This window comes from Caretta caretta, chromosome 13 (assembly GCF_965140235.1).
Source record: "Caretta caretta isolate rCarCar2 chromosome 13, rCarCar1.hap1, whole genome shotgun sequence".
Taxonomy (NCBI): Eukaryota; Metazoa; Chordata; order Testudines; family Cheloniidae; genus Caretta; species Caretta caretta.
In genome coordinates this window covers 5,148,531-5,218,924 of record NC_134218.1, presented here as the reverse complement: position 1 = coordinate 5,218,924, position 70,394 = coordinate 5,148,531, and the positions used below count along the sequence as shown (strand labels likewise).

The window sequence follows — 70,394 nt, the reverse complement described above, 5'->3', positions numbered from 1 at the left end:
TAAACCTATAGATCTGCACCACCTCTAGCTATATTATGTCTTGTGGATTCAGTTTCCTGAATTTCTATTTGGTGGGTGCCAGTGACATGGAGGTGAAAGTCTCTGTCAGCGGCCATATAAACCATCCAGGCCCACCACCGTAACATTTTAATCAACAGTTTATGCTTGGTGGTTGGATTTTCAGGGTATTTCTGTGATCAAAATGAGTGTGACTTTATTTAAAGGAATTGACAGAAATTAAGTTTTTATACATTTGAATAATTATAGTCAAGAACATTCATATTGTAAACTAAAACTGCTTAAGTTAAATAACTATATACATTAACTAAATATAATTAGAGAGAAATTAGCTAGATAGTAGAACAACTTGGACAATAAAATCTATATTGAGACCTACATTTTTTAATTAAAAAATACATAAGTATGTTTTCTGAAGTCCTTGCACAGGTATATATGTAAATATGCATATGTAAATGCATATGCAAAATATGTGTCTGTATTTGAATTTATCAGTTGTGTGCCCAGTTACTGTGAGCGTACATACAACTATAGTCACTGACCACACAAACAACCATTTATATCTGCATGTGCAGTTACTGCAGTTACACACACAACCATGGTAATTGTGCATGCACTTATGTGCATTGTCTTCTTATAATCTATCTCAAAATATTCTAAAAATTCAGTGCTTTCAAATCAGAGGTTTAGCCATGCTACTTCCACTAAGGTAAATACATGACATACAGCAACCATTGAACCTACCCATCGTACTGATAATGCATGGGAAAGAAACAAGCCAACTATCTCTGTAAAAATGGATAATCTTGTTACATGTTATTGCTTAATAATGGCCAGGGAGATGTTTGGATTCTGAAGAACTTGTGAACTTTGCCCTTTTTTCACAAGAGTTCCTGCCTTCTCTTTATTTTCTGTGTTTCACACATGGAGTATAGTGAGCCAAAGAGAATTCAAAGTGGGTAGGTTCTTCACCAGATTTCTCAGCTAGACTTCAAAAGTTTCAGTTCCTGAACACGGTTTTGTAAGAGCAAAACTCTGAAGTAATATATTACAAGACAGCTTGTCTGGTTTTGGTCATAAGCCATAAAGTCTTCAAACAACAAACAGTTCATCATAATATGTATAGCTCTTCTGGCATCAGAAGATCAAGAAAGCATTGGAAGTAATGATATATTAACAAAGAAAAAGACTTGTATGTGTTTAAAATCCCATTTGCAGAACCATCCTTAAAACCAGTTCCTCTTTCTTGTCAGTAACATCCTGTGTGATTTCCTGCCATGGTTTTGTAAGAGTAATACAAATGAAAGGAATCTTCCTTTTGAGAAGTCAATTTTCTTTTTTCTTTTCTTTTCTTTTCTTTTCTTTTCTTTTCTTTTCTTTTCTCTGACTTCTTATTTTATAATCTTTTTTTTTAAAAAGACTTTCTGAGCAGTCTCCCATGGAGTCAGACTGGTTTCTTTCTACAGTCTAAATATTTCCCACTAACTTTCTATTCTATAACTAGGTTCAGCATAAACAGGATACAAAAGGTATAGCAAAAATACATTGTTCCTGTTACAGAATATATAGCATATATATACATATGTATGTGTATATATACGATACAGCATAGCTATGTTGTTACTACATGAATAGGAACTAATTTTCAGAGTTAAATAGTTCAATGGTTTTACTGACTGCAAAAGTATTGGCCTTTATCGCACCAAGGAATTCTCTTTCACCTTTTGCTACTAAAAAATTCAAACTACAAAAAAATTCAAATACTACAAAAAAAAACATAGAAAATCACTGCATTTGGTATGATTCTCACCTGGAATCATAAACTGGCCCAGATTAGCTCCAAATTCAACTAGGTTTTATATAAAAATTGAAATTGGAAGAGTTTCATTATAAAACATTTGCATAAATCTAGTGAATTGGGTTTGATGGTTATGGATTAACTTGCACATATCAGAGCTTCTGTTTGATTCAAATTGTATTCAGAAATTGTTGAAATATCCCAGTTTCTTGAACTTCTTTTTCAGTGCATTAAACACGAGAGCTTCTCATTCATGGTAGGTTCTTTGAGAAGTGAAGGGTTTCTAAATCAAGTATTCTAGCAGAGCATCTCTACCTGCTCCTATTAATACCATAGATACATATCAGTGCTAGCTAGTAATTAGAGTAAAGACTTCTGAGTTGTAATCCCAACTCCACTTTTGATTTGTATAATCGTGAGCAAGTCAGTTAACCTCTGAGCCCTCTGTAAAATAGGGATAATGATGCTTGCCTACCTCACAGGGTTGTTTGAAGGATCAATCAGTTAATGTTTGTGGAATGGTTTGAATATGTATGGTGTTCGATGCGTGATATTATTATTATTATCATCATCATCATCACAGGTAGATATATTGTAAATTTATTTTCACAACTGTATTTGATGTCTAATGTCTTGTACTTTATTCACTGCTTTTAATCTACAGGATTATCTAAATCCTGATTTGTATGTTTTACATGTAATTACAGCCTTTTGAGGCTTTGACTCATGTGTTTTGTTCACACTGCAATCTAGATGGCTGTTGTTTACCTCAGTGCTTGGACTGAAACTGAAGTTCCAGAAATCCTTCTTGGGCCAAATCCTCTGCTGATGTAAATTGGGGTAGCTCCATTACTTCACTGAAGCTACAATGATTCACATCAGCTGAGGATCTGACACCATGTATCCATCCATAAATACAAACTTGTACAGATTGCAGAGTGCTGATGAAGCAGGGGGGAAATCCATCAGGATGTACCTGATAAGCTGATGCAAGCTATGACATGAACTATTAAAATAAGAATTTAAAACATTTTCTCCCAGGGATCCTTAGATCCTCGACCAGCATCCCATTTTACTGCCCAGTTTACTCACCCAAGTTCAGATATGACCCCATTCTTCCAGCCTAAGAAGGACTCACTTCATAGCTTGAAAACTTCAGTCCTTAGTCAACCAAGGGGATCACTGAGTGACATGAGTTGCAGAGGTTCAGTACATGTCTCTGTAGTGCTGCGAAGCTCAATGTGTCTCCTACATAGCAGTGCAGAAGAGCACAGCCATCGGGCCTTTGGGCTGGTCTAAAATGTTTCTAAGATTGCATTAAAAACTGAACTAAGAATAGTAAATACTGGAAAATAAAAGGGACTGACCTGGCCCCACAATTGGCTGTCTTAGTACAACAGCAATGATGTGCAACTGTCTGAGCATTTCTAAACAACACTCAAGTACAGTTTTTAAGAGCTGCCAAGGAAATTGGAGATGCATGTGTAGCTTAGACAGATGTTTTTTTATAGGAGAGAGAAAAGTACCCACCAAAAAGACAGATCAGGCAGTTGGACATTTAATGCATGAGTAGCCATAAATATCTTGTAGTGGCCAACACCGTGTCTGAATCTTCTCATTGAATAGCAAAGGGTTTGAAGAATTGAAATAATACTGATGAAAGAAAAATGTGCAAAAAGTAGGGCTAGTCCATTATGATGAAGATGTATTTTGTAATAGTGCCTAGAGGCCCCAATTGAGATCAGCACCCCATAGTGCTAGGTACTATACAGACACAGAATAAGAGACAGTCCTTGCCCCCAAGGACCTTGCAATCCCAGTAAAGAAGACGGACATAAGGTGAAAGAGAAGCAAAGTTAACTTACCCAGGGTCAAAGAGCAGGTTAGCCACAGAACCAGGAATAGTACCTAGATCTCCTGGGTCATAATCCAGTGCACTATTTACTGGACCACACTACATAACCTACTGGTACCATTATACAGCACCAACTAAGAAACCTGAGTGTGAATCCTGTCCTCAGCCTGACACTTCTTAAGCCAGATGGGGCATTCAGCAGCTTCCCCACTTGGAGAGTGTAGGATTTCCCAAAGCACCAAGTACTCCTGACCTCACATTGTTACAACTCTGGATTTTTTCTTCTTTTTCAGTCTTAACCTAGAATAAAGATGACTGCAAGAGAAACAGCTACGCGCAAAGGGACAATTATTCCTAAATCCCGGAAGAGTTTACTTTCACTTGATGTAAATGCAGTGTCTCCACAGCAAAGAGAGAGGTATCTGGCATTTGCTGAGCCCACTGAGGAATCAGTGAAATCCATGCTGGCTTCAGACATTCATATGATGGATAAAATGTCACATGAGCACTCCATGTGTGAAAGAGACGCAGAGCAAAAGAAGCAGGCAAGGATCATTGGGCTTCTCAAGGCTGCAGAAGCCCGGAACCGCCTTCGAAACGTGAGACTCCGATTTCAGAACTTGAGAGTAAGTTAACCTCAGAGACCTTTCATCAACAGGCCAGGCTGATAGTGTTGTACGAGATGGGACTGAGGAATTGTATGTAGCAAAGATCATTTCTTTATCATACACTGAAATGTCACTTTTCTAATGCATGCAAATTATTATATTTTGAAGTGAGCAAGGGAAAAAACAAAATATTAGTTTTTCTCCTTCATGCTCAAAAGAGAGGAAATTTTTATGCAGTTGCACCTTCAAACCTGTTCCATGAAACATCCTGAAATGTGTGGGGAAAATTCTAACAGTCATCATCCTTTTTTTCAGCTGACAAACTTTTCCTCATCCTAATATAGAGAAGGGGTGAAAATGAAGATTATAATGGAACCTCAGTTGCAATCTTAACAATGGAAATATGGCTATTTCTCCATAGTGCTTTCTCTAAGAGGGTTTGTCTACACTGGGGCTGGAGATTTAACTTCCAGCTCAGGCAGACATACCCCTGCTAGATTGATCAGCAGAAGCAGTGGCATGGGCTAGCCATGCTGAGTACAGTGCCACCTGAGATGCTAAATACACAGTCAGACAGCTGGCCTATCCCACTGCTTGTGCCATTGTGGCTGCACTGCTGATTTTATCGTGCTAGCTCAATTAGAAATTACACCTCCAGCTCCAGTGTAGACATAACCCATATACAGCTTTAACCACTAAAATGAGCCTGTTTTCTCTTCTGTGGTCCCTGTGATGCTCCATTACATTCAAGTGCAGGAGAACATATATTTAGGATCCATTTGCAAAATGAAAACAATCCTTTTGCTGAATTTTTGGCCAGGACCTCTAGAATTGTGCGTGCATGTGTTTGCGTGCCGAGTTTTAAAATAAACCTACCACAGTTGTGTGTGAAGCCATGACAATTGTGAATGCAAATAACCAGCTGTTCCTCTAGCTGATTATTTGCTTGTGTAGTTTCCACTTGTGCATGCAACCATGAAATTTGTCTGCACAATTGTCTTTCTAATTGTCATTAGAAGATTCTAACTCTTAGAAGGAGGAGGTTTTATGTGTTGCTCCATATAGCAAACTGGTGTTGGAAAAGATCATGTCAGCACACTGTCATTCATTAAGGATGGCATTTGCGAAGTGCCCAAGTGATTTAGGAGCGCACACACCATTGAAAGTCTATAAGGCTTTGTGCACCTAACTCACTTGGGTGCTTTTGAAAATCCTGTCCTAAAAGCTCAGCATACCGGCCAACACATCTCATCTTATCAAGTGCACTAAAGTAACCCTTCCAGTTTACAACTGCAGACTGGAGTTTCTCTGTTTATTCCCTATGAGAAAACCAATTCTGGAAAAGTTGCTTATTTTAGACCCTACAGCCTCAAGGAAGATATTTTCCCCTAATCCCAAACTAAATGATATCATACTTGGCTAGCACTGTAACCATGGTATTAAAGTTATTTATGACTCTGAAATTAATATATGCTATAGTTAGCAACAGTGGAACAGGGTTTCTTCTATACTACTGTCCAACTGCCTCTCTCCCCCAACCCCAGGCTACTCTGGAAAGCAAGACAGACTGTCTCCAGAGGCTCTTTAGTTTGCAGTAACCGATGTAAGTTTTTGCTGATTTCCAAAACTTGGCAACACACAACTGAATATGTGCAAAGATGAATCTTCTAAACATAAGACAGTGCCTGGCCGTCTTTTTATTGATCTTCATTCTGCTGGGAGATTTGTTTGCTTTAGTTTAGATTTTTTTTTAAAGTGAATTTTAGTGTCCATGAATGACCCTGGAATGATGGGACACAACAAGGACTGGCAGCAGCTGGGCATGCTTTCCTACACACTGCTCTTCTACCCTGACCTGGAGGGACCTCCTGCAGGGTGGAAAATGGAGTTCAATCTTTGTGTCTGGGACACTCTGCTAAAGCTGCCTACAAGGGATCCATTGGGAGTGAGGTCATCTGAGAACTGGACCAATATCTCCCAAATTGATTCCTCTGCAGAGGCACCAGACAAGTCCAAATAGAACACAGCAAAGTGGAGAGGAGCAGAGAAAGCTGCACGATCCTAAATCCCCCTCTGGACTTATGCTACTGATGGAGGTCAGGCAGCTCCCTGCTTCCACTGTGACCCCTACAGCAGACAGCCAGGAGAACAGCTCATGTTCAGATCTGCAATATTCAGGCACAGCCCATTGGCCCAAGCCACTTCACTCTGCTCCTATGGCTCTCAGCTCAGCAGGAGTAGCTCATAGGGTGTGCAGCCTTCTCCTGGGGGAGAGAATGAGGAGTGGGGGGTCACAAAATGAGGAGGAATATCAAACAAGAGAAAGAGCAACAGCAACAACAATAGAAGGGAAAGTTAAGGAAAAAGAGAGAAGGAAAACAAGATTAGAGGGAAAAACAAAAGAGAGAGAGAGAGAAAAGTAAAGGGCAGAGAAATTGGGCCGCACAAAGGAGCCATGATGGAACACTTTGCTGGGGTACATTATGTGGGGCACAAGGGCTGCCCAGTTCCTCTGTCCTCTCCTTATGGGGCAGTTTGAGCAGTCTTAGGGGTTACCTGTAACAAAGTGGGCAAGACACCCTCTGTTCTCAAGGACAGTTTTTGGATCATGATCTGATTGGACGTAGCTGATCATTTTTCAATACCCACTCCATGTACACACTTTCATTTGGGGTAGCACTCTCATTTCATTGCAGTTCCATAGCACGATAAACCTTTTAATGCCTTTCATTGTAATTTCTAAAAGCCTGTCTATAGAGCAGTAGGATTCTGCTAGCCAAAGTAAATCCCTTCCCATATTTTGGGGCTTTTCAACCATGCTGGTTTTGGGCCCAGACCTACTTCCACTTGAAGTCAATAGAAAGACTCTCTGAGACTTCAATGGGAGTTAGATCAGGCTTTCTAAAAAAACAGAACCATAAAAAGATTTTTTGAGGGGGGATATGGCAGGTATTGTGAGGTTTATTTGTTTGTTTGTTTAATTTAGATTTGTTTTACAGTCTGAAGATCAGTTTTCTTAACCCCCAGGGCCAGATTCATCCCGTTGACTTCACAGCAATTACCCTACAGATTTATTTGGCCCATTTTGGTCTAACGTGGTTGCTTTCTTTATCCTTTGGTCTTTTGGGGTTTATTTGTTTTTCACCATAGGCTCAGGAAATAAACCATCTGATATCCTGCCAGAAAACTGCCAGAGGCGCTGTGAGACTGGAGGTTTTTCTCCCACCCCGAAAGAACATTCAGAAACTAGCAGATAACTTGGACAGAGTTCAGGTATGTCTGAGCACATACCAGCAGTTAAACTGATTTCTTTCACTATCTTATCTGCCCATTTCTAGTTTTAAAGGAGAGGAGGGCTTAGCAGGCAAGTTACTCTTGGAATGTGCTCAGTAACCCATGGCCAGTTGAACTGTAGATCATAAATAGCAATAGCCAGAGGCATATACATATTATTTAACTAAATTTAGCACCAAATAAATTATATTGGTTAGAGCAGGGAACCTGGAGTCAGGATATCTGGGTTCTGTTCTTAGCTTTAGAAATGTCTTAATATGTGACCCAGGGTAAGTCACTTAACCGCTCTTTGTCTCAGTTTCCCCACATGCAAAATGCCTATTTCACAGCTGTCCCAGGCAGATGAACTGAGTTCCATGGAACTCTCCATCTCAAAGTCTCTTGGATGAAAATTTAAAACTTAGGTCCTGTCTGCTCTCTTTAACACCAATGATCTCTGTGCACGTTTCATAGAACTCAGTAGGCTTTGGTTTGCTGTCCTTGGCCAGAATGCTCTCTCTGATCTCCCACACAACTGTTTTTCAGTGCACTAAGCACCACTTGTTTGCTTGACTGCACATTCCACCCTAGGGATGGGTGCAGCTTAGGTGGGTATATATAGGTCATGAAACACTTTGGGATCCCTGGAGAGGCAAGGTGCTATATTAATGTTACTCATGGCAATATATATAATACATTACAGTTCTGCATAAAATTAGCTATCAGACACATTAATGATAAATGATCTTTGCCCAGTTCCCGACTAATAATTGTGGCAAAAGCATTGGAAAACCGAGCAAGTGGATTTGCTGCTTGCTGTCTGTGGCTGTTTATTAAAGACCATTTCCTTTAGAGTGACAGCTAAAATACAGACTCTTACACTGGATTTGCCTCTGACTTTCCTGCCTGCACTCCCCTCCCCCCTCCGCCAGCATGTGTAAACATGTCTTTCTGCTTTACTCCTGACTGCCTTGAGCAGATTCCTGGGATGTTAATGCCAGATACAGCAGAGGCCTTGGAGTGCTGAGAAGGGCAGATAGTCCCACAGCTGTAGCAAGATGGAACTGGATTACAGCACAGAGAGCATGTGAACCTAATGGAATAGTCTGCTAGAAAAGCCCACCCCAACCTTTCCAGGCAACTGTACCAATTCATTAGGCTGACCTTAGCCATCCCGGATAGTACCTACCACCTCTCATTCAATTAGGAGCAGCAACCTGCAGTAATAAGACTGAGTTTTTTTGAAAAACCTCGGCTCCCTTGCAGGCTGGAGTAGACACAACTGAACGAGAGATTGGTAGCATCGATGCACTGGGGCCAAGTACAAAAGGGAATTAATGCTGGGAGGAGAAACCTGGAGTAACAAACACAAAAGCATGAAGTACTGTACAGAGCTAGAATTTGTATGTGTACCGGGAACCACAGTCTGAGAGCATTCTGGATCAATGTAACTGCTGCACAAAAACAGGAAACTGCCCCTCCCTTCGTCAGAATAGAGGAAGAGGCTGCATGCCCACATCTGTGTCAGAACTGTGTCTGAAACTGGGTTCCAAGCACCAAGCAAAGGGGCTGGGGTAAGAGCAAATTAGTCATTTCACCTTCACCTGAAACATGCAGCTGAAGAAGTGATAGTCTGGTTCTGACAGTTTTTACAAGAGCACCATCTCTAGGAACATTTAAAACTAGCCTGGACAAAGCTCTCAAAAAACAGATTGCTAAGAGATTCCTGCACTGGCAGAGGGATGGACCACATCACCTAAAACATTTTTTCCATCTCTAATTTCTGAGTGTGAGGTCCTGACCCCATTGAAGTCAATGGGAATTTTGCCATTGGCTTCAAAGGGGGCCACGATTTCACCCTATGATTCTATGGAATGCAGGCACTTTCACTCAGGTCAGTGGTCTGAATTCAGCTCAGGCTGGTAGCAACTGACACTAGTTGCCATCTCACAGCTGTTTAGTGATCGACAGGAAATGAGTTCCCACACACCTCTCCTCCACTTTCACTCCTTCATTGGCAGTGTCAGCAGGGAAGCCTAGGATTAAAACTGTTGAGATTGAACAACTTTGGGCTAGAAATGGTTCCTCCAGAAAAGGGTTGAGGCACTTTGGTGGGATAGTGAAGGGAGCATTCATTGTTATTGTCTCGATTTGACTTTTTCTGTGGATATAGAGAGGATGTCTACTGACAGAATAAACCCTTCTAAGCATTACACCCATTACAAATAGATAGAAATGAAGTGTCTGTATTTTTCTATTAGCTTCTATCCTCGCCACCCCAATCTGGCATTTCTCTCGCTTGCAGGTGTAACTTTTGAAATAGCATTTGATCACACATTTCTGCAGTGGACAGCTTTATGCTATTGTTCAGTCTTTCAGCTTCTTTTTGTCTTTGTTTTACAGAGGAGTAGAGTTGAAGCGATACTAGAAGATGAAAATGGCGAAATATTCATTAGAAGAACCTGAAACCTTGGAGGAGCTAGTTAGAAAAATGTACCATAGTGACTGAACCGGGAGTGAGCCCCTAGGAGAGCCACAGTTTGACTCAGCTACTGATAATTACTGTTAAATAAACTACTCCAGTTTCTTCTCATGGGCATCCAAAGATGTGCAACAATTTAACCTATGACAGGCAGATCCACAGAACTTACCAAGGAATGGAAGATTCAGCATGGTGGGCCAGATTCTAACTTCTCTTACACAGATATAAATCCAGAATTACTTGATTGACTTCATTCTGCTTACTCTGGATTTACCCCAGCATTTCTGAGGTCAGAATTTGACCCTGCAGCCTTCCTCAGTAAGGTACTCACTTGATTAGTTGGAAATAGGGACCCTTTAGTGTTAAGCCAAATTGTATGTATAACAATGACTTTCAGCCTTTACTATACATGGGTGAGAAACATCAGTGCCATTACCGTTTTCTTGTGGTCTGTCCTTGGCCTTGTAATATTAAAACTGTGAAGTATTGAAATGCTTGCTTGCTTACATAGTTATGCCTGTAATGTCCTTTAGTCTGATGCCTCCACAACTTATAGACAGCAGGACACCCCTGCATGTTTTGAGGTGTGTCAAATATTACCCTGTAAAAACCCTGCAAAAAAGGTAACAATGGATGCAACAAAGGAGATGTGATTTCATAATTACTGCTGTAGACTGAGATCCATGTGTGAAAAGTAATGCTAGCTTAGAAAAATCCTCATTTCAATACAAGTGAAGGAATGAAAAGACTGCAGTTAGTAACATTTACCATCAAACAGGGATGGATTTTTTTAGAGAAATAAAAGTCATCAGATTGAACAAAGTGACTAAAGATGAGGAAGTGATGGACAGAGATTTTCTTTTCATTGAAGTAGAATAAAAATCAAAGCATATTGCAATAAGTTATGTGTTAGCTGATTTATACAACCAGGCCTTTCTGCTCCCTCCCTGCTTGTGCCGGAGAATTCCTTCTCTTGAAATCTTTGATGGGCTCCTTTCTCTGATTCCTCAGAAGACGTTCACCCAAGATAGATCCCCCACACACCAATATTTCATGTGATTGCTTCCTCCCACTGAGACCTTTGATACTCTCCTTTTCCCTCCTACATACCCACTGGGGCCATTTCACCTGCAGGGAGACACTAGCTGAAGATACCATACCTTACTTCAGAAACCAAACCAAAAATCCCCTCATCTGTATGAGTGATACAACTCCCAGAGCAGCTTTCCTCTCTTCATCTAGTTGTGGGGGTCAGCAAGGTGATTCTGGGCCAGCAGGGAGCTGTTACAGCTGACATAGGTTAGAGCAGCTGTGAAGTCTCCCCATATTTTGCCAGGGGTTGAACTGGTCCCTATCTGCTTCAAAGATTGGAGAAGCACAAAAAGTGGTCTTTAAGCCACCTCCCCTGGCTGGGGTCCTGCTCAAAGAGCAGATTTGCCACACTCAAAGATCTGGCCCCTGCGTTCTGTCCCCATCTCTGTGATTCCCAACCTCATTTATTCCCCATTCCCTGTGTCATCTTGGTTCAATCACTTAAACTCTGTGCTTTGATCGCCCCAGCTGTAAAACCATGCTAAGAACACCTACCTTTGTAAATTCCTTTGAGATCCTCAGGTGAAAGATACTGTGGACGTGCAGACAATTATTCACTACTGCCATTGCTAGCAATAAAATCAATTAAATTCTGAAAAGTAATACTGTGATCTGGAAGAAGGCTTTTGCCCTACTTCTTTTTCTGACTTGCACTGACCAGTGTTATTTCGGTTTGATTTTGTTTTGCAAACAGAATACATTTTGGAAGCTCCCCAACACAGAAAGCAATTCTTAGGCAAGTCACAATATATAAATATTCTCTTGAGAACATAGCATGGGCTTGATTGTGCTACTGCTCAGCAGAGCCGATAATCTTATTTCTGCCATGCCAAACACAGGACTTTGGGGCCACAGCCCTACAGTCTGTTCTTAACCCCATTCTTGGCACACAATGACCAGCCCTTCCTTCTCTCTGCAACTTTTGCTATACTTATTTTTTGCAAGACTCAGAAAACATCGGAGAAAAAAAATCTTGTCACTGTTTGTAAGTCTCCACTGGACTTATTAGAGGCCCCCAGAGACAAAGCCTTTGGCTACGCAAAGGCCCGCATTTAATCCTCTTTCTTCTATGGCCTATGTGAGATCTGCACTCCAGAGCTCCAAACTGTGGCATTATCTATGTGTTTGAGGTCCTGAGGACAATCTCTGCACCATATTTTAGCTCTGCTCCTAAGATGGCATCCTGGGAAAAGGATGGATTGTCCTGAGCCATATGTTATCTGTGTCTGTGTTGAAAGGAGACAAAAAGGGAGGATGAGGCCTGGCCAAACCTGGGTGCAAATATCCAACACTGAGTCACATCAGAGCATCAGGAAAAGGCAGACAGAAGGAATCCATCTGAGTATGTGTAAGTGTCAAGCTTTGCTGGAATAACTCTGCTCCTCAGCATCCACACGAGTAGTCGCCAGGGAGTTGCCTGACTACATACGTTTTTATCCATCAGACGGCTAAATCAGAACCCCAAATGCCCAACATAGCACGCAGAAGCTTTCTGTGGGTTTCTGATACTCCCTAGCGGACACTTGAGCCATAAACAAGGAATGGGTTACAAGGAGACGTACAGATAGTCTCCTCCCAAGAAATGGCTAGTCAGGTAGTCTGATGCTCCCCCTGCACCGAGTGGATCTCAGACACAGGGGAGAATCTGACCCTCAATGGCTGTCTCTGAGACCTAATCTACCATTTAATTATTTTAACATGTTATGAAAAACCTATGCACACTTCTCCAGGCCTTTCTATAACTTCCACTATAATTGCATTAACTCAAATGAGGTGCTACCATCAAAGGGCCAAATCCTGAAGCCCTTATTCAATTTTTTTTCTCAGGTCTTATCTCAGGCCAAACTTCCATTGGCTTCCGTCTGAGTAAGGAGTATGCAGACTTTGTCTAAATGAGGGATCTTTCCTCTCAAGGTGATAAGAGCATCCATCCCCCACAGGCATGCAGTCAGCAGGAAAAATCTTACTGGATCATCCGGGTAGGATGTGTAAATGTAAGTGGAGGGATGGTTTTTCAATAAATAGCTTCCGGAGCAGAGCAAAAGCACTCTATGTAATTAACTGTTTAATCCTTGTGGGTGCACTACCTAGAAACAAATGGATAGCAATTTGGAGATGTTTGTTCCTTTAGCATCTCTGGTGACGGTGATATCGCAGTGCTTCTCCTGGAGCTGTATCTGGAGCAACCATTCTAGGGCTTCTTTCTCCATCACACGGTTTGCAGATGACGGGGGGAAAGGATTCAATAGGGAATGGTGCCATGCAATTCAGCCTTGAGACTGGCTGAGTCTGTTCTCAGGTATTCATTGAAAGAGGCTTCCCTTCCCATAGACATTCTGCCTGGAATTACTGGAGTTCTTTCTATATATGGAGAAGTCAAAGGTTCAGATGCTCTTTCTGTGAGTTGTTATTGTTATGATAACATGGTGTGCTTCTCTAGCACGCCTGTCTCTCAGGATCTCAAAGCATCTCAAAGGTCAGGTTCCACCCTCAGTTTAAAAAGACCCAGTGGGATTCTGGAGTAGCTCCAGGAACACTCCACTAAATGAGAGTGACTGAGGCCAAAATTAGACCCTGCTGGAGTCCTCCAACACTCCTGTGGGGGAGATAAGAGATTTCTTTCAATGGCAAGTCCCTCATGGGGCACAGACTGTCCCTTCTTCAATGTCTACAGAGTGCCTAGAACATTGTGGCTACAACACAAATAATAACAGGCTCCCTTCCCCCACCATGGAAATGCAGCTGGCTCTGGGGCGGGTATCTATAGCTATTAACAGGAACAGCAACACTGCTCATCACGTTCGCTTTCCCCAGCTATTCCGTGAAAGCCTTTGTTTCCGTTTGCCTTTCCCTAGGCAAGGTCATGGGGGTCTATGGCCCTGGCACAAGGGCCTGCAAGAGGGCAGAATCTAAACAATGCCACCTGCGACCCAGGCTGAGGCTATGTTGTTTTAATGAACACTGAAGTCTTACCAATCGTTATATATTCGAAAGGGCCAGCTAGCCAGCATGGCCTGGAGATGCGATGCAGTGCAGAGCTGTAATCTCCAGTGCCATCGGGGAATCCCTCGCAGGGATCACTCTCTTGGCTGAGACAATGGAAGACTCGTCTCGTGGTGGAGTTGGGCGACACCTACTGGATGAACTCAGTATTACCGCCCACAGCCAACCGAGCCTGGAATGAATGCGTCCCGCGGCGTACATGGTGTGGGGTGTGGGCAGCGGTGGGTATTTAATTCCGTGACTGTGCAGTTCCTCACCTGAGCCCCCAGGTAAGCCAAATGCATTGAGAAACTCTGTTGCGGGACGATGACAGACTCGTGGCTAAAAATACTGCACAGGTAACAAAAGGGGTGCTTGTTTTTAGGTCTTTACACTTGATCTGTGTAAAATTAGCCACCTGAGAAGGTTTGCTGGTAGACCCATCAAAAGCTGAGCAGATGGAGTTGGTCGCTACTTGAGTCTTTAGATGCGTCGAAACTGCAGTAAACTATTATAACCAGTCGCCAAACCTGCCCAGGTGAGATTTCCCGTTCCTTCCTTGACTCCCTTTCAAAACCCTGCCCAGGTGAAGTTTGGCCGCCCCAGAATTTGCTCCCAACTGCTGGAATTGGCGCGGTGCCCTTCTAAGGGGAGGGAAATGCGCGTTACTCCGTTACAGCTCGGGGCGGGGAGTGGGAAAGGGTTGGCAAAACATCTAACCCGAATCCGCTCCGGGCTCCTGGTTATCCAACGTGGCGCTTGTAACTTAACAAAGACACTTTCCTTCCCCAGACTCTATCTGCGTTCGAGAGGGAGATAAGCGGGGCTCGCTGCCTGGAGCAGAAACGCCTCAGCTCTTCAGACACAGGGCTCCATTGTCCGGAATTTGGGAGCCCGTCCGATCGTCTGTCTAGAGCGAGCGCTTGCCTTTAAAAACATATGATTTTTAAGCCAAATGTTATTGTTCCTTTTACCAATAGTTCAACTGAGGTGGGGGAGGGGGGGGCCGTCTAGGGAGGAGCTGCCCCCGGCAAAGCAACACAAACAAGTCCTGAAGCTGCTAGCAGAGCCCTGGACCAGACTTGTCAGAGCTTCCAATTAAATCCTAAAGCAAATCCAGCGACTGGGAATTGAATGGCAGGGCTGGGGGGCGGGGGGCAGGGAACACACAGGCTGACAGCCGCATCATTGAAAGCGGGGGGGGGGGTGCTTTGTCGATTTGGGAAAGTTTATGCTGGAAGGGCCCGATCCTGCCCCCATTGAGGTCGGGGGGGGGGGAGGGAGGGGCTTTGCGACTGATTGCAGACTCGGGCCCTAAGGGAGCAAAGATTCCCCCGGTGCCATGAGGAGGGGTGCGAGCGGATGGGTGAAAGGGGGACCGTGTCGATTCTGCTGGGAACACTCCGTCGAGAATATCCAGAGGCCTTGTGTTTGGTACATAAGGTCTGAGTGGCTGGTGCCTGCGTCTGACCGGGGGGTCCTGCTCCTCAACCGAGGGGGGGGGTCGCGTTGGGTTTTCACTGAACCAGGCACATCCCGGCCTATTCGGAACGTGTCCTGGCACATGCGGAATGTGTACGTAGCTTCTCCCAGGGAAATGGGTTTAAAGCAACCAAAGGGGACCATTTCTCCCGCTGGAGAGGATGCAGTTTTGATGCACGCTTTTTCCCCCAGGAGTTTTATTGTCTCGTTTTTAGTGACAAATACTCCCCCTTAAACGAACAACCCTCCTGATACGGAGAAACCACTCTTCCTCGCCGCCCCCTTCCGCCCCCCGCCCCCCACTTCCAGCCAATGCTGCCCCAAAGACATGCCCGCTGATCACAACCTTTGCACTTGCAAAACGTGCAAGGAAGGAAGGATGCGCTCTCCCGCCCGGACAGCCAAGGCAAACATCAAATTAATGCATCTCTCGCCGAGGGACAGAGGTAGCGTGGTCCAGCTGGAGGTTAGTTGCCAAAGTGGCTTGCAAGGCAACCCTGGAGCAGCGAGGGAGGGAGGCGCAAACTTCGGGCAGAAGGTGCCCCGGCCCGTGGCTTGGTTTTGCAGAGGAAAAGGCAGTGGCGGAGGCTGGTTCAGGGGCCGGTTGCAGAAGGCGCAGGAGCGGCGCTTGCCCCTGCCCCAGGCAGTGCCCAGGCGGCTGCTTTTTGCCGTGAGGAAGTGCAAAAACGGCATGCAGTTGCTTTAGGAAGTCAATCGCAGGGGCCGGGGGACGCGTGCGCAGTGCAGCCCCTGCCAGCCTCTCCAAGCTCGTCTCTCTAAGGGTGTCGATTCTGGAGCTAAAAAAAGGGGGGGACGGGGACGGATGTGCCTCAGCAAAGGGAAGGAGGGCTGCGCTGCTGCGGGGGACTCGGATGCACAGCTTGTGAGTAAACCCCCCCCCCCTTTGCACCCTGGCTCTGCAGCCAGGCTCCCCCCCACCCGCCACGGCCCGCGCTGCTGCTAGAAATGTGTGAGCATTGATGCAAAAATCTTCTTGCTTCCCTTTTGTGTGAGTGGGGAGCGAACGGGCCAGCACCGTTTGTGCAAGAGCCGGGGAAGAAAGGGGTTTCCTCTAAGGAGAAAACACAGCCCAGCTGCAGATGGGGGGGAGGGAGCGACCCCAACCTTGCAATTCCCCCCCCGCCGCTCGCTCTGAATTGCAAATCCTCCATTCCCAGTGCATTGCTTGGGATTGTATCTCCTGGGAGGTGGACGCTAAACCCGCCGCCCCCCGTTGGCTCCCAGCCTTGTATTCAGTGGGGTGGGCTCCCCCTGGCTGCCGCCGCCCCTTTTTACCCCCCCCCCCCCCCCATGCATCAAGTGCTGCCGGTAGCCTTGTAAACCGCTGCTGAGGGAGGGAGTGTGGCTATCTATTGGGGAGGGGGAGGAGAGGCGTAAGCCCCCAAGAGCCGCTCAGCTTCCTGGGCAGCATGAATTCCAGCTGAGCTCCTTTGTATTTGCATCCTTTCTAATGAAACCCATGTGCAATGGATTGCAACTGATTAGAGGGAGCGGGGTGTGTGTGTGTGTGCGCGGAAGATGCAGATAGGAGATACGGATGCGGGGGTTGTCACTGAATTGCATGCCGACTAATGGGGTGGGGGAAGCCCCAGGGAGGAGGAAGAGCTCGCGGGGGAGGCGCTGCCCCCTCCCTCCCCCATGCCTTTGCCGTCTGTCTGACCCGGGGATTTGCCTTGCATGTCGCGTGGCAGAGCTGTCAGCTCGCACGAGGCGGGGAGAGGCCGGGCCCCTGGCAGCTGCAGCTGGCTCTGCTGGGGGCGTGCAGAGGCTGCCTCGGGAGGAGGCTCTGCTGCCCTGCAGCCACGCAAAGCCAAGGGGGGAGTGGGGGAAAGGATCCTCCTCCCCGCCTTGCTGGTAGGATTCCCCCTGGAGCAGGCTGTGGCAGCCTCTGGCACTGCTCGGAGGAGGGGAGAGGTCTCCCAGTGACCAACCTCCTACCCACCCCCAAAGGTAACCCTGTGAGTCTGTGAGTCAGGACTCCTGGGTTCCCTTCCTGCTGATTCCCTGTGTGACCTTTGTGTAAATCACGTACATGCTCTGTGACTCAGTTTCCCCATGTATCAAGCAGGGTAAGGATAGCTGGGGAGTGTGTGTGTTGGGGGGGGAATAATAGACTGGGGCCCTGACCTTTGGGGGGTCTCGGCCCTACAGGAGTGTAAATAATATTTCAAGGAGCTGTGTGGCTCTCAGATGGGGTAGAGAAGTGCAGGCTGTTCTTGTGGCTTCATCCCTTTGAGCATCACCTGCGGAGGTGCCTTGGGAATGGGCAGGTTCCTCTGGGAAGCTCTGATGTCTCGGGAAGCTTCCTCGGGCTGTTGGTTTGGCACAGAGCCAGGGCCTTTTTAAAGAAACTAAACAAAAAGTGTTCAAAGTGAGTGGGAGGGATTTCCCAGCTTGTAGGGGAGTTCATTTCCCTCTCTGAATACAAGGCAGTCAGCTCTCTCGGAATGATTCTTAATCACCATCGAATGTGTGAAGAGCCGGATGCTGCTGCTTTCCGCCTTGGGAGTGCGGTGCACCGAATGGCAGGTATTTCCAGGCTGTTTTACTGGGGGCGGATGCCACTTCAGATTCCCCTACACGACGTTTTGCCCACCAGCCCTCCCCACAAATGACCGGAGCTGCATGCTAATAAAAAAGAGTGCATTGCTCTGCAGTAACTGACCGGACTCCTTCTTCCTATAAGAGGCAGTGAGCAGGGTGGTCTCTGTAATATAGTTCAGTAAAGGCCTGCCTGTTTCCATATTATGGCACCAAAGCAGGCCTGGAGAGGGTGGGAGTGAAAAATGTAATGAAGCAGTCACTTACAATAAGGCCTGTCACAGGTGCAGGGCTAGCTGCGCCTCTCTACCCCCCTGGTCTCTGAGGGCACCCCCGTGGGTATAAGGCCTTGTGTCTTTGCCTATCCCGGGACGCAGCTGCACCATTCTCCCATACCGAGACCAAGCCTGGGCTAGGGTCCTCTGCGTATCAATTGTGCTTACCCAGCAGATCCAACTGAGTTTGGGTCCCAGTGGTTCTTTCCTGTGGGAGTCTGGGACCAGTGGTATTCAGTGACCAAAACAGACTTCTTAAAACCCCAGCGGTCTTTGTTCCTGTTGTCAAAACAAACCAGTTAGAGAAACAGGATTTTGATACAACGGGTGGTGTACACACGTCTGTCGTACTGAGAGGTGTACTGTCCCTGGTGGCAGCCTAGACAGGCCTAATTTCTTCAGAACCCCCTTTCCCCCTCCTGCCCTGGTGGCTGCTCCCTGAACAACTCCCCCTTCTCTTGAGAGAAACCCATTTTAAACTGCCAGAATTATTCGGTTCGTCTGCATTTCCGGGCTTGGGCCCTTTGGGACAAAACTAGTTTTGCAGGTTGGCTGGGAAGGGGTTAAAATCTTCAAAGCTGACAGTCTGGGCCTTGTTCCTTCACTTTCAGACGTTTGCTGAGGAGCCCTGATCTTGAGTCATTCTCTTACTTCCTGCTTGTTTTTCCTATTAAGCTAAACCAATGTGTGAGTGTCCACATGCCAATAACCAGGTCAACGTACACTATTCATAAATTATTACAGAGCAGCTCCAGATCTGTCACAAGGCCTACGAAGAGGAAAGCGGGAGGCAATTCAGTTTTATTGTTGCCTTTGCACTCAGTTCCCCCTGGGGTTCAGGGCATCTTTCCACCCTGCCGTAACCCTGTATGCTCCAGAGTTTACTCCTGGTCCACAAGGCTTCCTTCCACTTGTTTGGTTCCTTACTTGGCTTTGCATAGGCACTGCATTCTTAGAGTTCACAGGAAGTATTTTAAAGCAAGTGATTTAGATACTTCAGTAAACAATTTTTCAAAAAAAATTTTGGATGGTACCAGTAATTACTGAGAAACAGGGTGAGGAAGAGGATAAACGGGGGTGGGAATCCCCCAAACATTTCATGGTGGTGTAAAATTGGAAGTTGGGTTGTGCACCAAGTAACTTTATAGGAATTCTAGCAAGCTTTCAGAAGTTATTGGTGGCCAGTTACCAGGAAACTTGAAGTGTGAAATATCTTAACCTGCTCAGGATAATTATAATTGTCATCACCCCACCCTTGCCAAAGACTTCTTAAAAATTCTGATCTGCAGAGTGTCCTCTTTAAGCTCAAGCTATATGCACAATTGTAACCATTATGAAGGATACCAGGGCCCCTCCTAGTTCTAGATACGTGCTTAATTTATTCGTCGCAGCCAATCAAATTATTTCCCTGATTGCTTAGTGCTCTCCATCACGGTTTTGTCACTGCTTTGTATTTCATTCCAGTCCATTCTGCTTTCGCCTTATCTCTTCTGAGTGGTGGCCGAAGTATTTTATTCTGCTCATTTTTGTCAGTTCTTTCTAAATTCTTTAAATCCAAGCCAGGCAGGCCCTGGGGAGTTCTTGTGCTTTTGCTAGGGCTCAGTACCAGCGCTGGGTGTCACTAGAAAGCTGGCTGCAGAGTGTGTAATTAAATGTCGAGTTTCTATAGGCGTCATGCCATGTGCCACGGTTCACCCTGGTAGCTGCTGCATTCTGAAGAATCTTGTACACAAATCTCCGCCACAATGTTTCACTAGCAATAAGTAATGAAGCAGAGTTGCAGGAAAGAGATCTTTATTGAGCATGCAGAGAGGCCACGGTTATATGCTGATGCTCTGGAGTTTGGGAGCTAGCAGTCTGGGCTCTGTTTGTTACTGAGCTCCTGGAGGACACCTAAGTAGGTTCCTCCAGAAACCTGACCTTCTTTCTCCAGTTCTGTTCAACATATGTCTCCCCCCTCCAGCCCGGAATTGTCACACTTTTGGGAAGCTAACTTTTGCTGTAAAAACATTGGGAAATGATGATACGGACATCATGGACAAAGCAGTTTTAACATTCAGGGCCCATTTCTCCTTGAAACTGGTACTGACATACTATGAAAACGGGACCATGAAAGTGGGACCAATTGCCAATTAAGAAAGAAAAGCAACAATTCTGAACATTTCAAATTTACTATGAATAACATGCATTTCTACGATGCCATCTTATTGAATCATATAATCATAGGACTGGAAGGGACCTCGAGAGGTCATCTAGTCTAGAGCCCTGCACTCATGGCAGGACTAAGTATTATCTAAACCATCCCTGACAGGTGTTTGTCTAACCTGCTCTTAAAAATCTCCGATGATGGAGATTCCACAACCTCCCTAGGCAATTTATTCTAGTGCTTAACCACCCTGACAGTTAGGAAGTTCTTCCTACTGTCCAACCTAAACTGCCCTTGCTGCAATTTAAGCCCATTGTTTCTTGTCCTATCCTCAGAGGTTAAGAAGAACAATTTTTCTCCCTCCTTCTTGTAACAACCTTTATGTACTTGAAAACTATTATCGTGTCCCCTCTCAGTCTTCTCTTCTCCAGACTAAATGGAAAATGCCCTGACCCTGCAAAGACTTATACATACGCGTAACCTTTTTGCATGCGAGTAATCCCGTTGAAATCAATTATGCATGCGCTTAAATTTTTGCAAGGTCAGGGCATTAATGTGGAAGCCAAACATGCTCATGCCACTCCTAAAGCTGTTAGTGAGTTAGCTACATTTGATAACACAAGCTATCAATACTGTGTCAGATTCAGTAGTATGTAGTCAAATGGGACTGGGGATAAAACTATGCTTATGAAAAACGTTTGGTAATTAAAACACTCCACAGCTTGCAGTCAATAAAAAGCCATCTCTGAACTTGGGCTCAGTCTGCTACCTTTCTCGATTCCCATGGAGTGATGGGGGATAGATCTTTTCTCCGCTTGTGTTCAGCTAGAAATCCATAGTTTCCCCTCTTCCTCCTGCTTCAGGAAAGAGAGGTAGAAACCCATCAAATGTGGTAGTGGGATTTCGCATCCTCCTGGCTGTATATGAAAAAGAAGGCCTTATTGTTCGATAGATTGTTTATGTGGCTGCAAAACACAAATCTGGTTCAAGAAGAGGCGTCTTCCTTCACAGGTGTGTCTGGGAAAGACCGAGCAGAACTGTGATCCTACTGGCACTGTGAATTGAGAAAGTTGAGCCTTTCTGAAGCTTGTTTTTAGGTGCTTTCTGCCTCCCCTGATCTCTGCAGGAGCTGCCTCCAACTTCTGGGCTTGTATGGTAGGAATGCTTCACAGCTGGACTGTTATTTCAGCACTGACTCTGCCGCTGTCTAAGGGTTACGGGCATTCCGGAGAGTGAAACCTCACTCAGTGTGATTGGCTCATAGTAAACGAGTCCTGTCATGGTTACTGACAGTAATGGGTTTAGCCCTAAATTGCAGGGAACTGCTTGAGTCCTCCCCTACCCCTGCCAAGCCTGTGCCTTTGGACATTTTGTGAAATCAAGGGATTTAGCTTGAACAAAAAATGTTATTAGGACCATTAGAAATGAAAAAGGGGTTTCCTGACCTTGGGAAACTGTGTATTAGGGGTTTAGGTTATATAACAACTCGCCTGTCCAATTCTCCAGCCATCCTCCTGCTTCTGACAAGAGTTTGAAAGGTGTGGTTTGACCCTTGGAAGGTGCTTCATTAACATACCACGGGCTTTTGTGTGTTTTTAAAAGTTTGTTGCACAGAATATGTCATGCAAAATTTTAAAATACAAACTTTTCTCCTTTGCAACGGTGCTGAAAGTATGGCCGTACTGGTACCGTATTGTGAGTGGGAAGTCAAAGACTGAGACCCCCCTTCTTGCTGTGTGGGGCTGCAAAATCTATGTCAATGATGATAGCTCTGAGGAAACAAAAGCAGCTGGCCGGCTTGTGTTAGCGAGGCTTGTGTAGACAGCCTGCTCTGTGGGAGCTGTGCCTTGCTGTTAACGTGGTGTATCAGAAGGGAAGTCAGATAGCCAACAAGAAGGGTTTCTTTTCCCCTTCTGTGTCTCATGCACAGACACGAGACTGACTAGTTCTTGAACAGTTTCCTCCAGCAGAAAGCAAATGTCCAAGCACTGTTTTGGATATAAGTGCAGAGAGAAGCCAATGGGTATGAAGCAAGGAAAGCTTGAAGCTAGCTCTCCGAAAAAGAACTCTGTGATACGGATGCAGCGTCCAAGGCAGAGAAAGTTCTTTTGCTTTCTGTGAGTGACTTTAGTGCTAGCGAGAGGTATTTTAGTGACAGTCCTGCAAACTGAACTCCTCTATTCTCAGAACTGGTGCAGGCCCAGCTCCTCAAGACCACTCTCTGCCAGCCAGCCTCCAGCCTGACCTAGCCCTTCTTAGTTCTTTGTGAAGAGCCCTTCGCGGCCTATCAAATCCTGGGCCTCTACTGAGGCTGCCAGCAAGGGCTGCAACTGTAGTGTGAACTCCCGGGAACATGGGCTGAGACCTATGCAATTCGTTGTGTTGACTGTTGGTGATACTGACCCCATTTCCCCCCATCGTCTTGCTCAGGCCTGTAGCAAGTAACAACTTCCAGACGTTATCGACATGAGGTAGAGCGCGACAGATGACGCTCCGGGTCGAAAGCTCTCCGTGCCGTTAATCCCCTGTCCCCTGAGCCATCCACTTTCACATTTGCAAAAAGAGTCAAGATCGGGGGAAAGGGAGTGACCAGAGGCCATTTCTCACCCACCTGCACTGCTTTTTCATGGCCTTCGAGTAGACTTTTGAGCGACATGACCGGAGCAGCATTCCTCTTCCGGAGTCTGGTGCCTTTGCACTCCCAACTCCTGCTACCGGGGCAGCAGCTGAACCGCGGTGCCTCTTCCCATGACAGTACTAGCCTTTTAAACGCAGTGTCATGTCTGATGACCTGCCTAGCTCAGAGGTGCAAGCGGAGGGCAGGGCTCTCAGTTACCCATGGGTATGTGTTTGTGGGCTAAGCAGGAGGAGGCAGAGATGGTCTTGCTCACTCTCAGTACTTGGGAGGGGCTCAGAAACCATGGTGATATGGAGGGCATGTGATCAGTCTGGATAGATGGTCTTGTGTGGAGAGACTGGCACCATAAAACATGAGGAAGAATGGTCTTGTTGTTTTCTGGCTCTGCCACAGCTCCTGTGGGAGTATGGGCAAGTCACCGGGTCTCTGTACCTTGCTTTCCTCACCTGTAAAATGTGAATAATCCTTCCCTACCTCATGTGCTCTGGTGGTAGGCGCCCCCCCCGTACGTGTCTAGGTAAAAATGAACGAGGATAGAGATGGAGTGGGGAGCTGGGTGTTGGGTAAATTGGCTTGCTGTTTCATTGGTTTCTAGGGGTTGTGGTTCACAGGAGGTTAACTCTCACATCCTCATGACACACGTGTGTTAAACTCCTGTGTGCAGCCTTCAGAGAACCAAGAGATTCCCCCATAGCAAATAACTCATTAAGCCAGTTGACAGGTTTCAGAGTAACAGCCGTGTTAGTCTGTATTCGCAAAAAGAAAAGGAGTACTTGTGGCACCTTAGAGACTAACCAATTTATTTGAGCATAAGCTTTTGTGAGCTACAGCTCACTGAGCTTTTCTTTCTAGGAATGTAGCAATTGCCGGGCTGGATCAGACCCAAGTTCCGTCTTGCTCAGTGTCCTTTCTCTGACAGTGGCTAGCACCAGCTGCTTCGGAGGAAGAAGCCTTGCAGATGAGATGACCCTAGGAGATAATCTTCCTCTGAATCCCAGGAGCTAGAAGTTGGTTTATGCCCTGAGTGTGGGGTTTTATAGAACTTCGAAAACTCTTGCTTGTTTCATTAGTATTTGCTATGAACTCTGGGTACTCTTGCTATGCATATAAATGTCTAGTCTTTTCCTGAAGTCTGCTGAGCTCTTGGCCTCAGACAACTTGTGACAGGGAGTTTCACAGGCTAATTTTGTGTTGATTGGGAAACTGTCTCCTTTTATCAGTTATGAATTTGCCACCTTTTAATGAACAATCTACCGTCTCTAAACCGTTTGTTACATTGTGATTGGACTGATTATCTTTGAGAACTATTTTTTTTCCTGGTGTGCATTCTGACACTTACAAGTTCAATTCACTTTGCTTGTATTCACTTTAAACTTGTTCTGCCTGTGAATGTTCCTAACGGTTTGTTTGCTAGAAAATGCACAGACAGCAATCACAAGAGGAAAAGGTGTGGTGTGCTGGGGACTAATGAGCTGGGCATTAATTTAGAACAAGATTTGGGATGGAGAATGGCCCAACAGTCACATGCTCTATTTAAAACTTGACCTCCCTTGTAGAGAGAGCTTTTTCTCCAGCCAGTGCTCAAAGCTTTTCATGAGACCTGATTCCTTCTCCTTTGCAAGGAGTTTGGGGTTGCCACCTGGTCCGTTTTGTCTTGTTTTTTTCAAACTGGCTCAGTGGTTTGCTTAGGTTTTTTTTTGTTATCAGAAAGCCTTTGAAATGCTAAACAAACCCAAGTGTTTTTAACTAGGTTACTCCTCATATGATTAAACATGGAGGATGCTTTCCTGGATGTTTACAAAAAGTTTCCAGAACAGTTGCCATGTGTTAGTCAAAGGGAACGTAACTCGAATTTTCCATGGAAAGCACCATGTCCGCAGAGGAGGTCGGGTTTAATAACATGTTGCATGGCAGTGTACAAAGAGTGGCTGCCCAGGAGTCCTCCTTCCATCCCACCCAGGGCTCGAACTTCTTACAAGAGGAGAAGTGGCATAAGATTGCTTCCCCCACCTTCAGTTCTGCACAGAGGGATGTTGCGTGATGCTAGAAAGGTTCTTATTTCATTCTTGCCCTTGGGAGTTGGACTGATACCTGCGTGTGCTGGTCATAGTGAAGAGGCCCTGGTGCTGTGATTGGTGAGCCTAGCAGTGGCTCGCATCCAGGCCTTTGAGTTAATTGAGAGAGGTACGAGCATAGGCCACGCATTTCCAACTGTGTGTGAAAGAAGGAAAGGCCATTTGGACGGCTTGGGGTGCCTTTTGAAGGGGTGGTCCTTAAGCCTGTGGCTGACGGTTCTGATTTCCCTTCATCCTTGTGCTGATTGTAAGGGAACCACTCTGAGCCTCGTCTCCTGAGATGAAGTCTTGAGGCTGAGAGGTGTTGCAGGTTGCCTTCGCTTTCTCAGCTTATGGGTCCAGGTCTTACCTTTCTGTTTCACCTCTGCACCCCCTTTGAAGACTGGAGGGCAGATCCTCAGAGTCTGCAGGCATGGCCAGGTGTAAACGGAAGCCAGAATTCCCCCCAGGGTATTGACTGGTGCTAGTGTTGCCAGGACTCAGATGGGGAAGAGATGCAGAAGGGCCTGCTGATGCTAACTGCTGTGGAAACTCTCACTTAGTCTTGGAATGGTGGTGTTGCAAGGGCTGCTGGATGCAGCAGTGGCTCACAGGGAGTCGACTTGGAGTATTTTGTGTAGTTTATTCCCATAAGTGAGAGGGTTGGATTCGCTTAACACCACTAGTGAATTGAAAGGCAGACTCTGAGTGGAGAGCAATGGAGAAAAAAGGCAAATGATGGAGATTGGACCTGTTGATTCAGGTTCAGCAAGGTTCTCTGGAGCATGGGTATAGTATTAGGCTCTTGCAAATTTGGTGCTAACCACAACCCTGTAACAGAGTAGCTGATATCTCCTGGGAAAGAATGCTGTGGAGTCCAGAGCCGTTATGCCCGTGCAGGGCATGGTCTCATCTTCTGTGCTTTGCTTTGCTTGTTCCTAGTTATGAAGAATTAGTTAATCGGTTTCTGCTGCTCAAAGTTATAATCCCCTTGTTTCAGACATTGCTGCTGCTTTCTGTGGAGGTCACAGTGATGGCAAAAGCAGAGAATTAGACTTCAGGTAGGGAATGAGCAGATGAACTTCTCTCCACCATTCCTATTTGTGTGCACCTCCCCTGAGCAGCACATGCTGAGAGACGAGAAGAGAAAAAACAAAAATAATCTGCCTCTTCCCACGGGATAAAATCGCCTCCATTCTTCTTTCTGCCCCACCGGTATGGAATCATAGCAATGCAGGGCTGGAAGGGACCTTGAGAGGCCACGTAGCTCAGCCTCCAGCACTGAGGCAGGACCAAGTAAATCTAGACCATCCCTGACAGGTGTCTGTCCAACTTGTTCTTAAAACCCTCCAGGACAGGGATTCCCACAACCTCCCTTGGAAGCCAGTTCCAGAGCTGAACTGTCCTTAATAGTTAGAAAGATTTTCCCAATATCTAACTTAAATCTCCCTGGCTGCAGATGAAGCCCATTGCTTCTTGTCCTATCCTCAGTGGACATGGAGAACAATCGAACACCATTCTCTTTATAACAGCCCTTAAAGTATTTTAAGACTGTTATCAGGTCCCTCCTCAGTCATCTTTTCTCAAGACTGAACGTGCCCAGGTTTTAAAACCTGTCCTCCCAGGTCAGGCTTTCCAAACGGTTTGTTTTTTGTAGCTCTCCTCTGGATTCTTCCCAGTGTGTCCAGTATTGGACACAGGACTCCAGCTGAGGCCTCCCCAGTAGAGGAGGACAGTTACCTCCCGTGTCTGACATACGACACTCCTGTTAACACACCCCAGGATGATGTTCGCCATCTATAGTCCTGAACTGTTTGTACATCTGTAAGCTATGAGCATAAGGTAACTGTAAATAACCCATTTACCCTACATCTTTCTTAGAAGTTTCCGAGCATCTCTTGCTTCTGGAGAGAGTTTGGCTTGACCGCTCCTTCCCGACCTGAGCTGCCCCCGGGCCTCTTTTTTTTTTTTTTTTTTAACAGTCAGGGAAACCCTCTCTTGGAGACTTCCGCTGTCTGACCACAGAGGGGAGAGCTCTGATGCCTGCAGCAAAAATACACCTTGTGGAGTACGAGGGCACCTGGGAAAAACCGGTCTGTCAGTTCTCCCTCTGACTTCCCCTGCTGAAAACTGAGCAAGTGCCGAGGTTAGGAAACACGGGCTCAGGGAATAAGGGTGGGTGCTGGCAGGTGAAAACATCAGTGACAAAAGAGGAGACTTGAGATGTTAGGGCAAAAGATCTCCTGTGCCAGGCTACAGTAGCTTGAAGCTAAGCAGATAGCTTTAACCATATGTGTTAGGAGCTGATGGGGGAGATTTTATTTGGTTATTATGTGTGTTACCATAGCACCTAGGAGCCCCATATGTGGACCAGAACCCCATTGTGCTAGGTGCTGTATAAACACAGAACCAAATGACAGTCCGTGCCCCACAGAGCTGACAATTGAAGTTCAGGTCTCATTGGTCTGGAGAGAATAATGGGATAGCCTTGTTTAGTCGGAGATTTGGGGCAGTGTTCTTCAGTTAAGTTTTAAGAGTTCCCGTTTGTCTGCTGTTGGGATGTGTTTGTTTTTGTGGTTGTTTTTTTCATTTCAGCCTATTAAATGAAATCTTCCTATGCTTAGACACAGTCACTGATTGCATGCCTGTGCAGTGCCCCTCTGTGATGGGTTGTCCCCCTGGGGTGCAGTCTGGGAGCCGGGAGAAACCACTGCCCCCCTCTAAAACACACAGCTGGGTTGGAGATTCATCCAGCCTCACCCAGTTGTGTGTCTTAGAGCTTCCAGACTGCATCCCAGGGCGTGACAATGCGTTACACCCTCCTTTCGGTCCCCTGTGTTCTGCATGCATTCCGTGTCCCCTTGCTTTCATTGCTGAGAATTCCTTACTGCCGCAGTGAAGAGTCATGGCAGTGGGGCTGCAGAAAGAGTCACCTACACAGATCCCACAGCTTTTCCAGCTTCCCTGCAGGATTAATTTATTGCATGTCCCCCAGGGTGGGTGTGTCACACACCGGCCATGCTTGGGCTCTAGCAGGCTGAGGAGTGTAGTTATCAGAGACACACTGGGCAAAGGAGCTTTGTCACCTCAGGCTAATCCCATTCCCTGCACTGCCCAAGGGTGGGGCATACAAGTTATGTTTTATATATTGCTGCCTTCTGCATGAAGCAAGTGCGAGTGGTGTCAGGGACTGGGCTGCCTAACGTAACCCCTGGAATGCACCTGTAAACCCAGTTAAAATACATTAAAAACCACACGCCCCTCTGTGTTTAGGGCCAGTGCTTTGCGTCTCTGCCACCTCCTACTGACGGCAGCTGGAGAAAGTGCACTTGACTCCCCTTGTGAGGGGAGGGAGCACCTCTTTGCTCAACAGCGACCTCTCTGGCTGATCAAGGTAGGGAAGACAGGCTTCCACCCACTGCAAAGCCAGCAACCTGCCGAGCCAAGGGCTGGTCAGGGCTGTGCTAGGGATGCGGTGCGTGGGGGGCATGCCATTACGGAAGCCTCTGGGGGCATGGACAGGCTTTAAAACAACTGAATGTGTTCAAACCAAAGAGTCCCTGAAGAAATGACTGCATCCGCTAATGTGTTCAGAGAAGGGGGAATTGCCGTACTGTTTCAATAACACACAGCATCATTTGCTAACCTGCTTTGCAAGCTGCTTAGAGCAGGCTTTCCAAGCAGCAAGCAGGGCTGAATTCTGCTGTCTGGCCCATAGCACTGACATATTGGGTGTATTCCATGTTTCTTCCTCTTGCGGAGCACCCAATAGTAACGGCTGGGAATTCTGCCTCTTGGAAAGGGGGCAGAGTGGAGAGGGGCGGCGTGGCTCTGAGGGCAGACAGTTGTGCTCGCTAGGTACTGGAAGTGTATAAGGCGCACCCTCCGGAGCGAGTGCTCACTGCATACGGTTTTGAATTTGCGCTGCCCTCCTTGGAGGAGGGATTAGGGTTCCCGGAGGCTCTTCATTAAGCGTTTTTCATCGTTGTGTGACTTCCTTCTAAAGGCCAGACTGGCGCTGTTTTGTGCATGTTTAAAAAATAAAAGACCCTCTTAGAATTAATAAGAGCAGGCCCCTGTTCAAAGCCCCTTGCCCCTCCCCAACCTATAGGTAGACCGGAAAGGACCATTAGGTCATCTCATCTGACTTCCTGTAGAACACAGGCCACAGGATTTCTTCCAGTTATTCCTGTCTTGAGCCCAGTAACAAGCATTTGACTAAAGCATATCTTCCCAAAAGGCATCCAGTGTTGCTATGAAGACTTCAAGTATGCTTTCTTGGGTGCTACAAATCCTGGGTTAAAGTGGATGGGAAACCTCTTTAATTGGCAAAAGCATCTAAAGGAGTTGGGCCCTCAAACACCCCTGGGCAATTCAATGAAAATCAGGTGTCTCAACCCCTTAGGCTCCTTTGACTATCCCAGCTGAGACAACCAGCACGTTTTCCAAGGAAATAATCATCTAAAAGGGACTCAGCCCCAAATACATGTTAAAAGAAAGAAAATGAATGTTGCTTATCTCAGAGAGAGTGCAAGCCCACTGTTATTCCAGCAAAAAAAGACTTGATCAAACTCGCTTACTTGGATAACAGCAGCTTAGCCAAAATGTCAGTGGTTTCTGGCATTCTTGCCTGATATCAGCATTGCTCAGTTGCATGTGAGGTTTGTTTTTCTAAACGTTCATATGGGTTGAGTCTCCCTGTCACTGGTGGCTCATTTCCTTGGAAGATGCGCTTAGTCACCTTCTTCTTGTCTTTAACTCTGAGTTCAGATGACAAAAACCGTTCTTAATGATTTGTTCCCCCTCCTGGTTGTTGTGGTCAGGGGGTGTATTTAAAGTGGCAATGTCAGATCCATTTCTTGCCCCGAATAATAATAATTGTAACCAACATTGAGAATGTTATCATTTGGCAATGCATGTCTGGGTCCACCCCCAAAATATTAATTCCAGGACTGGAAGAATTGAATAAAAACATGGGTCTCCTTCATTTTTCAAAGAGATGCCCAGGATTTAACAGGCCAATTGGGGCTGCGAGAAGAGCGGCCAGCACGTCCCTTGGCCCGCGCCTCTTCCCACAGCCCCCATTGGCCTGGAGCAGCGAACCGCGGCCAGTGGGAGCTGCGATCGGCCGAACCTGCGGACACGGCAGGTAAACAAACCAGTCCGGTGCGCCAGGGGCTTTCCCTGAACAAGGGGCAGACCAGCTCTGAGAACCACTGTCCTAACTGGATCCACATTTATCTGTTTTTTTTTTTTTTCATTTTTTCTCCCTTCTCTCTTTCTGTGGACCACCGTGTTGGTTGATGGTGTCATGCCTTTCAAAGAGAGTTCAAGTATGCCTTCAGTTCAGTTGTAAGCAGATGCTAAACAAATAATTATTGATTGTTAGACATCTTTTATGGAGCATCAACGATTGTTTAATAGCTGCCTGTCTGTCACAGTGGTATTAATCCTCCTATAAATATGCTCTTTAACCTCCACTACTTGTCTTTTAAAATTTTCAGTCAGGGTTGGTGATTGTGTGTGCTGCTTTTACTCTACGTAGTAATTACTTACGTTTTTATGGAAGTGTGAGACTAAGGCAAGGTGCTGTAACAGCCATGTATGGATTGTATTGTTAGACTGCAGTACAGGTTTTTCTAATGAACGCTGAACACTCTGCAACTCCGTGAGGAGACTCCCATTAGATATGTGTAGGGAAATGAATTTATAACATAACCTACTTCTTTGGGTGACTGTGTTCTCTTCACTTCCCATCTGTGCCCTGAGTTGGCTGGAGCTCATCAAACTCTAGGGATGTCACAGCTTTCTGGACAGTGTTAAGCAGGGGTATCAAAATACCTTTGGAGACCCTGTGCAATTAATAAATATATAACCTAATATGTGCGTGCCTCCTAGAATTTCACTGCTGCTGAGGAAACTCAACAGGTCCCTAGAGGAAAACAAATTCCGCAGTGCTGAGACATGTTTATGGCTGAGACCTTTCAGCTAAGACAGATCTTTTGATTCGGAAGTTCTGTATGCCTCCTCTTGTTTGATCAGTCTTCGCTGGTTCAGGGGACAGGATCGCGGTGAAATTTGGCTCCCCCAGCTGAAACAGTTTTGCAAGACATTAGCCACACTTGTAGCTTTTCACCCCTTACAAGATTCTGCTAGTTTTTAACGAGAGCCATTCCCTTTCCCTGCCTGCTACCCTTAGAAGTTTAGTGCTTCTGTTCTGTTGCTACTGTAGCTAAAAAGGGCTCAGATACGTGGCATTTTATATAACCCTGTATGGCTGTGGACAGATTTAGGACAAGGCAGTCAAGTACAACTTGGTCCGTCCCCCCCCATTTCGTTCATATAGAGGTACGGTCGCATGCTGATTGTTCACAAGCTGTTTTTACAAGTTGCTGATGAGCAGACTGCGGCTAATTCTGTTCCTTTTTATTCTGAAGGAGTTCAAAGTGGGATGAGTAAAACATGCTACTGGATTCCCACCACTCCAGTGGATACAAAATATATTTGGACCTCCTCAGCTGGGGTAGATTGTCACAGCTCTGGTAAAGTCAATGGAGTTGTGGCAATGGACACTAGCTGAGAATATGCCCCCTTATGTGGTTTGAAATATACTCCATTATCCTGTGCTTTCGATCAGCGTAGGTGGAATCTCAGGGACAGTTGCTACAGATTAGGGTGAGAGTTGGGTTTTGCCCTCACATCAGAACACAAGCTAGGCAAATCAGTTTCAGGCTTTTAACCATTTAAGTGCTGCCTATTGTGGGATGTGGGGTAAAGCACCCCAGGTAGGTATATCGGCTTTGCAGCACTCTGCGTGGTGGAGCTATGAACATAGGGAAGAGTTGTCATGCTGCACTATCGTCACACAGAGACTGTGCTAGCAAACAGCAAGCGAAGGGTTAACAGAGGCCAGGTTAGGGTTAGTGTGTTGGACTGTTCCCACAGCCATGTGCCCTCTACAAATCCAGTGGGTGAAAATGGCTGGGAACCCTGGAGCAATCTGATCGTTATCAGCAGACCAAACGTAGAAATTAGGGTTGGGAAAGATGGATCCAATGATAGAGCGCTGTCCCCTCCCCGCCCCCCGCGGCATGAGGGTTCCGAATGGTGAACGGCTGGAAGGAAGACGCATTTCTCGCTCCTGTGTAAAATCATTGGCCACTGGCTGTTGAGCTACATTGTTGATAAGGAGATACCTGAGTAGGAAGAGAGGAGCTTTTAACAGCTCTGCTGGGATCTGTCTGCTGCCGGCACAAAGGAGAGGCCTGGTTTTCCGGCAGGCAGGTAGACTGGCAGCAGTTGTACACCCTACCCCAGTGAGCCTGTGCGTGTCTCTCTCTCCATAGGTTTTGTTGGTTTTAACACAGATCCGGTTGCCTGAGCCCCTGGGCTCATATTCCTCCTGGATCCAGCCATCCCTATGGTTTTTGTGCTGAGGAAGAGGCCTGCAGCAATTCTTAGGGCTGCCTAGTTACAGGATGAGTCTGCAGTTGAGTCCTACGGGTTGCCCCGGCCTATGGTGTTCCCTGCTGCCATCTCTTAATTTCTCATATTCCATTGTGCTGAAGCCTTGATCCAACAACGAACAGGAACACACATCAGTAAGAACTAAACCCGGGGGGGAAACTGTGCTGAAAACTGAAAATCTGATGTAGAGATGGCAGCCACAGAAGAAGTGGAGCTGCGAGTAAAGCTGCCAGGTCCGGGGAATGACTAGGGCTAGTGAGAAGATGGTCACTGAAGGTGCAAAAGTTCTCTACCTGATTCAGCCAGGGCAGAATGCTGCAAACTCAGTTACCTGGCTAGAATCACTGAACAAGTAAGAGATGTCTTGGCTTTCTAGGTGAACTAACAAGTCAGGAGGTGTTTAGACAGGTGGAAGGGAGGTGAACAAATAACTTGCAACATGTAACCTCTTGGACAGACTGTTGAGCATCAATCTCTACTGCCTTGCAATTTGGTTAGTCGCTTAAACCTGTGCAAAGCAGGTATTGAACATTGCCTGTGGTATAGAATCCTGATCTGATAGTGTTTGATGTCCCTTTTCACAGGCTTGTATGACAATGCTTGGTGTGGTGGAAAATTGAGACCTCTCCCTGTTTATTTCTGCTCACAAAGAGGTGTCCGAATTCTTGAATATTTTGGGGGCTTTACGTTGTGCAGATTCAGTCTGCAGGTCACTTATGGGCAGTCTGTTGTGAAATATAAAAATGTAGGGCTGGAAGGGACCTTGTGAGGTCATCATGTCCAGCCCCCTGCACTGAAGCAGGATCAAATAAACCTAGACCATCCCTGACAGGTGTCTGTCCAACCTGTTCTTAAAAACCTTCAATGATGGAGATTCCACAACCTCCCTTGGAAGCGAACTCCAGAGTGTAACTACCCTTGTAATTAGAAAGGTTTTCCTAATATCTAACCTAATATCTCCCTTGCTGTAGATTAAGCCCATTATTTCTTGTCCTACCTTTAATGAACGTGGAAAACAATTGATCACCGTCCTCTGTATAACAGCCCTTAACAGATTTGAAGACTGTTATCAGGTCCCCACTCCGTCTTCTTTTCTCAAGACTGAACATGCTTTTTTCTCATAGGTCAGGTTCTCTAAACCTTGTATTATTTTTGTTGCTCTCCTCTGGATGTTCGCAGTCCCTATTGTGTTGATTAGTTACGTAGTTTTGACCAGTATTCTTGCTTAAATTGCGTTTAACACAAGTGTTCACCTCTGAGAAAGCTCTAGTGCTGATGAGAAAGTGAAAGGGTTTTAGAGTCGTGACCCAATCAAAATTTACTCTCAGATGTGAGTGAATATTCATGGGGAAACATGTTCCACTGTTGGCTCAGCTCTGATGCCACGTGCCCGTTTTGGGTAGGATTGGCCTTCTTGGCTCCCCCTTCTCCTAAAGCAAGCTCTGTCTGAGTGCCTGGTTCATTGGGTGAAAAGAGGGGGCAGCAAGAGAGGCTGGAGGTACAGTGGGAAATAACACCCATTCTTTATCACCAGCCTTGACTGGAAATAACTTGGTCCGCTCCTTCTTTTCTGGTTAAGGCCTAGGCCTCCCTCCCAACCCTGAGTCTAAAATAAGTGTCTGGCTTTTAGTTTCTGTTCTGGGATGCCAGCACAATTGTTGGATGGTAAAAAGATCCCATAAAAGTGTCTCTCCTCTCCCACCAGCTGCACAGACTCATCTGCATTTGTTGCTGGAAGCTGAATTTATAAAAGTGATGAAATGCAGAGGGGAAATTAACAATACTTTGCTTTGCACTCCAATAGCACTGGTCATCCGGGGATCTCAAAGGACCTCACAGACCCTAAGGAGCTAGGCCTCGCTGCCCAACTTGTGAGGTAGGGATGCATTACTCCCCCCTAAGAAATGGGGGAAGGTGGAGGCTCGGAGAATTTACATGATCGCGAAGGGTCAGAAACTTGAGCAAGGCTTCATGAGGCAGGGGGCAGAATGGTGGTTGGGGGCTTGCATGGCTCACTGACAAGCTACTATTGACTTTGCTCCCAAGGAATTTATGAAAAAAGAAAAGGAGTACTTGTGGCACCTTAGAGACTAACCAATTTATTTATTTAAGGAATTTATGGTGTAGGTAGCTGGAAAATGAGGTTTTGTTGTGAGGAAAACTTTCCTTTTTGGGGGGGGCCGAGACGAAAACCAAAATATTTTGGTTTTCTGAAACGCTGCTGTGGTGCCTCCTGGGAGCTGTAGTTCAGATACCTCATACTCCCTATTGTGTCTGTCGGCCAGGTTTGACTGCATCTTGCATGACGCGCCATGGGCTCCCCTCTTGGTGAGGGGAGGTGGTGTATTATGGCAGGTGCGTGGTTGTGATGCATCCTGGGAGATGTAATCCAGCTGAGGAGCCTGGCCCAGAGAGGAGAATGGGAGCATGCGGCACCTGAATGGCAACTCTCATGAGACAGTATGGTGGCATTTCAGAATTGAAATGTTTTCATTTCTAGGCATTGATTTTAGACCAAAAAATCAGTTGTTTTCCCCATGTAAAGTAGATGCTTTGTGTGTGAGAGAGAAAATGTTCAACCGCCCCTAGTTAATTGATCCAGGAAATCGTATGTTAGCAGCAAGTGAAGTAAATGGCCCTGCCTCTATCCAGGGTGAGGACACCTCCCCCACCCCCACACACACACACCCCTCTTTTGCCAGCAGTGACAGATTTCCCCACTGGCGAGTGCCTGCTGCTCCCCACAGAGAGAGGGGCTTTCCGCTGGGACTGCTGGTTTTACCATAGAGAGCTCTCCTGAGCTGCTGTCGCTTCCACTGGTTTGATCCCTGCCTCCCATTTGCTCCCTGAAGAGGTGGAGAACAAGTAGAGGGCCACTGAGTGTTTAGCTGATGAGGGGGAAAGGAAAGCACTAGCTGGCACCTGCCAGCCAAGGCCAGCATTAAAGTTTAGTCTGTTTCCCTTGTCACCTTGAGGTGATGGATTCTCGGCATTATCTCAGCGTTGGGTGTTGATGGGCTTGGATTTGGATGGAGCAAGTTTCGAAGTCCTTGCACTCGTCTCTGGGAGGGCTCGCGTCCCTGAGAGACTCCACATGGGTAGCTCCATTGTTCTTGAGGTGCACGGCTGTCATGGCTGTGGAGGGAGAGACAGCCCCTTGAGTAGCTTGGTCCCCATTCATGGTGGGCTTTGAAGATCAGGGCCTGGCCCTTGGACTGGTTCAGGTATTAGTTGGGGAACCCTTGCAACGACAGTAGCATGGCAATGATCGGTTCCTATTCTGGGCTGTTAGTTGGAGCTCCTGTTTGCTAAGGATTGGAGGAGAACAGCGAGACCCAATGGCAGCACCGTTGCCCCAAGCAGCCAAGATGGTGGAGCACTCTGGGTTTCTCTCTTGGGGGCTGGCGTCCATGGCTTGTAACTGTCTGATATGTTTTCAAGTCCCACCTTCTATTCTTTTTTTAAACTACATTGCTAAAGAAAAATATGAACTCTAATAATAGCTCGTACAACTTCCTGTGCTGCTGCCAGGTAGCAAGTGCAGGCTGCCGAGGCTGTGAGACAGCCATCGCGGTGCGGGGTGCCGTCATCCGCGTAGGCAGAGTGTTGTTCACTGCGCTGAGACGTGCCAGGTGTTTCGGAGAGCAGCTTTGGGAGTCCCTCTGGAGCAGTGGTTCTCAATCTATTTGCCACTGTGGGACGCATATGCAGCTCTCTGTGTGTTATGTGGGCCTCATCCACACAATGTGTACACTGCCTGTATGTCTCCGAGGATGTCACGTGGGCCGCACGTGTGCTGATTGGGCCGCAGGTTGAGAACCACTGCTCTAGAGCCTGGAGCATTCGAACTGCTGCATCCTGTCCCGCAGCAAACGGGCGTCACCAGCATGAATTTTGTCATCAGATGGGATTTCTTCTCCATCCCCATCCCTTATATTGACTCACTCAGTTTCCAAGCACTGTGGCTTCTCTGTCTCTAAAGCATCAAGTCCAGTCCCAATGTAGTGTTACAAAATAACCTAGGGCTGAGTCCACAAACTTCTGCCTGCTCCATTAATTTCACAGTGGGACCGCTCTCTGAGCGCCTGGAAGATCGGCCCTTGTAGTGTTGCTGAGCTCCTAATAATCTGACTGCTGCGAGGGGAACAGGCAGGGGATCAGAGGAGCAGTACAGTTCCTGTGCAAACGGCAAGAGCACACGGGGCTGATCTGAAGAGCGAATGCTGCGTTTTCCTGCCCATAGGGGCAGGGTGGGGGAACTGAATAAAGCTGTCCTGAGTGCACATGGGGTGCAGAAATGTCTCTGAGCCTGGTTATGTTACCTGATGCCATGAGTTAGCGAGTAAGCAAACAGACATTCTGACTGGAGTGTCGAGAACTCTTCTCCCTAAGGGATGGCATAACACCCCCCCACCCCTGCGCGCACACACCCTTGATTGTACAGTGCAAATTGGTGTGAAGAGCATAGCTGAATGTCGTTGAAATCCTGCGTGGGAGGCTGTTCAGTGGTCAGAGTAGAGAAGTCTTGGGGAAACCCTGCTACTAACTTGTGTGACTTGGGGCCTGTCTATGAGCCTCTGCTGCCCAGTCTGTGTGCTGGGGACATTTCCAGCCCCTTTGGCAAAGTGCACTGAGATCCTTGGATTGAGAGCCCTGGATTGCAAGAATGCACTCTGCTTGGGGACTGCATTTCAGTCCCATTCAAAAACATGAGCCAGTAACATAGAATCATTGGGTTAGACGGGACCACCAGGGTCATCTGGCTAGTCTAACCCCCCTGCCAAGATGCAGGATTTGTTGTGTCTAAAAATATATAGACTGCAGCTGCCTAGCTTACATAGCAATTTAATGGTGGTGCATAATACACCTGTGCTTTGTAATCTGCAAGGGCTTCCCGCTCAGTTCTGGGTGAAATTCAAGAAGCTGATTTTGCCTTATAAAGGTCTAAACTGTTTGGGTCCGGGTTGCCATAGAAACTGGTGGTTCCCCTCGTGTTCCGGCCCCACACGCAGTGGGGGAAGACCCTCTGTTCTAGAATTTCCCCTGACTTGATCTAAAAGAGTCCGGATTTGCTGATGTTCCAGGCACCTCGAGAAGCTTATTCGCTCAGGCTCTTCCTAGGGGCCATTGGGTAAAAGAGGAAGGGTTTTTTTTTTTGTGTTGCAGGGAGGACGGAGGACGAATCTTCTAGTGGTATTGGCATTTTGTCAGCATGATGTTTGTTTCTCCCTCCTCTGTTAGTGTGTGTTCAGAACGCACTTAGCAAGAGCCCTAGGTGCAATATGTAAAACTGAAAACATTTCAGAGTGGTCGTCCGGGCTCTTCAGTGTAACAGTCCTTGGAACTGTTGTGAGTTGCTGTTTCTTTCATGTGACTGCAAGGGTTTGCGGATTGCCACAGTGTGAACTTGTGAAGTCTGACTGTCCAGCTGTTTGCCACTTATGGTGTTTCCTTTGTTAGCACTGAAGGTGTCAGTGTTTTGAATCAGAGTCTCCCACCCACGCGTGTAGTTTCAACTTTTCCTGCATCCTGCAGTGAGTCTGGTGTTGACCTCAGTCCTTTCTAGCTCTGTAAAAGGTCATGACAGACCAAGGCTTCCTCCCTTTGTGGGGGGAGCCAATAAATGCTCTTATTTGGACCACCTTAAGACTGAAGGAGGTTATAGAACCATACAGCTTCAATTGCTTTAATGTAGTAACTGACTTCAGATGGAGTTAGAACTAGACTTCAGATTGGGCTGTAATGGGTGGAAAGGAAAGGCTGTGTCCTGCGTGGATCCTGTTGGCAGAGATAATAGTCTGGGATAGTTGGGGGCGGTGCCTGTGAGCGAGAGCTGCGCAGAGCTGCTTGCATGCCTCTGCCTAGGAGCCAGACCTGCTTGCCACTTCTGGGGTGCAGTGCGGTCCGCAGTGCCAGGACAGGAGGGAAGCCTGTCTCTGCACCCCGGCTGTGCTGCTGACCGGGAGCCGCCGGAGGTAAACCCATGTCCTAATCCCACGCCCCAATCCCCTGCCCCAACCCTGAGCCCCCCAACCCTCCAATGCCCCTTCTTGCACCCCAACCCCCTCATGCCTGCACCCCCAGCCCAGAGCCCTGACCCCCCCGTCCACCTCAATCCCCTGCCCCAGCCCTGCGCCCCCCGCAAATCCAGAGCCCCCTCATCCTTGGCCTCATCCCAGAGCCTGCACCCCCAGCCCAGAGCCCTGACTCCTTCCTGCACCCCAACCCTCTGCCCTAGCCCAGAGCTCCCTCCCACACCCTGAACCCCTCATTCCCAGCCCCACCCTGCAGCCCTTACCCCCGCACCCCAACCCTCTGCTCCAGCCTTGAGGCCCCTCCTAGACCCCAAGCCACTCATCCCCAGCTCCACTGGGTTGCGGGTACCAACAATTTTCTTCAATTGGGTCACCAGAAAAAAAGTTTGAAAACCACTACCCTAAATGGATGTCTCTGATGATTAGCAGAAACAGCCAGGGAAGTCCTGGAAACCCACATGAAAGGCCAATTAGATTCATGCTTATGATACACTGGCAAAAAGATAGGTGTCCTCTAGGAGAAGTCCTTCTTTAAACACTGCCGCTTTCCTCTGCTGGGGGACAGTGGTTCACCTGGTCCCTCCTCCTGTGTAAACAGCAGCTGGTGATGTATGAAGTGGTATCTGCTGGCTTGATTTGGGGGAGCCACTGTTACAACTTCCCAGGCACATTCTCTGGAGCTCCGCTCCCCTGTGTTGTGTCTCATCCATTGTTCCTGTGTTTTACACCATGTGGTCTGTGTGACTGGGCTGGGAAATTCAGTTACCTCCTCCCCCCCGACCCTTGTAGACACAGCTAAGTTGATGGACGAATGCTTCTGTCAGCCTAGCTACCGTTGCTCAGGGAGGTAAAGTTCCTACACTGACGGAAAAACCCCTTCTGTGTACATTACGTCTACATGATGGAGTTAAGCCAGCATAACCACGGCGATGTAGCAATGCTGGTGTAGTCTCTGTACCGTAGACAAGTCTCCATACTGTAGACATACGCTGAGTGGCATCTCTTTGGGAAGAGAGGCAGGAGCATACTTGCCTTAAGGGGCAAGGACAGGCAGTGCCCTCCTGGGGGATGGGTGCGGTGCTTTATGACCATGGGAAGGGAGGTGCCTTCTTGGCAAATTGAGAAGCGGGTGGGCCTAACCAGAAAGCTGTCACACTGAAAAGGGGAACCCCTGGTTTTCCGGCGCAGTGAAAGAGAATGACTTTGCAAAAGGAATCCTTTCTCTGAACCGCTTGCCTGGGCTGAGCCATGGGATGGCTGCTGTCAAGCTGGTTTGGGTTTTAAGTGTGTGGGTGTGTCATGGAATAGAAGGGAGATAACTGGTCATTGTGCCCCCTCGCCCCCTTTCGAAGCTGAAGAAAACAGCTGGTGTTGGGCCTTGCACTTGACTGATAACCCAATGCTTCAGCTGGGGGAAGTGCTCTCCAAGCACAGGCACCTGGAGATCTGGAAAATCAGCTCAGTTTTTCTTTGGCTATTCAGATCAGGACACCCACCCCACGGCACACTCCCCACCCTGTTGATCTCATCGCTCAGGGGCCCCTACCCCAGCGAAGCTGTAGAAATAACATGTCCCATGCGCTTTCCTGCTCACAAACCTCTGTGTCATTCACTTTAATTTGAATCCCGTTTTTGCCCGTCGTGCTATGGGATTGCTTCTTTCCAGTATTAACTGAAAATTGGGATTTGATTGGTGCTGGCATTTCAGGGTCTCCCTCTGGCTATGCCTCCCCCTCTGGAAAATGCTGGAATTGGTGACATCAGCAGAGTAGGGGAAGCCCAAGCATGGCAATCTCAAATCAGTTTTCACTTTACTTCAGTCTTGGGTTAACACTCCAGGTGCAGAGCTCTCAGCCGGTGACAGTGCGTGGAGCATTTCATTGAAAAAAGGAAACTGAGGTTGCATTTCTGATTGTGTTTTTCTTTGAGTAACTTGTGGCCAGAAAACCCAAAAGAACCACCCTTACTTTGTGTGTAAAGCGGGAACGGCTCCTCCTTGGTTATGCACCGGTAACAATTTTGTAACTCAGCACTCAGATCCGTATGGGATGAATCAGAAAGTGAAGGCCCTTTGCGTAGGCTGAGAACAAACTTCTTTCACTCTTGTTGGTAACCGGTGCTTTATGTGAAAGGCCCTTGATTCCTGACTGCGGCTTTGAGTGATGGAAAGTTAGAAGCAGTATTGCACGCCTAGCATCATAGGCGTGCTGCTCGTGGAAGGGACAAGCAATGTATACGTAATGTATGAGGTATGTTCGGGCTGAAAATTTGGCTCTTATGAGTTACCCTGGCTTGTTACTGGGAAAGTGGCCATGGGACTACTAGAGACCTGTGCGGATCATTCAATAATGCCCATTCCAGGTATTTCCAGCAAGCACTAAACTCGTGCGTCTGTGGGTCAGATCAGGTGGGGGCAGCTTCTTGGTTTCCAGTTGTTGGGGGCGTTAAGCTCTCAGGCATAATGCCTTGCTTTTAGCTTAATGGCGGAAACTCTTGGGAAGTTGCTTGTGTCTCACAGGATGTTGTTATCTCAGAGTATCTGTCTTTGTAGCTATGCCCATAGCTGGCTGTGTGGTGACAGTCTGTATTGTACATGGGAGCACAAACTACAGCCTTCCGAGGCACTTGAAGTGGGCAGAAAAGATGATTGTGAAGTAAGTGGAGTAAGTTTTGCACCATTCCTGTCCTTGACTTTGATCAGCGCTGTTTTTTTTGTTTTTTTTTTTATAACATCATCCTTCCTAGGAAAAGCGAAAACTCAGGCAGTAATTCCATCGGGGTATATATCTTTCCACTTCCCAGTAAAACATTGGTCTAGTAAATGTGCGAAACACAAGCTCTGAGTTTCCTGGACCACGTCAACACAGATGGGAGCAATCCGGGGACGGGCCTGTCAGCTTTCACTCTGCACAGGAAGGCACACCGGAGAGGAGAACTCATTGATGGTGCTTTCCCAAAAAAGGTCTGAACTCTTCATTTGATTCTGCCACTTCCCTTGCCACTCCCTTTCCTGTTAGAGGAGGTACTCAGTTTTTTATTCCTTTCTTCAGATCTGCACGTCTGTTTAAATGCTTCACGTAAACTGAGATGCCGTATCAAGAGCTATAGCTGGGTTGCTGCTGGAGGGGCACGCAGAATGGCTAGATTGAAGGTTTCCATCCACAGAACAGGTACAGCAGTGGTACAGGCGTCTCCTTTGCTGCTTTGCTGAATTGACTCAAAACACCCGCCCAGAATCTCTGGTCTGGGCGAGCTGTGATCAGCACAGGATTCAAGAGGAGCGGGGGAAGGTAGCTTTGTGTCCTCTTTGAAGCTCTCCACTCCTGGCTAACATAATTTAGAACAGTGACAGGCCTGCTCTCATGTTCTTTGCTGTAGGTGATGTGTGTGTGTGTGTGTGTGTTGTTTAATAAGACTGGGACTTTCTTTTCCAAGCTGAAGACCACTAAGCAGGGATAGGATTGAGGTCTATAAAATCATGCCTGGTATGGAGAAAGTAAATAAGGAAGTGTTATTTACTCCTTCTCATAACACAAGAACTAGGGGTCACCAAATGAAATTAATAGGCAGCAGGTTTAAAACAAACCAAAGGCAGTATTTCTTCACACAGCGCACTGTCAGCCTTTGGAACTCTTTGCCAGAGAATGTTGTGAAGGCCAAGACTGTAACAGGGTTTGAAAAAGAGCTAGAGAAGTTCATGGAGCAGCAGAGCTGCTTTAGCATGTATGCTTAAGGCCACGGGTATACCTAGTGTCCTAGGTTCCCAGCTGGGGTCAGGGCAGCCGGCTGGGGTCCGGGGGCAGCGGCCCGGGCAGCGGGGGTCTGGGGTCCAGGGTCGGGGTCCGGGCTGCCCCTGCCCTGCCACCGGGCCCCCGTGGCCCAGGTTACACATTGTGGACCGCATATGTGGCCCACAATGTGTAATATGTTGAGAACCACTGTCATGGAGGATAGGTCCGTCAATGGCTATCAGCCAGGATGGACTGGGATGGTGTCCCTCTGTTTGCCAGAGCCTGGGAATGAGCAACAGGGGATGGATCACTTGATGATTACCTGTTCTGTTCATTCCCTCTGGGGCACCTGGCATTGGCCACTGTTGGAAAACAGGATACTGGGCTAGATGGACCTTTGGGTCTGACCCAGTATGGCTGCTGTTATGTCATGACTGTGTTGGGAGGTGGCCCTAGATCACAGCGATTTAAAGGGGCAGCCCTCAAGAAGCCAACTTCCCAGCTGCTTTGCACAAAGAGACTGAGAATCAGACCTAACCACCTCTAGCAACAAGGAGGGTACAAATCACTCTCTGCCCATCCAAATCTTGGTGCCTTCAAAGATGCCAAGCTTATTTCAGACAGAGCACGGAGCAGCTAGCAGCTTGTAATGATTTGCACTCAGAACTCAACAGGAGCTGAGGTTTGAACCAGCAACCTGGGGAGCTGGGAAAGGGCTGTTTGATTTCATGACTGCTCTTTGGAAGCACCCAGTCCCTCCTCTAGATCGTTTAGAATTAAGTGTGCTCTCTCTCTTGTCTCGTGCAGTACTGCAGGAGCCCGGGATGTGCAGGACTCTCTCTTAAAATGTCACTTTATTAGAGATTTCGCATGTGATAACTCCCCGTATGGCCTGTGCTCATGTGAGATCCCTGCCTAGCAGATAAAGTCAGTCCAAAACTTTTCAACTCCGCTACCTCTTGGTTCCCTCTTGCTAACACCCTAAGTTCTCGCACTCTCTCTGTTCATGTGATAGCTTTAAAGTGATACTTCGTTCCACTTCTGTTCTAATTGTAGTTTCTCCCTTTCTGCTTAACTTGGTGGCCCGATCGTTAGTCTCTGTCAATCCAGGATTGTGAACGTTGTAGATAGCAACTCTGTGCTCTCTGGTACCAATGTAGGAGTCTACTCCAAGTCATAAAATATAGATGGAGGTATATAGTGTGGGTGCCAATATTAAGTGGATTTCAGTCTATAGTTATCACCTTTGTCATTTTCTCGGGGGCAAAGGGATGTCATGATTGCACTGATACCTTACAGAGTGGTGTTTCAGTGTATCAAAACATCTGTGTGTTGTAAAATAATGGTGACTTTGAAGGAAAATTTGCATCCTGCCAATGGTGTTTGTAGCTATATCCTGTTAAACAGGACAAACAGATCGTCGAACTGACATACTCCCCACTTGGGACACCTGACTTAGCGGTAGTCTGCTATGTGAATTTACAGGAAAACGCTCTATGAGAGGGAAGAACTCTGTTCTCGTTTATCTGCTTCTCGTTAAAAAAAAACCACAACTTTTCTATACAGTTTTTTTTTCTTTGTATTGTTCAAAAGTACAATTTTCTCTCCTGATGAAATTGAAATTTTGTCTGTCTGTGTCTGTACCCCAGACTCTTCTGTGTTAGAGATAGGAATGCGCACACATGTGGCATCAGTGTTAATTGCTGGGGAAGCTCACACATTGTATTTGTATTCCAGGGAAAACTGTGGCCCTTGGAGAGGAATAGTATTTCTCAGTGGTAGCAGTCGACTTTGAATTTTTAAATTGTAAAGACCTGCCCTCTCCAGGCTTTAAAAATGGTGAGGAGTCAATGTCAAGGTCCTGTGTGCACCCAGAGTTTATTAAAAACATTTTCCACCTATGACCCCTTTATTCCCTTTTATTACTGATGACCAAGACACACACATTTTGAAATACAGACCCAGATGTCCCAGTTCAGGTGCATAGTTGCTGTGACTACCAATGCAGGATGTGTAGTTGTTCATACAAAATGTATGTAACTAGCCACTTGGCTGCACACTAATGTGTGTGTGGTAACAGCTCACCAATTCAGCATGCAATTGTATGCGGGACTTGCAAAGACTGTTACATGCCTAAGTCCCATGCTGTTATGTTTTAAATGTACTTTGTACACCCAGAGCTGTGGGTGGGGGCACGCTTCAGTGTAGACTTTTGAAGACCAAACCCGAAATTCATAATCTCCTGAAAATCTATCCCAGAAACATGAATATATGCACGCTGTCCTCCTCCTCTTCACACTCCAGAATTTCTGGCATCAGAACTGGGCCCTCAGCAGTGAATTCTGATGCTCACAGTCACTAGATTCTGACATCGCTGAGGCAAGGGGACCATGGCAAAGCAAGGGTAAGGGCAGAAGTGGTGCTTTACAAACACACAGCTGGGTAGTTAGCACTGCTGGGAAAAGGCTAGTTATGTTGGGCTTTGGGAAGCTTTGTCAGAAATGAACAAGGGCCCCTTTAAGGGAGATTTTATTCTGGCTGCTTGGGAAATCTCCCCTGTTCCAGTCTTCCTCTTTTTCAGAATTATCTCTCTTTGTCTCTTGCATACAGTCTTCCCTCTCCTAGGCTCTTGAGACAAAGTATTTCAACTCCAACCGCTGGTATCAGCTATCCTAGCTGAACTTCCTTCTGTGTGCTGTACTGCGGCCTCTCTCTATGAATTGCACTAGTGTCTCTATGCACTGCCTAATATTCTGCTTTTTGCCAGCTATGTGTAATACGTCCATAAACACCCTATAAAATATATGCCGGCAATTGCTGAGAGAGGAGTTAACTCTCCAGCTGCATTGCAAAGCAAGGTCCCTCTCTTTCCCTCCGACCCCCCACCAGTCAGGAGCTAGCCAGGTACACCAGGGTGCACCGATCAACATCACAGCCTGCTCCATGTGATTCCAGATGCCACACCCCTACCCTTTCTAGTTCCATGTGATGGGGACAGGAGAGAATCTGGTTTGTTACGATGTGAACTGACATCTGTAGTGCGCTTTTTTCCTCCTCCAGGCCTTATACGTACCTGCATTTTCTCCTGTCTTTATGCCCCATGCCACTGAGGCCCTTCCTAGCAGCCATTATTCTTCCGCCCCGGGGTGGGACTGTAGCAGGGCTCCTCTGAGAGCAGGTCAGTGCTGCCTCTGCAGTTGGCTTGAGGGGTTTCTTCTGAGCCGCCTAATGAAAGTAAATGGTCTTCTGCCCTCCGTGTGCAGCACAGCGTGACACAGGTCTGGAAAGAGTCTTCCGTGGGCGTGAGCATTGCACAGGGCCACCAAACGAACCCTGTAACCCTGCCTCGTTGTACAAGTGTATGGGCTCCCTGATGCCCACAGAGGGGTTCCCAAAGACTTGTGCTCCCTTGCGGATTACTCCGTTACAAACTGACCCGTTCACTCCTGCACCTGCTTTGACTTTCTAGGAACGTGGGGGTCTTGCAGGTGAACATACTGCCAACAGCCTACCCTGTTGGCGCACGGGAGTAAAGCTAGTCCAAAACCCCCCACCAAACCCTACAGTCGCCCCGCCTTTGTTCATGAAAGAACGTTGAAATCTTTTGGATGAAGGCATCCAGCAAGAACCACATGTTTGTAGCTGGTGGGGGCTTGGAACCAGGGTGGACCAGCAGCCCCCCTGTCAGCTCCCCGATGGTCATGGCAGTCCAGCATTAGTCTGTCTCTTGTTGTGACTTGACATTTTTAGCCAATGCACGTTCTAATCTGACTTCTTCCAGAGTAACAAAGTCCAGAGTCCTTCCTGTTTTTTTCCTGACTCTGGGCCCTGTGGTTCTTTCATCCTCTCATCCCAGGGCTTTCAAAAGTCCTTATCCCCGTATATCAGGGGAGTTCATGCCACATTCCCCCGTGGCTGGCAGGGGAACCAGGCCCTCCCACTACTCTGGGAGGCCAAAGACCCTTTACTGAGCAGCTGTGGTCTGCACCGCCAGACTCCTTGCTGCTGCCTCCTTTGACCCCCTCTTCCTACCAGCCATATCCCCCACCTGAGGGCTGCATTCCACCCCAGTCCTTCCACCTGGGAGTCCTATTTTTGCTCGGCTCCCGCCAGGGTCTCCCCCTGCTCCTGGGCTCGGTCTCTCCCTGCTTCTCCCAGACCCTCCCTCCAGGCCTGACGCAGGAGCCTGACCTGCTTTCTGTAATCCCCGGAGAAACTGCCACCACAGCTTCCCCTCAAGCTTCAGTTCAAATGCCCCTTAGGCGCAGGCTTCTTTCTGCCTTTCACCCAAGAGAGGACACTGCCAGATGCTTCTCCCCTGGCTCTTCTCAGCTTTCCTGCCCACTGCCTGGTGCTCCTCCCCAGCCAGGTCTGATCATCATTTATACTCACCACCCTTGGACTCAGATTCTGGTTAACCAGTGCAGGGTTTCTACAGCTCCCCCCGCACACATACACACCTGCGTGCCTCTCTGGTTCTACGTGACTCATCTCATTCACAAGCCCGAGAAGAGGGATCTCATGAGTGCCCTGAATCCGAGAAGGGGGAGCCGATGAAGGAATGGCATGAGATTGCCCAGAGTTCAGTTCATTGGTAGCTTCGGTTATTGCAAGTGTAAACAGAGGCCTACACTAAAAACCACTGGCCTGAGTTAGCCCAGGAGCACCTGCCCAGAAGGCTCAAATGCTGTCTTCCCCTCACTCTTCTTCCCAGCAGCTTTCCCCTTCATATGCTCTCCAGCTACGGCGCTCCTCTCTCTACTCCCTGCTCTCTGACACACCCACACACCTCTGGGCCCACTGCGGAGTGGAGCTGGGCAGAGACGTAGCTGAGTAAACCCTTTTTAGGATTAAAGGGGAAGCTTTCCAAGCACCTGGGCTAGCCGGGTTTCCTGGTGTTTACACTGTTCCTGTGCATCATCCCGTTTTGCTGTAATTAGAGGCTCTGAGCGCTGCATTCCTGCTGGGAGCTGCTACCCTGTTGGGAAGCAAGGATTTGTATTAGTGGATAATTACTTTTCTACATCGTGTTGAAACCTTGGTTTAGTTAGCGCATGTACCAAGGACAGGAGACCTGAGCAAGGCTGTCTATAAGGCCGTACCCTATTTCCATTTGTTCGTGGTTAGCCACTTCCCTTTCCTTGGAACAAGCAGGTTTCAAGAGTAGGGTCAGGGAGCTGTTCTTGGTAAATCTTGGAGAGTGATTGAGGCTGGGTTGCTGCTTGGATTTAGGTGTTTGCAGCTCGAGTTCACTGTAAAATGAAACAGCAGCCAATGCAGTGGGAAAGGTTCAGTCGATAAGAAGCAAACCAAAAAGAGAACGGCTTTCAAAGGTTGCCTGACTGCAAAGCCCCCTTAAAGAGAAGCCAAGATTACTGCAAAGCAGGTTAACAAGGTCGCAGGCACTCTGCCAGCATTTGAAATCTAAAAATAGGGACATTTGAGGAGAGAAATAGAGACTCTCCCTTTTAGCTCCAGTGAGATGTATCGGACAGTAGAGTTTCTTCAAAGGGCCGGGAGAGAAATGTGTAAATATTGCTGCTAAAAATCAAATCAAACAAAATTTGTGACTGAACCTTGTAAAGAAGGATTGCTGCATTGTGTTTCCTGGGGCATACAGAGTGCCTCACACAATTTGTCTAGATGTGCGTGAACACACAAATTACACTCCGTATTAACGCCCTGCTAGAACATTTAGCTGGGGCATGTACACAGGGTAACAGTCCAGTGCAGCCGGCTGCCGTAAAGCACCGTAACAGTGACAGGTCTGAAAAAATGGCCTCATGTAACATCCCAATTCACAAGCAATTCTCATTATAACGGGGTGTCTCCCAAAGTGCAAAAGAGTGGACACCCCTCCAAGCTCACTGTCCATCTCCCATTCTTTCAGTCGTCTTCCTGCCTTTCCACGTGGTCCACAGTCATCAGCGATGAGACAATTTCTCTGTCCAGTCCTTTCTGAATCCTGGAGGCAGCCTTGCGTGAAGTAGAGTGAAGGGAGTATAGAGAGACAACCTAGACTAGTGGATAGCATGCACTGGGCTGGGAGTTAGGAGATCTGGATTCTATTCCCAGCGTTATCACTATGTCATGTGATATGGGCAAGTAACTTTGGCTCTCTGCTCCTGTTTCTCATCCCTCCCTTTGCCTGTCTCGTCAGACTGTTAAGATCTTTGTGGCAGGAATTGTACAGCTCCTAGCACAATGGTTCCTGATCTCGGTGGCATCCTCCGTGAATTATGCAGCAGCCTGACAGCTTTGTGGCAAGCACCAAATGATTTTAAAAGTGTGGTTATTGACTAGGAAATTGACTAACCAAACCAAACTATTTTCTGCTGCCTCCCAGTGTTGAGTTCACCATGCTGCGGATTTTGTACGGGCAGCACAGAACTGTGTTGTAGGAGTTATCAGAGGGATGGGGAACTGGAGGCTTCGACACACAAGTGGTGAAAACATGGGGCATTGGTGCCCAGCGAATCTGCTGGTTTGAGCACCAAGCAGCAGAGTTGAGGGTTTTCCTTTTGGGGAGAAGTTTTTGCTTTTACCTTCATGTAATAGGCAGTGGCAGAAGTGATGTGTAATTTTGGGTGAAGGGCATCAACACTTAGTTCCTCATCCTTGACAGCAACCACCCTCCTCACTGCCGCAATATCCACTGTTGCATCCAAAAATGATGGTTTAAGCATGCTAGCTGTATGTTTCTGCTAAAATGCTCAGCAGTGAAAAAATTCATTATTGTGACATTTTAATTGTTGTCATTATGATCCAGAGTCAACAGGGATGTGTTACAGCTCTTGGAACTATTGTTTCAGGCTGTCTTATTTGCAAATGCAGGCAGCCAGGCATGGCTGAATTGGGTCCCGTTTGGTTTACATTATGAAGATTCTTTTTGCAATCATGGTGTTTAATTTTTATTAAAGCTTAAATTTTGGAGCATAATTGTGCCGTAAACTTTTCAGTTGGGAAGTTGTGGAAGACATAAGTCTGGATGGACCGTGGCCCTAAAATGAGGTACCATGATACAAAGTTGAAGTAAAAGCAGCAACAGCCGTAAATAAGCATTGAACAGCTGGTGTCTTGATCATCAAAGTAACAAGGTCAGAGTAGCCATAACAGTGAGATGACCCAAGGATAGTTGTTTAACCAGCGTTACTGTTCAGGATTGACTGTACAGCGTGGGATGGGGTTGCCGTGCAGCCTTTGAACGATGCTGTGGGTAAGCAGGGGTGGGGGTAAATGTAGCATTATAAGATAATAGTCTTTGAGTTAGAGCAGGGCTGCCTGGCTAGAAGGTGTCAGGTAAATTTTGCCTGGAAAGATTTCAGCCCCAGAGTAGGTTGGATTTATTTAAACATGATTTAAATCCCCAAATTGAAAGCCTTGATTTCAACTTTTTTCCATTTGTACTTCTGTAATTGCTACCAAGGAGGATATGCTATTCTAGCTATATACATCTATTTAAGCAGTTATGTAGCGTAATATTTTCAGATTTCTATTAACTGTACCATTTTAGTGTGATAGAACATGGTGAAGGATCTATTGCTTTTTTACTAGCTAATTAATTTTTTGTTCATGATTTGTGTCAAGTTGCATTAGGATGGTAACTGAAATTTAATTAAACACACAAACAGCATATACAATTTATTTTTATTAAACAAAACGAGCCGTTAATACAATACGTGACCTAGTGTGCCATATTTATAAAGCTTGACCTCAAAAGCTAAATGTTTTTCCCCAGATTCTTTCTTTATATAGAAAAGCAGCCTTTAACTCAAAGTTTTGCTAGAGACTCAGGGATTCAGCATATTTTCAAATTTGTTTTAAAAGAGCCTAATAAGTTTAGGCCTTAACATATTTTGTATTAAATTCAAATTGCACTTTAAGGTGGTTTATTTTTAAAAAGAAAAACTCATTATAATTTAAATAACAGAAAAACATCTCATTTCCCCTGCCACTCCTCCAAAAAACCCATCAGTTTTTATCCACCCTGGCCCAAGGGCTTGTACTGAGCCCAGAAATGACCTGGGAGCCTATGGAAGGTGCGTTCTCTGTGACTTTTCCTGCTAAAGAAGTGGGCTGCAAAATTCTTCCCACATTGAAGTTTCCGTGTTGTCCCATCATCAGCCCAAGATACAGTGACTCCAGTAAGGAGATGCTCAGTGCGTGAATCATTGTGGCTAGATTCCCATCTGAGAGGATGGGGCATAGTTCTCTGCCACGCTGAAGCTGCTTCTCACCATTCTTCCTATTGAGGAAGACTGCCTCCCGCTCCAACTTGAGGCTATTTTGATAAATGGAGGGGAAAGGTTGATGTCGTGGCTGGATCCACTTCAGTCTTGCTTCAGCTCCCTTTGACCCAGCTGTTCTCTTCATTGAGGGGCTAACCTTAGGCAGACATTGTTCTTGTTTATGATTTGTATTGCATTAGTGCTTAGAGACCCCCATCATGGCCCCAGGATGCTGGGCATTGTACAAACACGCAGCAAAGAGACAGTCCCCGTGCCAAACTAGTTGCCATCCAAGTTGGTTATTGTGCTCTCTTGGTTGCTGAGAAGGAGCTGTGCAGCTGGGTGCTGTCAGTGTGTTGTAGCTTCTCCCAGCCTCTCTGGTGGAGTTACTGGTAGATTTTAAAGAGGAGGGAGGATTGTATGGATTCCTGCAGAACTCAGGCCTCTTGGGGATGCAGGGCAGCTGCTTAATCACATCGTTACCTAGGTCTGGTGTGAGCTGCTGTAGGGCTGCTCCATCCACTCCAGCAGTAAAATGGGGGTAACAGCACTGCTTACCTCCCAGTAGTGTTGTGAGGATAAATACATATGTTAAAGATTGTGGGGGGATCAGGTACTAGGATGTTGGGGGTATAAAAGTACCAACGCTCACAAGGTTTGGTAAGTGGGTGGGCAGCACCTCTGGGAGCGGCTGAGTAGTATAAACGTGACAGGCCTCCGTCGCCATCCATTTAGAACTGTGGTCACGGCCTGGTAATTGTCTTCTGTTCTGCCACGGGGGTCCTTCCCCCAGCCAGCGAAACGTCTTCCAAACAGGCTGAGAGCTCTTTGCCACGCCGGGGGCTTGGGCAGGCCCTCTGGCTTGCGCAGCCCAGATCAATGAGCCACTTTGCTGTCTGGCACGGTTCTTTCTGCTCTGATTCTGCCGCGGCTGTGGTGGAAGAGGAAGAGGAGGTGTGTTTGCCTCCATCACCTCATGAGTGTATTGTGTCTTCAGAGCCCCTCCGGCCTTTAGAGCAGCCATCCGAAATGCTTCTCTGTACCTGTGCCGTTGACTCGCGCCTCTTAGCAAATGAAAACTGTAAGAAAACGTCCCTTTCCCATCTCCCTGTGCTCAGATGGCACTATTTAACTCTCCCTTGGCCTCTCTAGTGCAGTCCCATCGCTGGACTTGCCTCTGGCTCCTGAGTCTGTCGACTCCCCTTACACATACTGGGCTTCCCAGGAGGGAAGTAGATGCAGCTGTGTCTTAATGTCACGATGGAGCTCGCCCGGGGAGGCAGTAAATTCCATGGCTGCGGAGAGCACGGATTGCGCAACAGAATTCCAAGCAGAGCCTTGGATCATAATATTTGGTATAACATGCCTGTTTCTCCTGCCTGTGAGGCTCTCGCATCCAAACAAGAGGCCCTCCCCAGGAAGACTGTTCGGGGCTCTTGCCTCATAGATAAGGATGGGTTTAATGGGATGTTTGGGGGATTTGTTTGATCTGCCTTCCAGGTGGAAGTCAGAGATCTCCCAGCCAGAAATCCCTCTCTCAACAAAGCACTTTGTGGGAGGTATTTCTGAGCATGTCCTAGGGGCTGTGTTTCACTTAGTGAGGTGACTATGCACCAGGGCCTGCTTCCCTGCTTGGTGAAATGCTGTGCAGGTGTTTGGGGTACCGGAGGCCAGAGCTGTCCCTTGGGTACGGTGAATCGGGGCGACTACCGCGGGCAGAGAGGTCAGGCGGGAGAAAGGGGTGAGAAGGCGAACGGGGAGGCGAGCAGGGGGTGGACGAGGAGGAGCCCCCCTACCAGAACCTTCCCCTCTCCCCAGCTCCTGCCTGCCGGCGCACCCCACCAATCAGTGCCTCCCCCTCCCTCCCAGCACCGACCACACAGCGCACTTGGGGAGGGGGCGGAACTGGGTGGGAAAGAGGCGTGGCAGGGGTGGGGCCTTGGGGGAAGGGGTGGAGTGAGGGCGGGGCCTGGGTGGAGCCAGGGGGAGCACCCACCGGCAGATTAGAAACTCGGTGCCTATGCCCCGGGCTCTGCCTCCCCCCCTTAGGGATGGCCCTGCCAGAGGCTCTCAGTAAAACTCAACTCTCTACTATGAAGATGGCTCTGTGGGGGGCTTGAACCGTGCCCTGTCCCCTCCCATGCGAGCAGAGGCGCAAACTGCTTCGACTGCAAAGCTGGTCTTCGCATAGCGCTTGCCACGCGCCCGTGGTTCTGGGTGACTGTAGGGCACAGGTTCTCTCCATCCTGTCCATAGCAGGACAAGACACTTTCCAGGGTAGCTCCTATCCATCCATCCGCATTGGCCATTCCTACCCTCTCTTGTCCCTCTGGCTGAGGAGGGGTTAGAACCTCCCCAGGACAGGGTGTGCCTCTGTTAATCAAATCTATGTTCCTGCTGGATCATTACCAAGGAGCCTGTAACAGTTTTTTATTTGGCCGGGCCCAAGTAGTACATACAGGCAGAAGCTCGGCTCTTGCCTTATCCAGTTCCAGAGAAATCTAAAGGAAAATTACCACTAGTGAGAATTGTCGAGTAGGCAGGGCAGGGCTGGACGACCCCAGGGCCTTGTCTACAGTAGGGCTCCCACCAGAGCACATGAATCCCTGGCAGATGTAGTGTGGGTAAACACCTGTAATGCGGTGATGGCGCGCTGAGCTGGGGAGCGGAGCACAGGGCGCAGTGATGCATTAGCAATGAGCACTGCAGAAGGGGCTGCTTGGATAGACACTCCCAAATGAGCAGCACTGTCTCGCTCCCACTTTATTTCCTTCCTTGCATCCTTTGTTTTCGTGCCCCTCTCCCGCTGTCAGGAGTGCTCTGTTGGCTCCAGTCCTGAAGATGAGCCCTTGCTAACTTTGAGCACCGCCCTTCTCAGTAGCTCTTTCCTGCCTAAATGTCCCCCGCCTGCAGGAGAGGGGGGGAATCCCTGTTTTGGCCTGCCGGTGGATTTAGCTTAAGGAATGCTTCTCTGTTCTCATAGGCACCATCCAGTAGGCTGCAAAGGCCCTAGGGGGGCGTGTTGACAGTACAGGCCACCCGCACCTGGGAGGACAGGCAAGCAGAGGTGGGCCAGCAGGGAACATACAAGCTGCCCATGCCGACTGTCTATGAAGCTGGGAAGCAGGTGAGCTGGAGACCTGACCTGTTGGGGGACAGGAGATGAAATAACCGTCGTAAAGGGAAATCCTTGGACGGCCTGGCCGGGGGAGAGCCTTAAAGAAATCCCAGTGAGCCACTGGGTGAGTGAGCAGGTAGCAGGGCATGTGTAGCAACTACCAGCCAAGGCTTGGCATTCTGTGCAGCCAGATTCCTCTCTGTGCTTTTGCATTCTGGGGGCAGAAAGAGCCCTCGCCCCAGTAAGTAAGAGGGCGAGGTGTTTTCCTCAATTGCCCAGCTGCTAACTGCCCAGATTGTACGGGTGCCTGGTTGTTACATGGCAGAGACTCCTAACCGTCCCTCATTCTGTCCAGCGGGTGTCTGAGTGCTCTGGTGCTGCTGGCCACCAGTGCTAAGCAGAGGGGGGGGATCTGGGTCCCAGGAAGTGGGACGGAGTTGGGGGGGCAGGGGGGAGTTGAGCTGGGAGCGGCTCGTTTATCTCTCTGTGCTCTTCTCTTCCAGTACACGGGACCTGAGTCCACAGAGAGACCCCTTTCGATGTCCCGGCATGAGACCTCTCCGACGACGGTGCAGCCGGCTGGCAACGGCCGCCCCAACGCCTGCTGCTTCTGCTGGTGCTGCTGCTGCAGCTGCTCGTGGTACGTCCTGTGCCCGGCTCAGCACCCGAGGCGTTAAAGAAGCCCCCGCCCCCTCCCGCTCACCTGCCGCTGCCGGCTACCGATATGCCCGTGTCTCAGGGCCGAGGCCCGGCACCCGTGCCACCATTCTGGCACCGTTGTTGGATCCCTGCGTGTGTCCTGTTCCCAAATCTCCCCCATCGGCTCCATATTGCTCAAACGCCTGGCGCATTGTGCGTTGGGGGGGGGGGGGGCTTCGGTTCCCGTTGGCATGGGGGTGAATTTAGCAGCGACCATGAGAAACGGAAGGCACGAGCACCAGTTGATTTTTGTCCTTTGCTTAGATTGTGAGATCTCTGAGGCAGGGACCATCTTGCGGCCTGTGTCTGTGCAGCGCGGTCCTGGCCCGTGATGATACAGCCAAGCTAGCACAGGATGCTGGTTCGTCTGCACAGCTCTGCCAAGGCCCCACGGCGCTGAGCTCACTAGTCCCCCTTTGGGGGAGACGTCTGCAGGCTCTTCCCGCTGGGTGTTACGCTGGTCCAGGCCTCCGAAAACGCAGAGCTGCCTTTTCTTAACCTGCCACTAGACGCTTGCTGAGCATGTGTGGGAAGTCTCCCCCACCCGCCTCCAGGGCATTTGTGTATTTGCGCTTGGTTTATAGTTGAAGGCTAATTGGTGCAGTGTTTAAAAACTGACTGTAAACACCATTTTGAGCAGATGGCCCCAGTGTTTGTGCTGCGGGTTGATCTGAGCCCCGTGGAGCACGCTCTGCATGCGTGTGTTTTCACTCTCCTCCACGCAAGGAATTTGTAGATTTTTTTTGTCCTGATTCTGAACATAGTAAATGGACAAAAGGGCCGAGTTTTCTAAAATGAACGGAGTGTAAAGCAACTTGCAGTCGGGGAATCTTTGAGGCAGGGCCTATTAATTGCTCTTTGGAAACTCATTAAATCCAGCACAGCACGGAGAAGTGTGAGTAACACTTTTGGGGCAAAACCTGGTTCCTGTTTCAGGGGGGCACAGAAATCCCACGCAGGTGATAAGGCTCTCGGACCCCCAGATCTAGTGCTGATAATCTATTTCAAATGGACCTAAAATAGTCCACAATCTTCTTGTGATTCAGAGGCCAGAGCCCCTGCCTGGCTAGTACCAGCACAGATTCATGAGGTGATGTATTTGCTTCTCTGGTGCTTGTCACACTAAATACCCAGGCCTGGATTTCTGAGCCATCAGGTGGGGAGTCTTGTTGTTTGGTTATTCCCATGTCTGCACACAACCTGCTTGGGATTAGGATGCCCAGCGCAGGTTATTGTATTTTACTTAGCCAGGTCAAGGGGGCAGAAATGGTTCTTCCTGGTTAGAATCTCTCTCGCTTCCGTGCTGGGAACTGCTTAAAACCATGTAAACACATCTGTAAGAGCAGCTGGCAGCAGCTGCCGCACAGTTCAGTGGTACAGTGTCCCTGCCCAAGCAAGATGCCCCGAGTTTTCAGTGTCAAACAGCATTTGCGCTCTGAACAGCTGGCACAGAATCAGTCCCTCTCCCAAGGAGGCTGTAGGATGCTGGTGGGGTGTAGGAAACCATTCCGGTGGGCTGGACACATTTGTTCTGTGACCTGTATTATGGGAGGGGGAATTAATGGCGGGGGGGGGTGCGTCTGTGACCTTTGGAAGCCCAGCCTCTCACGAAGGAGGATCCCACAAATACCCACCGGGCAGTGGTTGCATGGGAACTTGTGTGTGCAAATGGGCACTTCGCTGCACGGTTCCCCCCTGTGCCTCCTTTGACAGCTTGCCCCTCACTGTGTCTCCTGTCCATGTCTGCCATGCATCTGGGAGGGATTCATAGAACCCATTGTGCTGTTTGAGGATCTGTCTAGCGTGATTTGGCCGACGTTCTCGCTTCTGCTGGCCCTGGCTGCATCTGAGCCTTCGCTGGCTCCCCAGACTCTGCACTGTTACTCTCCAGCTCATCAGAGCAAAATCGCCCCTGCTGCGAGATCAGTGCAGCTGGCGGCTAATTCCAGGGATGAGTCTGGCCTGCTGTGGTCTAGGGATGTCGTGGCTAGCAAGATGCTGAGTAAACCCACAATTGGTTGTATCAGCCCCTCCCCATACTGGCAGACACGAGGTGCTATCTCAGTTACTGTCTCCTCTCCGGGCCTCACTGTCTGATGGTCCCTGTAATGTGCTTGGTCCCCTTCTGCACAGCCAGGGGTGGAGAATGAAGTACTCCCACAAAGCCACCTTCCGCACAAGGGAGAGTCCACAGATCCATTGCAGCAGGTCTCTCCCATCTGTGCAGCTTCCTGCAGGCAGAAACCAGACCTGTTGATCCAGGCAGACTGGCTGTGGGTGGACCCTCGAAGACCCCTTTGCAGAGCAGCTGTCCCCACACCTCACCCCCAGGGTTGCAGAGGAATCTGATCCTGGGTGAGGAGGCGGAGGCAATGTGATTACTGCTGTCCAGTTGTTACCTTCTGCTGGAAATCCCTGCTCAGCCCCCGTCCCCAGTGTGTACGTACATGTGTGTACACACACAGACACGCACGTTTTCCAGAACCTGGGTAACCATGCTGAGACGGCCCGAACTCGCTACACAGACGCTTGCTTTATCCCCTGGCACTTTTGGCCTTGTTGATTCGTACAGCTAATAGTTTTTTCTTGCAATAATCTTCCCAGTTGAAAACAACAACAGCACAGCATACGCTTCCCCCAGCCACAGAAACTTTCTGCTGTGGCCTTTGCAGACCTTGCAAGCGAAGCAATATTGGGCTGTGACCATGCATGCACAGGGGACTTTTAAGGAACATGTCGTAAGTGCAGGAGAGGGTATCTGTGACTCAGTAGGTGACACTCTTCCCTCCGAGTCAGGACCGGAGCAGCACTCCTGCATAGTGCTAGAAGTGCTCTCGTCCGGATGAGACCCTGTGGCGCTATCTCTACAAGTAAGGGGGTTATGGCCAGAGTCCACTCGGGCTGATCACATTGTGCTGCTTTGAATTTCCCCTTCACGTTTTGCTTCGCCATCTGTCCTAAACAGCTGCAGGGTACTTATGCAACAGCTAAGCTTCACCCCAGAAGTGGTTACATTTCAGAAGTAGGAAGCGGGGCCCTGAACTACCTCGCTGAAAGGTTGTGAGAATTAACGAATGGCTGTAAAGCCCTCGGCAATCCACCCATGGGACGAGCACTTTGAAGCACAAACCATTTGTTATGTGTCCAAAAAAAAGGAAAACCCAGTACAAAATAACTTAAAAGAGAGTGGGGAGCGACCTCTGCTAAGCTGTGAATGTCACGGGGGTGGCAGGCTCACTGGGCTGCAGAAAGTACGGATCTGAGCAGTACGTAGGAGAGCAGGTAGCTGTAAACCAGGTGACAGCCACCCCCATGGCAGAGCTGCCAGAGCCCGTCCTGGCTCTCACGCCGCCTTGGCGCCCTTCTACAAAGGGACCCTGGAGGAAGTGAGAGGTTGCCCTTGTTCTTTTCTCAGCCCCTCCCTGCTGTGCAGACTTTGCCTTGCAAAGGAAGACGTTTCTGTCTTAATCTGGTAAAAGCAGAGAAGGGACAATGTCGCAAACAGGAAGTGCTGCTCCTGTTGCGGTTTTCCACGCATGCGAAATTCAAGAGGCCCAAGGGAAGTTGCCTGCCTGCGTGCTGCTTTCCGATTGCACAGCACCCTTCCTGGCGAGAGAGGGGAGACAAGGGTTTCACTTGGGAGGCTTTAAAAAAAAAACCCCAACCTAACCCCTTGGAGCAAAACCTCCCAGGGGAATGAGGCCAAGCTCCTGCCATCTCAGCGGCATGGATTCCACAGGTAGTAGCTTCCAGAGAGCAGGCCCCTTGCAGCTCTCAGTGGCAAAGACTGGCCTGCAAATTCCCAGCCAGGGGTAGGACCTACGCTCTCCTAGCTCTCGCGTAGCGCTTTGCATCCGTAGATCTCATGGCTGTAGCTTTAAGCTTCTCTTCATATGGCTGTTGCTAGGGCGGGGCTTCCACAGTATTCAGATTTGGGTAGTGTTCATTTTAGTGTGGGGAAGCTGATCGTCCTGTGGAGAAGTAAAAGGGTGTAGCGGTTAAAGTGCAGAACTAGGAGTCAGGAGTCCAGGCTTCAGTCCTAGCTCAGCTTCCTGTGTGATCTAGGGCAAGCCATAGAGCATTTGTGCCTCAGTTTCTCCATCTGCAAAATGGAGATGATCCTCCCGTACTAACTCCCAAGAAGTTTTAAGAGTTAATTCATCAGTGTTAGCTGCTGTCCTTAGCACTATGGACGTGCAAAGCATTACCATGAAATCTGCCCAAGAAGCTCCTTTTCATTAGCCAGCCCCCTGTTTTCGAGGCCATTCCAAAGGAGCCCCGTGCAGACAGAATCAATTCTGCTCCAGTTTCATTCGCCCAGCTCAGCTAAGGAGGTGATTTTTGTCCCTCCTGTTGTCGTTTCTGGATGGAAGTTGTTGCCTTTCCTACGAGCTCGAAGGGCTAGGAGAACCTGTGATGCCTCCTGCCCCGGCTGCCGGATGCTACAGCAGATGTCTGCCAGCTGGTTGTGCTCGAGGTGTGAGTGCTCATCCCAGCCCCCTTCATGGAGGGCAGCCAGGACTTCTCAGCACCGGATCTAGGGAGTAGGCCTTTGAAAGGCATCGCAGTACCTACAGCCCCCATGGTACCCCCTTTCTGACTCAGACCAGTTTGGCTCCTTCCAGTGAAAATTTGGGGGTCATGAGACAGCAGAAAATCCAAGCGTGGTTTTCCCTGCTGCAGCCGTCAGACATTGATGCAGGCGTTTGCTTCTCTCTCTGACTCTGTCTAGGGCAATATACCCTCTCCCATCAGTGTCTCAGGGCATTTATTAAATAGGAGACTGCACTGGCTGCCGTCAGAGGTTACCCCGCTCTCAGTTCGCTTGGGGCTTCCAGGAAGTAGATTCATCGGAAATTAGATTACTGCAAAGCAGTCCCTTCTAAGGAGCTCCCTTTGCCCGAGCCACTGACTGCAGAGCCGAGCCAGCCTAGAAACAGGGCACCAGCCGGCCGCTCAGCTCACTTCACAGCGTGGTCTGGATTCATTTTTTAGTTATTATTGTAAGTGGTTCCTGCTGCCTTCATGTCGCCTCTGTTGCTGTTGGCCTGGGGCAGCAGCGACCTCTACTGGCTGGTTCCAGTAATTGCCACTTTGAATTTTCCATCTGTTGGCGAGGGAACTTCAGGTCAAGAAGAGCTCTGGGTAGCCCAAAAGCTTGGGTCTCACCAACAGGAGTTGGGTGCAGTCAAAGCTATTCCCTCACCCACTTTGTCTCTCTAATAGCCCGGGACCAACATGGCTACAACAATACTGCATGCCTCGATCTTAGCATTTATACTGCTCTCGCCCGTGAGCTGAACTCCAAGTTGAGTGCTATCCTGTATCTCCGAGGCTTGGATTTTAGAGTTGGGGAGACAGTGGGGTCTAATAGCTCGGGCGTTGTGTGACCGAGGGCAGGTCTCTGTGCCTCTGTCTCATCTGGTCAAGGTGTAAGTTCTCTGGGGCAGGGACCATCTCTCATTGTGTGTGTGCGTTTGCGTCTATAGCCTCTAGCGGAATGGGGCCCCTACCGTAGTATAATAATAATAACAATCGGAACCAGGCGTCGAAAAAAGGTTCTTCTCAGTTAAAAACACAGCAGGACACCCAGTGCTGTTGGTGCAGGACTTCGAAGCAGGGAGGGAAGAGCCCAGCAAGAGCGCTGAAGTGTTTCTGTTTGTTGAGCTGCCGTGCTCATGGCTGGCAGAGAGCAAAGTGATCATGGGCCGCTGGCAGGAGAGCGTGGCAGGGGCTGACTTTGCCCCCTAGCAGCTGTCTCGCATAGCACGGGGTAATGGTGTTTGGAATTAACCTGACCAATAGATGATGCAGCAGTTAATGTTTCTGTATTTGGGGGGGGGAGGGAGGGAGGGAACAGAGACCGACATGGCTCTGCAACTCCCCCAAAACAGAGACCTCTTGCAGCCCTCGTTACTGTCTGACTGCCCGCAGTCCACTCTGCCTGGCACGAAGGGGTGGAAGCAGGGGACGTGCACTCGCCTTTCTCCACAGGACACCATCCCGTCGAGGGGGCACAATCAGGAAGTGGGTTTGGAGGGTGCCTTCCAGTCCTGGTTAGTGCTCGCAGCCACCAGAAACGGGATTCGCTGGAGCTACTCTGGAGAGCCGTGCTTGGGGCCAGAACAGCCGCAGTGCTGCAAGTCGGGACTGAAGCAGCTGGCTGAGCTGTGGTGGGAGTTCTCCCGTGGCTCGGCTCTGCTCCAGGCTGTGCTAGGACTTGCGGTCTCTCCCGATTCACGTTAAACTCACTCAAAGTCCACAAGAAAAAAGAACCCCAGCTGGGCATGCAGTGTTATGTGAACGCATAAATCCCCCTCCAGTCTGTGTCACTGCCCATCTATAATCTGCTACCTGCACGGAGTTATAACGTAAGGGAGAGGCACTTGAAAACAGATGGTGTTCCAGCAATTTGCTTTCATCCTGATTTGCATCTGCCATCAAGGGTCTCCATCCTTGTTAGCTGCTTACCAGAAACGGGACCACAGAAAGCAGGAATGCATCTTGAGCCAGCCTCCACCAGTCCGACGCAGTGGAACCTCTTGTCAAGGAGGCCCAAGTATAAAGACTTGGCTTAAAAACACACAGCATTCAATACCATGCGCAGTCCGTAGATCGAGGGAGAGGGGCTGGAGAAATCCAAATAGGCCAGGGGCTTCAGTTTTGCACTGGGGCCAGGCTGGAGCAGAGGTGGGGGCAGCTTAGGGTTCTGATGCTTTGGGGGAGCTGGGTGAGGAAGCAGCCAGGTACACGATAGGTAGCTGCTGGCTCTGGAGGGTTGCGCATGTGTAACGTAGCAAGAAGCGATTCAGAAGCCTGAACTAATTGGGGCTGAGTCGCACCAGTTGGGATGAAGTGACCTTTTCCCCAGGGGCTTCGTTGAAAAGCGAATGCTAAGTGGGGGTGGTAGGTAAATGGTTTACGGACTAATCAAGGTGACTCCTGAGGATTTGAGTATTCTGTAAAGCCAGGTAGTGGCCGGACAAGGATGTGAACTGAGGAAGGGCTGCAGCATCTGTGCAAAAGATCCAGAGAGAGTGAGAGACCCAATCAGTTGCACAAGCGTTCAGGATCATTTTAAAAGGCCAGCCTGACCCTTGCTGCACAGGGTGGATCTGTCTGGGTGCACTGCTCGCATCAAGCCTGGCTCTCTAGTGCCGTTGTGGAAAGGTGCAGCAGCGGCTTGGCCACTGGGCCACAAGCGCGTGGGCCTCTGCAGGCAGCTGTTCCCTCTGAGCGCCATTTACTACCTTTCCATCTCCTTGTTAGGAACGAAGATCGGGAGCGAGCGTGGCGGGCGTCCCGAGACACCAAACTGGAGACCGTTCCAAACTGTGAAGCTTGGTGAGTGGCTCTGACCCTTTATGTGAATGGCTAGTGGGCTGGCAGCTGCCTGCAGCCATAGGTGGGGCTGCTCGATAGGCCCTGAGCAGCCAGCAGAGTGTGTTGGATACGGACTCTGCCCCATCCCCCGATGCATCGCACACGCTGCCTTTGCATTGGCACGCACACCCCCCGTATGGTCTTGCTGATCTGCACTGGTTCAAGCGCAGGGGCGTAGCAGCTAGAACTGGGAACAGGGAGTCAGGACTCCGGGCTTCTGTTTCCCTGCCCTGCCACTGGCTTGCAACTTTCACAGCTGCTCCTTTCTGTGCCTCAGTTTCCCCCAAATGGGGACATCGGAATACGTCCTTAACTTGAGACGGTGCTCGGGAGACTGGATGTGAAGGTTGGATGGTGCCAAGGGGTGTTTAAATGCCGGGCTGGGGGAAGTGCCACCGGCAGCAGGTGGAATGTATTGTTTCATACCCAGCCGTGGGTGTGTTCCCCTCGCCCCACCTTTGCTGCGTGTCGTGTGCTGTCTCTCTTGCACTGGCTGGGCTTTGGCTTATTTGCTCCCCCTTCTCGCGTTTTGTTTGAAGCTTTCCTGTTGCCGCTGCGCAGTCCGTCCGGTCTGAAGAGGCTGCCCGCCGCAATGGACTGAAACGTCCCCGTGGCAAGGCGCACCCCCCTTCCCTTGCCGCGTGCGGCTCAGGTGTCAGGGCTTGAGGGGCAGGTCAGAGGGGCAGTTTGTGAACAAAAATTGAAAAAGGGGGGGAAGGAATAACGATTGGCGCGGCCAGTGCTCCCTGGCCCTGCCTCCCAGTCTCAGACACCAGCACCACTTGCTGCTTGGGCTTTACCCAGCCCCGCCTGCTGAAGTAAGCATCCTTTTCTAGTACCTACCACCCGAGGATCTGGGTGCTTTACACACACGTGTGCTGCTGCTGGTGATCATTCCCCTTTAACCAGAGAAACAGAGGCACAGAGAGAGGCTAAGTGGCCTGTCAGGGACTGTTGCCAGTGGCCACAAGCCAAGTGGCTGTCAGAGGCAGGGATCAGACCCCATTCCTCCTGGTTCCCAGGCCTGTGCTTCAAGCACTAGCTAATACTTTCCCTGCTACAGGAGACCAAGTCAACAGGAGTCCTGTTATCATGGGAGGAGAGGTTATAAGGGGGAAGGTACCAGCTGACCTAGGCCCTGGCTGTGCCCTTCCCCACTAGATTGGCACGCTCACCACAATGGAACCCTACTGCTATTCCAGGCCTGTTTTTCCCACACTGAAACTAACAGTTAAACGTAGCCAGCAGTGATCTAAATATACCTCGGGCCGTAAGGTCACAGAATACCGAGGCTGAAGGGGGGCGGCCGGCCCGGCTGCTGTGGGAGCCTTTGCCATATAAGGCTTTTATAATTAGTCAAGGGACTGCTCTGTTCCGTTGGCAAAACGAGGCTCCGTTTGCCTCGGGAACCCCAGCGGGTGGGTGAGGCATGGACCTGCTGTCGGCCGGCTCCTGCTTCTCTCTACCTCCCCCCTCCCAAGGCCAGGAATCAGACCTGTCTAGAGGGACAGGCATCCCTTTGCAGCATGCTTGGCTATGGAGTTTGCATGAAAACCCCAGTGCTTCCTCCAGGCAGCATGAGAGAGCCAGGCTTTATAGTCTCACATTGTGTTGCTCCTGCTGGAAGAACAGACCAAGCTCCTGGAGATAGTCCAATGACTTGAACTAATAACAACTGAAATCTGGGAGCTAAAATTAGGAATTTGCTAAACCTGCATCTGCTTGTCACTCAGTGTGCTCCAGTCCTGGGTTTGTACAGCACCAAGCACAGTGGGGTCCTGGCCCATGACTGGGGAGTCAGGGGGCTAATGCAATGGAAACACAATAATAAGTGGCTTTCTCGCGCTGCCCTTTAGAAGGTGTCAAGGAACACGTGGTGATATCGTAGACCCACTTCTTTTCTCGAGCTCTGGGGCTTTGATTGTTTCCATGTCTCCAAAACAAATCCCTAAGCCCACCACCATAGAGGCTGTCGAGGAGATAGGGAGTAGAACAGAAGGGGTGCTGTGGTTACAGAGGTGCTGGGCTGGCAGGCTCACACACACAGGGGATTCGCTCCAAAGTCGTCCATCTTGCAGTCCGAAAAGGAAACCAATAATAAATGCAGCTTTCCGTTTTTGTGCTAAACTGACATTCTGCAGAAGCAGCTCTGTGTGTTTTTTTTTCCCCAGAGCTTACAAAACAGAGTAACACTCAGGGCCAGGAGATTTTGCTCTCTTCAAAATCCTTTTGTTGCAACAGTAAAATAAGGATGGAGGGTGGGAGGGGGCGTTTGTGGTGGTTCTTTCGTTCCCTTTTTGACTGCTTGCTGGAATGCTGCGAAGTTGCTGCCCTGCAGTGAAATGATGTGTCTCAAACTGAAATTCAGTTGAGATCAAGAACAGCCTCTCGACTGGTCAAATGGACGGTTAAACAAACCGAAAACGCCTGTGTGAGCATTTCAGAAAAGCTACCAAAGGTGCAACTAGTATTAATAGTACATTATAGCACTACCAGGAAAGCGTTAGACTCCTCAAGGTCCAGATCCTACAAAGTATTTAGGAAAATCATTGAAATCAGTGGAAGTTGGGAGCCTAAATACCTCTGAGGACCTGGCCAGAGCACCTTAGTCTGTATTACCCTTTCTTTTCCACCGTGCTTCTCGTGTCAGTCAATTCCAGAATGCTGGGCAGATTGAAGAGCTGATCAAGCTGGAGAATTAAATGCAACAATTGCAGTATGGTTCCTAAATTCTATAGTCCAAGTGCATGAGGGAGAGCTGTGGGCAGGCTTTCTAACAGGTGCAGACGAGCCGCTGGTAGATGGGTCACAGGGTAAGAGTTTCAAGCCTCTCCCAGCCTGCCATGACTGCATACCGGAGGGTGCTGGCTTGGAGCAGGCAGGTGGCTCAGGCTCACAATAATCCTGTTTTGTTCCCTCCTGTCCCTTTCTTTCTTTCTTGTGACTCCCCTTGTATTTTGGTGACGCTGGGGCCCGACCAGCCTCAAGCCAACTCCCGACGAAGTGCAGGGCTGGGCCCAGTCATTCGACAAGCTGATGAAGAACCCAGCGGGCAGGAACGTGTTCCGGGAATTCTTACGGACTGAGTACAGCGAGGAGAACATGCTCTTTTGGTTAGCATGTGAGGAACTCAAAAACGAGTGCAACAAGCACACCATCGACGAGAAGGCCAGAATGATCTACGAGGACTACATCTCCATCCTCTCGCCCAAGGAGGTACTGGGCCCCCTCCCCGCATGCTGGCAGGCCAGGCTGGGGTGATTCCCAAGCCCCTGTGCTCTTGGGAACTCCAGGCTGCTCGGTAGCCATGCTCCAACTGGGGCGGGCTTCCCTGTCGAGGCAGTGAGGGAAAGCGAGTCCGCCCGCTCACATAATTCAGCCTTGGCTGGCCCCACTGGGGCAAAGGTGGTGATAGGTCCAAAAAAAAATAGCTGCTTCCCCATTTGCAACTCAGAACAGAACAACCTCGGCCATCACTGAAGCAGTGTCCCTGCTGAAATCCGTTCAGGACCCGTTGTCCTCACGTACAGCTGCAAACCTCCGGCGGAAGCTGGAACGGGGACTAGTTGGAGAGTGAATGCACCCAAAGGATGGAAGTTGTTTGACATCCTTCCTCCCTGACTTTGTAATGCCATCTTGAGCCTAGAGGAGATTAAGGGGCAATCTCTGTCAGGCTAGAAGCACCTACATGAGAGCAAATACTTGAGAGTGGGCTCTCCGCTCTGTCAGACAACTGTATAGCAAGAGCCAGTGGCTGGAAGTTGAAGCTAGACAAATTCAGACTGGAAATAAGGTGTAGGTTTTTAAGAGGGAAGATAGTTAACCCTTGTGGATTTTCCATCACTGGCCATTTTTAAATCAAGGTTGGGTCTTTTTCTGGAAGCTCTGTGCTATTTCACACAGGAATTGTTCCAGGGAAGTTGTATGGCCTGTGTGATACAGGAGGTCAGACTAGGAGTATGTCTACACTGCAATGAGACACCTGTGACTGGCCCATGCTAGCTGACGCAGGCTTGCGGGACTCGGACTGATAGCAGGGTAGATGTTTGGGATCAGCTGGGAGCTGGGCTCTAGGACCCTGTGAGGTGGGGCTCCTAGAGCCCTGGCTCCCGCCCAAAACATCTACGCCAGTTAAACAGCCCCATAGTCCAAGCCCTGCGAGCCTGAATCAGCAGGCATGGGCCAGCCATGGGTTTTTAATGGCAGTGTAGACATGACCATAGAGGTGCTTCTGGCCTTGAAATCCATGAATCTGTTAACAGAGAGGGTAGGTTAAAATGTTCTGAGGATTGGACTGGGAGCCAGGAATCTCCACTTTCTCAGCCTGCCTTTGACACTGATTTCCTCTGGGATTTTAGGTAGGTCACTCAAACCATTATTTTTTAAAATTTGATGCTTAAAATAAGGACTCTAACTCTACATCTGGGCATCTAATGCGGAAGCCTGATAATTCAGAGGTGCTAAGCACCTTCAGCTCCAGAAAGGTACAATACAATCCAATGGCTAGAAGTTGAAGCTAGACTAGGGGTTGGCAACCTTTCAGAAGTGGTGTGCCGAGTCTTCATTTATTCACTCTAATTTAAGGTTTCGCGGGCCAGGAATACATTTTAACATTTTTAGAAGGTCTCTTTCTATAAGTCTATAATATATAACTAAACTGTTGTTGTATGTAAAGTAAATAAGGTTTTTAAAATGTTTAAGAAGCTTCATTTAAAATTAAATTAAAATGCAGAGCCCCCCGGACCGGTGGCCAGAACCCGGGCAGTGTGAGTGCCACTGAGAAATCAGCAAGGCGGCACGTGTGCCATAGGTTGCCTACCCCTGAGCTAGACTCATTCAGACTGGAAATAAGACTTGACAGTGAGAGTAATTAACCACTGGAACAATTTACCAAGGGTTGTGGTGGATTCTCCATCACTGGCAACTGTTTAATCAAGATTGGCGGAGTTTCTAAAAGTTCTGCTCCAGGAATTGCTCTGGGGCAGTTCTCTGGCCTGTGTGATACTGGAGGTCAAACTGGATGATCACAATGGTCCCTTCTGGCCTTGGAATCTGAATAGTTGCAGTGAGCTTCGACATCAGGGGGAGTTGCAGGCTTGTACCCCTGAAAACTGGGCTTCTTAATTAGCGGCCTAAATGTGGAGTTAGCCCCACATCCTGCTAGCACTTGTGTGCTTAAGTGTCTGCAGGATCAGGCCTTCCGAGGCCTCCCTCTAGGTGGCCAGATTGGAGGACACTGGTCTCCATCTTCCCCACCGGTAAAACGTGGCTGGCGATAAAATGGGGATGCCAAGAGTGCCCCCGTAAGGCAGAGGCATGCTGAGCACTAACGGATGCCTGTTTTCAAAGTGCTGGTCGAACGTGAAGTATCAATTTTCAGTCAGTTGTCCGTAGCTCTCCTCACTCATTTGGGGTGAAACTATCTTGTAGCAGAGTTGCTATGCCTTCTCCCACCCCGTCCTTAGTCCCAGCCGCAGTTGGCTATAGTGCTGTTGTCACTAGGGCCCGGGTAGCATGGCAAGTCCACACCTTGTGTTTCTGGTCATTAGACTCCTCCGACCTCTAAAACACTCTCTGCAGGCTGGAGCTGGGCTTGGCCCAGATCGTCGTCTTCACTCTTCAGTCCGCCCTGTGTTTGTTCCTGGTGTTGGCTTTTAAAGCTCAGGGAACAAGAGACATTTATCACCCAAACCCTGCAGCCAGCTAGTGTGTATAGCGGGTGCTGTGGAAAGTAGGTGTAATTCAAGCCTTTGTTCCTTGGGTCAGGGAGACACAAAAGCCAGAGAGTAAAGGTAAAGGACAGATCTCTGGTATGCCTGACTTGGGATACTCAGATACTGGGGCTGCTGCCCAATAAAGCAGAAGCCATGTATCTAGGGGGCGTGTGGAACTTGCCCAGAGACAATACTGAATACAGCCACGGCTGTGTCAGGCTTTGGCTTGTGACCTTCTTGAGGTGAGGAGAGAAACATGCCGAGTGCATGGATGAGAGATGGGATGTGTTACTGGCTTAACCCTCAAGAGGGCACCAGAAAGCCACAAAAGCTGCCTACTCCCCTCAGGAGTTGCAGGAGCATCTGCCCAGGCGGCCGGAGGGTTTTGTGGTGTCTCTGCTCTGCTTCCCCCCAGCTGGTTTCCCAGAGGCCTGTGGGCCCCTTGGATCGGCACACAGCTGATCCCAGAGCCCCACACGACAGCACAGAGCCACAGGGGCAGGAATCCTCCTGTTACCGGCCCAGTCGTGCTCACGGCCCACAGCAGGGGCTAGTCACTTACGGTACATCTGCACTGCGAGTCAAAGCCCAGGGCTGGGCCGGGCCAGCTGACTTTGGCTAAGGGGCTCAGGGGCTGTTTAACTGCAGTGCAGACGTTCTGGCTCAGCTCTGGGACCCTCCCACCTCACGTTTTGAGATCCCAGGCACTGCAGTTAAACAGTCTATGGGCCCAAATCAGCTGGCATGGGCCAGCTGCGGGTTTTGAACTGCAGTGTAGACAGACCCATTTTAGAGCCGCTAACTCTGCCAGCCTAGGAGAAGGCCCCACCTCTGGGGAGAGCAGGGCTTTCCCCAGAGCACTCTCCCAGCAGGCAGAGCAGCCAGGCCTGGCAAATGCAGCCACGGGTCCAGTTGTTTCCTGCTCCCTTTGCCCCATCCTCTTGGCCACCCCCACTGCACTTCACCCACCTGACTCTGCGAGCTCAGATTTGGGCTGAGGCCAAAGGGTCAGATCCAGTTCAGCCCTGACCTCGGCAGGGGCTGCTCCCTTTGGCACTCCGTCAGTGGGGTTATCCCAGGGCTCGAGTCTGCCCATCATGCATCCAGCCTCTGGCGGTGCTGCACATCTCACCCTCCTCTTCGGCCAGCGCAGCCTTGTGCCTGGAGCCCAGGAGGGCCGCGGCATGGTGCAGCCCACAGTGAGGCCCCATTGGCTCCTGGAGCACAGCTGTGCCCCACCGTCTCCTGTCGAAGCCTCATCTGGGGAAGCACCTTCTCCTTCTCAGCCAAGACTGGCCTGTGCAGTCTGGGGGCCGGGGGAGCTGTTCTGAAAACCTCACGGCCTCTCTCTTGTGCCCGTTGCAAGCCTGGGCCTGCACCATGCAGGGGAGTCTGGCAGAAGGGGGGAGTGAGGCTGGGCCTTGCCGCTCTGGGTGCGGGGCCCCAGCACTGTCCTTTCCCTCCCCTAACGGCCTTGTCTCCTCCCCTCCTCCTCCTCAGGTGAGCCTGGATTCCCGGGTGCGCGAAGTCATCAACAAGAAGATGCAGGAGCCCTCGACACACACCTTCGACGACGCGCAGCTACAGATCTACACCCTCATGCACAGAGACTCCTATCCCCGCTTCCTGAACTCTGCCATATACAAGGCGCTGCTGCAGAGCATCTCGCGGTCGTCCTCGGAGTCCTAAGCGCCTGCCAGCCTCGGCCCGTGGCAATGCCACAAACCGTTCTTTTTGTACACCGGTGTCGGGGGCGATCCCCGAGCTCTGGCTCTGTCTGGGGCAGGTGGGGAGGCCTCTGGGGCCAGGGGGCTGGAGCTCCCGCTCTGCTCACCCCCCCCCCCCGCCACCACCATCCACCTCCACTTTTTAGCTTTAGCAATGAGCGTCAGCCAGGTTCCCTGGCCACTGGAAAACACTGTCACCCCTCAGCCCTGCACCGTGTCCCCCCTGCTGCTCCCCCACCACCGCCGGTGCCCCCTGTGGGTGCTGCTGAATCAGACCGGGCTGGCGCTGCCGTTCGATCGTCAAACTCAGGCCTCTCTTACTACTGAACCCCATCGCTGTCAGGAGCAAGTGGGGGGGGGGATTGCTGGGGGGAAGGGGAGCCCCATGTGGCTGGACTTTGCTCCCCCACCCCCTTTTGAAGAGGTCACTTTATCCCCTCCCTGCTGCACCCAGGGTCACAGCCGGGTCTTGTCTCTCTGTCTCCCAGCAGTCTTTCTGACGTTTTTATTTTAAATGCTTTTTGTTGGCTTGGGGGGGACATGGATTTCACAAAGCTCGTGCATCCGTGTAAACACAGCCCAGGGTCAGGGTTACATTGCCCTGCCTGTTATACAGCCTGAGGGTTCGACCAGGGCCAGGCCCTCTGTTTGCAGCCATTCGATATTAGCACCTGAATCAGCCTGCAGGAACCAGAGCTGGCAGCCTCCTGTCAGCGCACTGGGCAGGGAATGTCCTGAGAGGGAGCAGGGGCTCTGCGCCCGTCCCGGTCTCCCTCCCCCCAACCTAGTCATGTTCATGACTTGTTCCTGGGTAGGGTGACCAGACAGCAAGTGTGAAAAATCAGGATAGGGGATGGGGGGCGGGGGGGGTCATAGGAGCCTATATAAGAAAAAGACCCCAAAATCGGGACTGTCCTTATAAAATTGGGACATCTGGTCACCCTATTCCTGAGGCTGCCACCAGGCCCTGAGAGCAGAGCAGGCCACCTGGCCCCTGCCCCGCCAAGCCGCCTCCTGAGGTCACAAC

At 48.9% G+C, this 70,394-nt stretch overlaps 2 protein-coding genes across 3 annotated transcripts in view; both read left to right on the top strand.

Moving 5' to 3' along the window:
• Nucleotides 1–10,935, top strand: part of LKAAEAR1 (LKAAEAR motif containing 1) — a 14,966-nt gene extending 4,031 nt beyond the window's left edge. The window contains 3 exon segments of the mRNA XM_048820509.2: nt 3,976–4,297; nt 7,430–7,552; nt 9,956–10,935. Coding sequence (XP_048676466.1) covers nt 3,976–4,297; nt 7,430–7,552; nt 9,956–10,018 — 508 coding nt within the window. The 3' untranslated portion in view covers nt 10,019–10,935.
• A 5,381-nt stretch (nt 10,936–16,316) lies between these two features.
• RGS19 (regulator of G protein signaling 19) lies at nt 16,317–69,465 on the top strand. Of its 2 annotated transcripts, XM_048819809.2 has the most exons (8): nt 16,400–16,473; nt 41,513–41,729; nt 41,818–41,937; nt 53,710–53,853; nt 54,348–54,484; nt 61,813–61,887; nt 64,908–65,142; nt 69,141–69,464. In XM_048819809.2, the coding sequence occupies exons 4-8, from the start codon at nt 53,824–53,826 to the stop codon at nt 69,327–69,329; spliced, it is 666 nt and encodes a 221-aa protein (XP_048675766.1). In that variant the 5' UTR covers nt 16,400–16,473; nt 41,513–41,729; nt 41,818–41,937; nt 53,710–53,823; the 3' UTR covers nt 69,330–69,464. The 2 variants fall into 2 exon arrangements, with proteins under 2 accessions (XP_048675765.1, XP_048675766.1); XM_048819808.2 differs by lacking the exons at nt 41,513–41,729; nt 41,818–41,937; nt 53,710–53,853 and having other exon boundaries at nt 16,317–16,473; nt 69,141–69,465.
• The last annotated feature ends 929 nt before the right edge of the window (nt 69,466–70,394 follow it).

Coding starts and splice junctions, on each gene's coding strand:
- RGS19 (XM_048819808.2), top strand. CDS start 16,414: ATGTGCCTCAGCAAAGGGAAGGAGGGCTGCGCTGCTGCGGGGGACTCG. Junction 54,485..61,812: donor TGCTGCTGCAGCTGCTCGTG/GTACGTCCTGTG, acceptor TCTCCTTGTTAG/GAACGAAGATCGGGAGCGAG. Junction 61,888..64,907: donor GTTCCAAACTGTGAAGCTTG/GTGAGTGGCTCT, acceptor GGGCCCGACCAG/CCTCAAGCCAACTCCCGACG.